This window comes from Bos grunniens, chromosome 14 (assembly GCF_055505025.1).
Source record: "Bos grunniens cultivar Pamir isolate PY7600 chromosome 14, Bosgru_T2T1.0, whole genome shotgun sequence".
NCBI classification, from domain to species: domain Eukaryota; kingdom Metazoa; phylum Chordata; class Mammalia; order Artiodactyla; family Bovidae; genus Bos; species Bos grunniens.
The window spans coordinates 18896418-18968506 of record NC_141178.1 but is presented as its reverse complement, the minus strand read 5'-3'; the positions used below and the strand labels follow the sequence as shown (position 1 = coordinate 18968506).

The 72089-nt window shown below is 40.7% G+C and overlaps 1 protein-coding gene across 8 annotated transcripts; it reads left to right on the top strand.

The window, feature by feature from the left end:
* Window positions 1-26605: 26605 nt before the first annotated feature.
* YWHAZ (tyrosine 3-monooxygenase/tryptophan 5-monooxygenase activation protein zeta) lies at window positions 26606-61493 on the top strand. 8 transcript variants are annotated; one of them, XM_086336180.1, is made up of 7 exons: window positions 28238-28457; window positions 28855-29018; window positions 29693-29997; window positions 53656-53779; window positions 54520-54683; window positions 54765-54860; window positions 59113-61493. In XM_086336180.1, the coding sequence occupies exons 3-7, from the start codon at window positions 29704-29706 to the stop codon at window positions 59170-59172; spliced, it is 738 nt and encodes a 245-aa protein (XP_086192306.1). In that variant the 5' UTR covers window positions 28238-28457; window positions 28855-29018; window positions 29693-29703; the 3' UTR covers window positions 59173-61493. The 8 variants fall into 8 exon arrangements, with proteins under 8 accessions (XP_086192299.1, XP_086192304.1, XP_086192300.1 ...); XM_086336173.1 differs by lacking the exons at window positions 28238-28457; window positions 28855-29018 and adding an exon at window positions 26606-26726; XM_086336178.1 differs by lacking the exons at window positions 28238-28457; window positions 28855-29018 and adding an exon at window positions 26625-26993.
* The last annotated feature ends 10596 nt before the right edge of the window (window positions 61494-72089 follow it).

Sequence of the window (72089 nt, the reverse complement as noted above, 5' to 3'; positions counted from 1 at the left end):
GTGTGCTTGCTGGACAAACCACTATGCTGATCTTAATAATTAAAGCACTTCCTGCCAGGATGCATTTTCAGCTGTAGACTGTAAGTGTTTCAAAAAATATAGATTGATCTGGTCATTACACCTCCCCCACTCCCTGGGTCAGCAATGAAACCAGGAATGTTTTTTATTTGATAGCTTCCCATGTCAGATTTTTTGAGGCTAATGATTAGATGCTCTCTTGCAATGATGCTTTAAAAACAAAGCAGCGGCAGCAGTGGGAGTTCTAGATCAAGTACACATGGAAGAGATAAACCAAAATGTAGGGTATTACTCATTGTAAAGGTCTTTTAATCTCGTTTAAAATGTTTATTTTGTTGAAGATACAGCTGAAAAGCTTTATGAATGTTTCATTTTAAATTTATTTATTATTTTTAAAATATGCCAATACAAAACATTTCCTTTTTTTAATTTGGAGAGGAGGTCTTAAAAAAAAAAAAAAGGAACAAACAATCACAATTGCCTCCCTGTGATGGCCTCACTCTTCACCCTCTCAGTGCTCTGCAGTTGCCCTCCTGTGAACACCACAGAGCAGCCAGGTGTGGTCAGAAGCACACCGACAGAAAGGCAGAGCTAGGTTCACAGTCTGACCCCAGCGTTATTAGCAGTGAGACCCAGAGTAAGCTCCTCGCCACTTCATGCCTCCATTTACTTCTAGAGCTTTTGTGAAAAGGCAAAGGCAGAAAAATCATGGATTTACTGGAAAAAAAATTCGTAGTAGACAGCCCTAATCCCCATCCTCTAAGATGGTGAAGGTTCTGGAAATGTGAGGAGCTTCTTCAAGTGTCTAGGGTTCACATACCATCAAAGGAGAGGACGCAGTACTGCCATGAGGAGGAGCCCTTGACATTTTGCGGTGGGTGACATGGAACCCTTACCAGTGCCCCGACCCTCATTTCAGGTCCCTGGCTGCCAACTGCTTCCTCTGGACCACCTGAGTTCCAGTCACTGGACATCTCTTCTGCCCCTGCCTCTCCCGAGGATAACGAGTCATAAAGACCACGTGTAGTTGGTGTCACCATGTAGAAATAGACAAGAATCCTCAACCCTTTAAGACAGACATGAAATATATTCAAATTATCATGAAATGGTCTTTAAAAGAGACCTCATTCTAGCTTTTGATTATTTTGGAGAGTATTTTTAAGTAGAATGAGCAAAGCTCTCCTTATAGACCTAATAAAACTTCACATTAGTTAACTGCTGGTTTTCTACCCCTAACATGCATGAAACGGGACTTGCTACGATCCACCCAGAACCCCCTCTACAAGCCCATGTTCACCGTGCTTCCTGATTCTTCTGTCACATGAAAGATTTGTCCATGAGCTACTCCTTTTCAAACTTCACCCATCTGATGTTAAGGATGGTGAAGATGAATTAGAATAGTTGTACTACTGGGTGGGGGCTTCCTAGGTGGCTCTGGTGGTAAAGAACCCACCTCCTAATGCAGGAGATGCAAGGGACATGGTTTGATCCCTGAGTCAGGAAGATGCCCCTGGAGGAGGGCATGGCAACCCATTCCAGTATTCGTGCCTGGAGAATCCGATGGACAGAGGAGCCTGATGGGCTACAGTCTATGCGATCACAAAGAGTCAGATACGATTGAAGCGACTTAGCATGCACACATGCAGTAGTGGGTGGAGATATAAGCTCTTACCAGACTTTCAGAAAGAGCTCCAATGGGTCAAGAATAGAAAGACATTGGGATTCTCTGCCTTGCATTTGCTACCAGATGCTTCCCGCCTTTCCCCCACCCCAGGCTCCCTCCTCCTTCCAAATCTCTGGGCCTCATCAGAGTTAACTTGTGGGTTTCTCTTATCATGGCTTTGGATTTTTCTACCAATTTGTTCTCTTTTACCTTTCTCTCTTGCTTCTTCCTTGTTTCTGTTCATTGCTTTTTCTTGTCTCCTTTTCTGGCATTCTGTCTTGCCTTCTAATTTCTTGTTTCTCATCCCTTCCATAAAAGGAATAACCATCAATGCTGACCAAGTCTGTCTATTTTTTGTTCTCTGTGGGCTTATGCTGAAGCTCTGCTCAAAACTGCCAGTGTACACTGGGCCCTGATAAAACCATAGAAAGCGGAGAACCCACCCCAAAAATAAACAGTCACTTCCTTCTTGGAAGGGCCATTCATAGTCCAACCAATACGTCTTGCATCAAAAGCTGTGAGAGGCAAACTGTTTGCGTGCCAAATAAGCCCCATGAAACTAGCCTCTCGTGTTCAACCAACAAGTATATCTTGAGCCTCACAGGGTCAGGGGTTGCAAAAGTTGAGGGCTCAAGACTCCCGAGACTGGCTTGATTTCTGCTTTTGAGAAGACACAGGAGTAAACAAATAACAAAACATCCATCAGTGCCACCCCTTCTCCCATGACCCCTGCCCTCTTCTCTGCATCATTTTTCTCCACCATCTGATGTGCGCTATGCTTTACCATTTTATTATCAGTATCCCTCCAACTAGAATGCAGGCTTTGAGAGGGAGGTATTTGGGGTCGGGATGCGTGGCTGAATCCCCAGTTCTTCAACACTGCCCGTTATGCAGAGGGCTCAAACATATATGCTGAATGAATGAAGCACAACATGATGTTTGCAATATCAGAAAAGAGGACGAAGAGCTACAGAATTCCAGGGATCCCCATGGAACTAAGGGTCAGTGTGTGTGTGTGTGTGCACTTGTGTGCATAAAAATCAGATTCAAAGAGAAATTTGATGCTTTTGGAATGACGCAGGTAAGATATCAATACATTCAGAAGAGGCTTGGTCATCTGGTGCTGGGTTAGAGCGTTACAAAGGAGGAAGAATTGTGACATTTCTCCCCTGCCAATTAAAAAAAAAAAGCTTATTAAAGTGCTTGTTGCTTTATTGAGTTGCATTAGAAATGCTTACATTTCATTTGGAAGGAGGGAATGGGAAGCATTCTCAGTGCTTCCTTAGAAAACAAAAGGAAACCTAGGTCATAGCAGTCAGGCAGGCAGGAGGGGTTTAAGAAATCAGGTGAGGCCAGTTTCTTTCTTGTCTTGGCTGTGTGCCCATGAGCATGTTGCCTGACCTCTCTGAGCTCCACTTCCTCAGAATATATAATAATACCTTATAGAGGTACTCTAATAATACCTTGTAGAGGTATCCTAAGTACTCAATAAGAACATGGATATAGTGTGTTTAACATGTCATTTGCCTGTTAAATTCACAAGAAAAAGTAGTTACATAGCAGGGCTTCCCTGGTGGCTCAGATGGTAAAGAATCTGCCTGCAGTGTGGGAGATCTGGGTTCGATTCCTGGGTTGGGAAGATCCCCCAAAGAAGGAACTGGCAACCCACTCCAGTATTCTTACCTGGAGAATTCCATGGACAGAGGAGCCTGGTGGACCATGGGGTTGCCAAGAACCTGACAGAACTGAGAGACTAGATAATTCTTATAGTAAAGTCACAGAGAAAAAAACATAGCTGCTCCCCTCTTGCATCCATACTGCCAAGGATTGGGGATACTGCATTGCTAAGGGTCTGTATGTAGTTTCAGGTAAGGTCTAAACAATTTTCTCCTGGCTCTTTATTTTTACATGAAGTGGCACTGAATGCAATATAAACTAGATGCCAATGAAAATGAACATCCCCTCCTGTTCACTGCTGCTGCTGCTGCTAAGTCGCTTCAGTCGTGTCCGACTCTGTGCAACCCCATAGATGGCAGCCCACCAGGCTCCCCAGTCCCTGGGATTCTCCAGGCAAGAACACTGGAGTGGGTTGCCATTTCCTTCTCCAATGCGTGAAAGTGAAAAGTGAAAGTGAGGTCGCTCAGTCACGACCCCATGGACTGCAGCCCACCAGGCTCCTCCGTCCATGGGATTTTCCAGGCAAGAGTACTGGAGTGGGTTGCCGTTTCCTTCTCCCCTCCTGTTCACAATCCTTCCCAAACCTAGTAGGAAAGAGAAAGCAACCACGCTCCACTCTTTTCTCTCCTGCCACCGAGGAGCCGTGATGATGTTCTCCTCTCAGACTACGGTTACCTGGGTGACTGAGTCATTATCCTGTTCCTCCCTCCTCTTCACACTCACCCCTTTCTCACCCCCATTATTTCCAATGAAAAAAGCTTTTAGAGGAAAAACTTCATCCACAATTTTATAATAGTCATCAATTTAAAACATTTCATTTCTTTCCTGAATGCAATATATTTTCTAATATTTTTAAGAAAACAACTTATCTCTAAGGCAGAGGAAGGGAATAAAACAGCACATGATAAAAGAGAAAAAAGGCAGGCCTGGGAAACAGGAAGCCCAGCAGGACTCACTGGGCCTGGTTGGACTTCCTGGGGGTGAGTTTCTGAGGGTTTAGTGACTTTGTCTGGGGCTTGAATGACTTTGTCTGTGAGGGGACCGACCTATGGAAAAAAAGGGGATCTGCTTGGCCAAGTTGGGCACTGGATGAAATTTTGGACCCATAAGGTGCACCGTGGAAATCTAGATTCTTTGTGCCTGTTTCATCTGAAACGATGTTATCACATGTAAAACTGAACCTTGTTATTGCTGTTTTTAATAAGAATTACGTGTGTGTCTTATTACTTGGGTTGGGGAATTTTTACACATGGTGGACACACCATAATTCACCCAGATTGAAGTATAGAATATTTTTTCAGTTCTCCAGAAAGCCTCTTCTTGCCCCTCTCAAGTGAAAACACCCCACACCACACCACGAAGCCATTATTCTGATTTCTGTCACCATCAGTTAGTTTTGCCTATTCCTTGAACTTCATATATATGTGTGTGTGTGTGTATGTGTATTATTTTTTAGCCACACTGCACAGCATGTAGAACTTCCCCATCCAGGAATCAAACATGTGCCCGTGCAATGGGAGCATGGAGTCTTAACCACTGAGCCACCAGGAAAGTCCAGAACTTTTAAACCTGTAATCTTATAGGAGGTACTCCTTTCCTCCTATATGTGGAGTGAAAGTGTCTGCTTTCACTCAATGCTATGTTTGTGAGATTCATGCAAGTTGTAATTTGTTCTTTTTCACTTCTGTGTAGGGCTCCAGTTGTGTGACATATCACAACGTATCTATTCTCAGTTGTTGGCATTTGGGTTGTCTCCAGTTTGGGATTACTATGGATAAAGATGCTACATGTGTCCACACGTCTTGGGTGGATTTAAGCACTCATTCCTCTTGGATTCTTGGGTGATAAAGACACACATTCAGCTTTCAGGAAATCCTGCTGAACAAGTTTTCAAAGTGTTTGTCCCATTTTATACTTACATCAGGACTCTATACTACTTCCTGCCTTAACTGAATAAGGGGTAACTGTTAGTTGGGGTTTCCCTGGTGGCTAAGTGGTAAAGAGTCCACCTGCAATGCAGGAGACACAGGTTCAATTCCTGGGAAGATCCTCTGGAGAAAGAAATGGCAACCTACTCCAATATTCTTTCTTGGGAAATCCCATGGATAGTGGAGCCTGGAAGGCTACAGTCCATGGTCACAAAGAGTTGGACTCAAATTAGTGGCTAAACAGCAAGAGCAACTGTTAGTTATGAAACAAAATGTTCCTTTGGTTGCTCTGCATCTCAGCTTCATGTACATATCAAGATTCCACCAGTTACTATTAATAATAGTTTGTACCTGTCATTCTTTCTGCCTGGAACACTCTGCCACATATTCCCTGGCCGGTTCCTCCTCATATTCGGGTTGTAGCCCAAAGGACGCTTGACTTTCGCCTGAAGCCCAAAGGCTTGCCCAGTAAGGCCTTGCCTGACTGCCCCATCCATGTGAGCATCTCTGCCTCCCCAACGGGTCACTCACTATTTCACCCTCTGCTTCATTTCTGGCACTTACCCTGTTTGTTCATCAGTTTAATTATTGTCTATCTCCTCTCACTAGGAATGAAAGCTCTGTGAGGACTAGGTATTGTCTAGTCCTCAGAGTTCACTACAACCAATATAACCTGTGAAAGTGTGAAAGTGAAAAGCATTAGTTGCTCAGCTATGTGCGACTCTTTGTGACCCCATGGACTGTAACCTGCGAGGCTCCTCTGTCCATGGAATTCTCCAGGCAAGAATACTGGAGTGAGTTGCCATGCCCTCCTCCAGGGGATCTTCCCAACCCAGGGATTGAAACCAGGTCTGCTGCATTTCAGGTGGAGTCTTTACCATGTGAGCTACCAGGGAAGCCCAATACAACCTGTACAATCAATAAAATACTGCAGAAGTGACCATGTGTAACAGCCAAGATTAGCCAAACATGTGGCATCTGCCTCGCTCTCTGGGGTCACCAGCTGTGAGGGAAGTCATATTGTGAGGACACTCAAGCAGCCTGGAAAAGCCTTTGTCTCCTGCCAACAGCCTGCATCATGTGAGAGAACTTAGGAGTCAGCATCTCCGGTCCCAGTCAAGCCTTCAGGTGACTACATCTTGGTGGATATCATGAGAGACCTGAATCAGAGACACTCAGATAAACCACTTCCAAATTCCTGACCCACAGAAATTGTGAACATGCTCATACTGTTGTGGCTTTAAAGCTGCTAAGTTTTGAAGTAATTCGTACACGGTAATATTTAACAAATAGCAGCACTCAGCAAGTATTTGTTGAACAAATGAATGAATAACTGAGTGAGTGAATTAGATTAAGAGCCACACATCATTGAGAGGCCACACATCAGTGGCCTCACGCCATCTGTTATTACCTGGTCAGAATGCATGTGTCATGGGCCTCTCCACTCTCAAGTTTGAGTTTAAGCTCATGATCTTAGAGCAAGTTTTCTCAACCTTGGCACTCTTGTTATTTAGAGCCAGAAAAATTTTGTGTGAGGGGCAATCTTGTTCATTGCTGTAAGATTTTTAGCAGAATGAATCTCTAGTCTCCACCCAGTAGAAACTCCTCCCTCCAATGCAAATGTCACAACTAAAAATGTCTCCAGACAATGTCAAATGTGCCCTGGGATGCAAAATCACCCCCATTTAGGAACCATTGCTCTGAAGTAATCATTGAAGGGAGGTTAGAAGTACTCAGAATACTGGTTGGGTTCAGGGCTGTACCAAATTTTACAATATTTTTAAGATATTTGATTGATAAAAATCTAATCAACGCATAAGCTACTTTTTTCCAAAAAATAAATAAGAACTTAGTTAATCAAAGTACATCTATAGATGAAACAATTCTTCCTCATAAGTAAATGGCCCATTAATACATACTGTTGCTAGGTATGAAAAAAAGACAATACCATGACCAAGCCAAGTTCTACCTCTGGCTTTAAATAAAATACTGAGAAGGTGATTTGTGTCATGAATTTCCCTTTGGAAGAGGAATAGAAGTTACTCTTTCTCTCTCTCTCTGTTTTTTGTTTTGGAAGTATAATTGACTTACAATGTTATATTAGTTTCAAGTATACAGCAAAGTGATTCAGATATATATTCAGATGCTTTTCCCTACAGATTATTACAAAATATTGGGTACTGTGTCCAGAAGTTACTCTTAAATAGAGCAGTACAGTACAAGAACCAGTCTTCCTCAGATTCACTTATTTCCTGTTCCCTCTCACCTGGAACCTTTCTCAAGAGACCATGCAGCTTGCCTGCCTACTTCCTCCAGGTATCTGCTTAACTATCTCCTTATCAGAAAGGCCTTCCAAAGACTTCCCTCATGGTCCAGTGGTGAAGACTCTGCACTGCTCAGGGCGTGTGTTCCATCTGGGTGCGGGAAGCTCCACATGCCAAGAAGTGTGTCCAGAAAAAAAAAAGCCCTTCAAGACCAATCTTTTTCAACAACACCTCCCACCCACCAAAATCCCACACTCTTCATCCGTGGCCACCATCAGGCACACTGTAGATTCTGTTTGTCTTTGTCGTCTGCCTCTGCATGGTAAAATGTCAGTTCTCCTGTATCCTTATACCTGCACGCAGTGCCTCACATCAGGTAGGTGCTCAATAAAAATTTGTGGAAGGAACGGATGTGGTGGGTCAAAGGCCAAGAAGGACTCAAAATGTTCCCCTGAGATGGGACTGGGTGAGGAGGAGGGCTGCCCAAATATTTTGTGTTGTACATTTTGCATTTTGAGTCATGTGAAAATAATAACTACTTAAAACAATCAAAAAGTGAAAGAAAAAGGTGGCCAGTTCCCTTCTTTCACCAAGTGGGATAAATCAAGCTTGCGCCAATGTCTCAACATTACTTTACATGACTGTCGTACGCAAAAGGTTTGTTCCCCACATCTCATTCACCCTCAGTGCAAAACTGGCTGTGCTGTCATTGTTTGCACAACAAAGCTTGATGGATTGTTGTGGATTCTCATTCCTTATTTGAGAGCCTCTTGGCTTCTTTCAAGTCATGCTTTGGTGTTTCTTCAGTTCTTTCAAGTATTTTTAGCCATATAAAAGTAAAAATAAAAAGCAACTCTATTACTATGTGTCATCTACAATCTTGAAGAACAATTATTTCGAGCATATTATAGCTACTTAACTTAATAGCTACTTTCTGAGAAAAGAGAAGTAAAAATTCAAATTTCATAAATCAGTGAGTTTAAATGCATCCTGCAGACATTCTAAGATGATCCCATGGTGAATATTATTATTGAAAAACTGAAAAAGAACCTGCAAAAAATAAATACAAGAACAGAAGAAAGAAAAAATTCCAATACTGAACCCAAACCTGGTGATTTGTTCCCATTTTCTTCACTTGATGGTTATTCAAGTGTCAAGCGCATCTTCTGTGTTTTCCTTTACATATCTCCTGGACTTCCCTGGTGGCTTAGATGGTAAAGCGTCTGGCTACAATGCGGGAGACCCGGGTTCAATCCCTGGGTTGGGAAGATCTCCTGCAGAAGGAAATGGCAACCCACTCCAGTATTCTTGCCTGGAAAAACCCATGGATGGAGCAGCCTGATAGGCTACAGTCCATGGGGTCACAAACAGTCAGACATGACTGAGCGACTTCACTTTCTTTCTCTGGATAAAAATTCAACATTACTTTCCACTGTTCCCAGGGTGAAATAGCAGCATCACTGGGGTCGGTGAGGGATCTTGGGAGACTTTTGCGAACTCCATAGCAGGTCTCATGGTGAGATCTACCACACCTCAGGGTTAGGGAAGGGAGACATGGTTGTAGGTTATGTTTTCTGGGAAGCAGATGCTGGGAAAGAATTGGGGGTATAGAAGGTTTATTGGGAGGTAAGATCTACAATCCCTGGGTTGGGAAGATCCCCTGGGGAAGGGACTGGCTACCCATTCCAGTATGAATTTCTTTTGGGGGGGGGGGCAGGGGGCGCTGCCCAAGTGACACTACTGGTAAAGAACCCACCTACCAATGCAGGAGACAGAAGAGAGGCAAGTTCGATCCCTGGGTCAGGAAGATCCCCTGGAAAAGGAAATGGCAACCCACTTCAGTGTTCTTGCTTGGAGAATCTAATGGACAGAGAAGCCTGGCAGGTTACAGTTGGTAGGGCTGCAAAGAGATAGAAACAACTGAAGTGACTTCAGTTTAGTTCAGTCACTCAGTCGTGTCCGACTCTTTGTGATTTCATGGATGGCAGCACGCCAGGCCTCCCTGTCCATCACCAACTCCCAGAGTTTACTCAAACTCATGTCCATTGAATCAGTGATGCCATCCAGCCATCTCACCCTCTGTCATCCCCTTCTCCTCCTGCCTTCAATCTTTCCCAGCATCAGGGTCTTTTCCAATGAATCAGCTCTTCACATCAGGTGGCCAAAGTATTGGAGTTTCAGCTTCAGCATCAGTCCTTCCAATGAACACTCAGGACTGATTTCTTTCAGGATGAACTGGTTGGATCTCCTTGCAATTCAAGGAACTCTCAAGAGTCTCCTCCAACACCATAGTTTACAAGCATCTTCTGCACTCAGCTTTCTTTATAGTCCAACTCTCACATCCATACATGACTATTGGAAAAACCATAGCTTTGACTAGACGGACCTTTGTTGGCAAAGTAATGTTTCTGCTTTTTAATATGCTGTGTAGGTTTGTCATAACTTTTCTTCCAAGGAGCAAGTCTCTTTTAATTTCATGGCTGCAGTCACCATCTGCAGTGATTTTGGAGTCCCAAAAAATAAAGAAGTGACTTAGCAGCAGTCAAAATCTATAAAAGGAAATAGGGAGAAAGCCGAATTGGGCAGGCGGAGCAGTCCAAAGGCCATCAGACTTGACTATATCTGCCAACCCCACGAGGAGCTCAGTCACAGGGACTGCCTGCTAGAGGCTCTCGAGTTGAGGGGACACGGCTAGGCTAGCACTGCCATCTTGCTCAGTCCTTGGCTGAGGATCCCCCTAAGAGGACTGTGACCTTGACTTGAAGCCCTGAGGCAGGTCCTGAAGGAGCTGACAGCTGCAGGCTGTTGGACAATCACCCACCCCATGGCTGGTCAGCGAGTCATTGCTTGAAGAGGGCTCTGAGCAACATATGTCTGTCCACCTCAGGAGGGAAGGGGTGGGAGAATCTGACAGACGTTCTTCAAAAAGTCATGGCAGCTCTTGGTGACTGGTCAGATCTACAGAGAGAGGTTAAAGAGAATCCTAACCCCTAAGAGAGCATGGCCATCAACAGACGTGGATCGGTTGGGATAAAACCTCTTCTCGCCAGACCCACAGCAGTCTTCTACTGAAAGTAGCCCACTTATTTTCTGCCTAAGTTGCCTGTGCCCTCTATACTGAGCGACCAGCCACGCTCCTTAGCGGCAACATGCAGGGTTCACCAGGGGACTGATTCATGGCCCCTGGAGGTTACATGCAGGGCGGGGATGGCTTGATGTGAAACGGTCCCATGTTGAATGGGGACAAACTAACTATAGTTAGTTTTGAAGAGGGGTTGAAGCAGGTGCTCAGGCTTCATCCTGAAGGACACTGAGTGTTTCTTCCTTCTCTCCCGCTGCATGGAGCTGACCAGAGGGCAGCGGACGTCCACCCTGTTGTTGCCTAAAGAGGCACCATGTCCTTGGCTACCCAGTGTCCTGGTGAGAAACTCTGTCATCACAGGCGATCTGGGGATGTCACTTCCTTAAAGAGTCTGTCCTTTGAATTGCAAAATGACAGTGCTGACAGTTATTTCTTCTTTATAAAAGAGTGAGTGAAAAGATGAGATTTGACCCTGAAACTCTAACAACTGTCCCTTAGGTTTGGGTTTGGGCAACTTTCGTAAACCTTGAGCTCATCCAACTTGCTCCTCACCTCCTATGGTGATTTTTCCCACAGCAGGAGCTGTCATGTCTCTAAATTTTGAATGTCAGGCTGATCTGCCCGCTGCTGTGGGTGATACAAACAGCTGACACTAACGGTTCACCATCTAATTAGCAGGACATTATCTCAAGCAGACCTTATTTAAAGTCATTCTGTATACATAAAACTGTTTACAATACTATTTTTAATACCAAGTCTCTGTAACTTCCCTGTATGTAAAGCCTTAAAAGCCTGATTTCAAACTGGAATTGAGCCCCCCACACACACACACACAGGGCATGTGTATGTACAGCTTAGAATCAGGCAGATAGGTTCCGGTTTGATAATTCCTTGCCTCTCCTACAGGTTTGGCCTTCAGTTCATGGAATAAGAATCATCTATTCCCAGGCAGAAGCCAGATTAAAATGGAAAAAGGCAACCATTAAGAGGTTGTGTGGAGGGAATTTTAATTTTTAAAAGAGTAATTGAGATCATACTTTGAAAATTAAAATTTTAAAGAGCTTAAAGATGAAAAAGAAAAGAAGAAATAAGAAGTTACAAGAGTACTACCTAAACTCATTTATTTATTTTCAATATGTTAGTTAAAAATCAGAGTTATACCAACAAATACCAATATTCATTCTCTATACTAGTCCTTGGGAATTTATTTTTAATTGAATGGAATAATGACTTGGAAGAATCAAGCTTGTAGATTTTAGAGCCTGTCAGGGAGAAAACTTAGAAATGCTAAACAGATCACATTTTGTTCAAGTTTATACATGCTACCATTCCAACAACTTAGATGAAAATATTTGCAATCATATCTGCAAACATAGATGAGGGGTTTAAGGCAAGATGAGGTATAAATTATGGAAAGCATAGAATGCAAATAAAAATAATGATGGGATGCAGGGTATTGTAGGAGTTAAAATACCAGTGTCAGAATCTGGCTTTGTGTCAGATTCTGACACAAAGTCAGAATTCAAGCTTTGCCCCTTACTTAATTGAAGGATCTTAATTTAATTGCTATAAAATAAGAATAAGGAGAAGATCCAAGATGTCAGCCTCCAGAACTGCTCATGTGGCTAAATGCTCCCCAATGTGTCTAAAAACAGTGCCTCTATCCCCAGGGTGAGCTGCATCTTTCATATCAGACAACAAGTGGATTACCTACAGCAAGAGGAAAACCAGGTTATTAAAATGTTTCTGGTATAAAAGCATCCTGCTCTGGTCATTTCTTCAGGTCTCCATTTTCTTGTGAAGGCTTCTATACATATGTAAAAATTCAATAAAATTTGTATACTTTTCTCCAGTTTAAAAAAAAAAGAATAAGGAAACCTACCTCACGTTAGTTTTGTGAGAATTCATATATAAAGCACTTGGTGCACAATTTGGTACACAGTAACTATCCAATTAATGAAAACAACATATAATAAAACACAACCTAAAATTAAAGTCTTATTACAATAGTCATTTCTGATTTTTAAGTGGTTAGCTTGTAGACTAGGATCACTGAAAAATGAGAATGAGTTGTTATTTATTGAACCTCTACTATTAGCCCAGGAGAGTGGCAGACATTATTTACATATCACTAATTTTCACATTATATCTGATATTATTATCTCTATTTATAGATGAAGAAACTGAGGATCAGGTCAGAGAGGGTGTAAGTGACCCTATAACCTAATCCCTATTCACTCTGCCATATTGCCTCTGAGTTAGGATGCCACCAAAAAGTGTATAAATAAAGTTCATTTGTTTTTAACAATGTAACCAACTGCTGACTTCCAAGTCATTCTTGTCCCATGTGCTTGGTGGACTCTAGCATCAAATCTACTGCTGGTTTTCAATCCACTGGATTGAAACAAAAAGCAAGACGGAAGATTGCACTACCCTCCATCTGTCTCCGGTGTCTCTACCCCACTGGATCATGGCACTTACTGCCATCCCCAGAAGGGGCATGCCAAGAGGCACATCTTGGCAACGCTGAGAAGCTTTTCAAAGTTAGAAGAAATGATTACCTTTGAAAAGGGTCAGAAAAATTACTAAGAAGAGTTATTTGCTAACACGCAGGCTTGAAGAGTTTAAGTCCTTCACATTCTGTTAGCAACGTGTGCCTCGTCACTCAGTTGTGTCCAACTTTTTGCAACTTCGTGGACTGTAGCCCACCAGGCTCCTCTGTCCATGGGATTCCCGAGAACACTAGAGTCGATTGCCATTTTCTTCTCCAGGGTATCTTCCCAACACAGGGACTGAACCCAAGTTTCCTGCATCTCCTGCATTGCAGGCGGATTCTTTACTGATGAATCAGCAGGGAAGCCCCTTCTGTTAGCAATATGATCACCAAAATGTCATTTTCACTTTAATTCAACAAAGGATGAACAGTAAGCACCATATATTTTTAAATTATTCTGCTGCATGTGCTTACGCCGTGTGTGTGCACAGTCACTTCAGTTGTGTCCAACTCTGTGCAACACTATGGACGGTAGCCCGCCAGGCTCTTCTGTCCGTGTGATTCTCCAGGCAAGAATACTGGAGTGGGTTGCCATGCCCTCCTCCAGGGTACCTCCCCAAGCCAAGAATCAAACCTGTGTCTCTTGCATCTCCTGCATTGGCAGCAGGTCCTTTACCACTAGCATCACCTGGGAAGCCCATTCTATTGTATATCCTTCTTTAAATAACTTACTATTATATACAAGAATCCAAATATATACACCAAATAAATTAGGAAAGTAGTTCCCTCTTTAAAAAAAAAAATGAGGAACAAATTTTGTTTTCTTAAAGACCTAATACACTTTGAAGCTGGGAAGGACCACTTCAGCATTCCTTTAAAGGTAATCTCCCTCAAAATACTTATTTGAGTTTTTTAATTATGTACTTAATAAGACAAAAAAACATTAACATGTAGAAAAGATTATATACAAATGGCAAGTAAGAACATGAAAATATACCCAGCCTCATTAGTCATTAGGGAAATGCATTTTAAAACTATGAGATAGCACTACACACCCACTAGAGTCGCTGTAATCAAAGAGACTGACAATACTGTTTGCAAGGATGCAGAACAACTGGGATTTTCATACACTGCTTGTGTATGAAAACAGTTTGGCAGCTTCTTATAAAATTAAACATATACCTACCATAAGAGCCCTCTGTCCCACTCCTAGATATTAGCCCCAAAGAAATGAAAGCAGATAGATGTCCACACAAAAACTGTCAGCGTTCACAGCAGCTTTCTTCATAGGAGCCAAAAGCAAAAAACAACCAGATGTCGAACAATGGGTGAATGGATAAAGAGCCTGTGGACTATCCATACAATGGAATAGTATTCAGTAATAACAAGGAATGAACTAAACTGTGTGTGTGTTAGTAGCTCAGTTCTGTCCGACTCTTTGCAACCCCATGGACTGTAGCTTGTCAGGCTCCTGTCTGTGGATTCTCCAGGCCAGTATGCTGAAGTGGGTCGCCATTCCCTTCTCCAGAGGATCTTCTCAACTCAGGGATCAAACCCCCGATTGGAGGCCCACACAAATGTGCCCAGATGGTTTTTTGACAAAGGTGCACAAGCAATTCAACGGAGGAAGGATACCTTTCCAAAAAAGAAAAAAATGATGCTAGAGCAACTGGACATCCAATGTTGTTGCTGCTCAGTCACTAAGTTGTATCTGGCTTTGCAACCTCATGGACTGCAGCATGCCAAGCTTCCCTGTCCTTCACTATCTCCCAGAGTTTGCTCAAACTCATGTCCACTGAGTTGGTGATGCCATCCAATCATCTCATCCTCTGTCACCCTCTTCTCCTCCTGCCCTCAATCTTTCCCAGCATCAGGGTCTTTTACAATGAATCAGCTCTTTGCATCAGGTGGCCAAAGAATTGGAGCTTCTGCTTCAGCATCAGTCCTTCCAATGAGTATTCAGGACTGATTTCCCTCAGGATGGACTGGTTTGATCTCCTCGCTGTCCAAGGGAATCTCAAGAGTCTTCTCCAACACCACAATTCAAAAGCATCAATTCTTTGGCGCTCAGCCTTCTTTATGATCTGTACACGACTACTGGAAAAACCGTAGCTAGGCAAAAAAGAGAAATGAATCTCAAACTAGTGTCACAGAATCCATGACAAGCATACAAAATAGGTAACAATTTTAGAACTATTTATGCCACTACTAGAGGGGAAGGAAATGGCAACCCACTCCAGTATTCTTGCCTGGAGAGTCCCATGGACAGAGGAGCCTAGTGGGCTGCTGTCCATGGGGTCGCACAGAGTTGGACACGACTGAAGTGACTTAGCAGCAGCAGCAGCATACCACTACTGGCTAGGATTACATTTGACTGCATATGACAGACATACTTAATCTTATTAACAAAAACAACAGAAATGCAGGTTAGGACTAGTACAGCAGTTCCAGGAAGCTGTGAGAACCCCAGGCCCCTTCTGCTTGGTTGCTCCACTCTCCTTCATATTCCACTTTGGTCCAGGCTGTCCCAGCCCTCACTGTGTCCACATTCTGGCAGTGAGCATCCTTTCCCTTTCTGGACACTTTCCAGAAGTCTCACATCAAACATCCCTTATATCTCTCAGGTGTCACTTATTTCCAAGGCCCACTTAACTGGGTGGGCAGTAAGAAATGTGGTCTTTTACTGCAGGGGGCATTGTGCCCAGTTGACTATCAGAAAATCTTTTCATGTTTCTAGAAGAAAGGAAGAAGGTGTATAGGAGCAAACTTGCAAACTCTTCCACAGACCACATTTAAATTTATTTCTTCTATGGTTCTCAAGCTTTTATATTCTTAAAATGTCTGAACAAAAAATATGATGATTTTTCTATGAAAATACAAAACACCCAGTACTCACTAACTGATTCATCAGTCATTTAATAAACATAACTACTTTCTCAAGAAACTCAAGGGGAAAAACATCCCTAATTATTAGTTCAGTTCAGTTCAGTCGCTCAGTCGTGTCTGACTCTTTGTGACCCCATGAATCTCAGCATGCCAGGCCTCCCTGTCCATCACCAACTCCCGGAGTTCACTCAGACTCACGTCCATCGAGTCAGTGATGCCATCCAGCCATCTCATCCTGTCATCCCCTTCTCCTCCTGCCCCCAATCCCTCCCAGCATCAGAGTCTTTTCCAATGAGTCAACTTTTCGCATGAGGTGGCCAAAGTATTGGACTTTCAGCTTTAGCATCATTCCTTCCAAAGAAATCCCAGGGCTGATCTCCTTCAGAATGGACTGGTTGGATCTCCTTGCAGTCCAAGGGACTCTCAAGAGTCTTCTCCAACACCACGGTTCAAAAGCATCAATTCTTTGGTGCTCAGCCTTCTTCACAGTCCAACTTTCACATCCATACATGACCACAAGAAAAACCATAGCCTTGATTAGACGGACCTTTGTTGGCAAAGTAATGTCTCTGCTTTTGAATACGCTATCTAGGTTGGTCAGAACTTTCCTTCCAAGGAGTAAGCGTCTTTTAATTTCATGGCTGCAGTCACCATCTGCAGTGATTTTGGAGCCCAGAAAAACAAAGTCTGACACTGTTTCCACTGTTTCCCCATCTATTTCCCATGCAGTGATGGGACCAGATGCCATGATCTTCGTTTTCTGAATGTTGAGCTTTAAGCCAACTTTTTCACTCTCCACTTTCACTTTCATCAAGAGGCTTTTGAGTTCCTCTTCACTTTCTGCCATAAGGGTGGTGTCATCTGCATATCTGAGGTTATTGATATTTCTCCCGGCAATCTTCATTCCAGCTTGTGCTTCTTCCAGTCTAGCATTTCTCATGATGTACTCTGCATATAAGTTAAATAAGTAGGGTGACAATATACAGCCTTGACATACTCCTTTTCCTATTTGGAACCAGTCTGTTGTTCATGTCCAGTTCTAACTGTTGCTTCCTGACTTGCATATAGGTTTCTCAAGAAACCTATATGGTTGGTGGTCTAACCATATAGGTCAGGTGGTCTGGTGGTCTGGTATTCCCATCTCTTTCAGAATTTCCCACAGTTTATTGTGATCCCTGTAGAAAAAAAAATTCTTACTTTGCCGACAAAGGTGCATATATTCAAAGCTATGGTTTTTCCAGTAGTCGTGTGTGAATGTGAGAGTTGGACCATAAAGAAGGCTGAGCACCAAAGAATTGATGCTTTCGAATTATGGTACTAGAGAAGACTCTTGAGAGTCCCTTGGACTGCAAGTAGATCCAACCAGTTCGTCCTAAAGGAAATCAGTCCTGAATACTCGTTGGAAGGACTGATGCTGAAACTGAAGCTCCAGTACTTTGACCACCTGATGTGAACAGCCAACTCTTTGGAAAAGACCCTGATGCTGAGAAAGATTGACGGCAAAAGGAGAAGAAGGAGTCAGAGGATGAGATGGTTGGATGGCATCACTGACTCAGTGGACATGAGTTTGAGCAAACTCCAGGAGACAGTGAAGGACAGGGAAGCCTGGCATGCTGCAGGTGATATTTTAATTCTAATAGCCTCTTTTAAGCTTGTGTCTTGGGTCTGAATAAAGTAAATATTTCAAAAATGACAATGTCCATTTTATTTTCAATATTTATACATAACTGGATTATCCAGTTCTTGTTTCTCTTCTCCTTTGACTCTCCTATCTCACTTCGTCACCAACCAAATCTCTCTTGGGGTCCTTTACAGAGAAATGAACATAAAGAAAACTTACTCAGTTTTTCTTAAAAAATAAATACTTCCTACTATTTCTAGGTTTAAATAAAGAGAATTTGTTTATCAGTGAATTTCATTTATTCAGGTGATTATTCATACATAGCAATATTACTAATCTCCAACATGCTATTCTCTTTAAAAAATCCATTTATTTATTTAGTTATTATTCCCCCATTCAACCAGTCTTTACCAATTACCTACAAAGAGTGGCTAATATATTTGTCTTTCCCACCAAAATGTGACTCTACTGTGGTCCAGCAGTGTCTTTTTTGTTTCCATCTTCCCATTCTCAGCACCTGTTATATCTGGTATTTATTAAGTAGCTACTCAACAAACATCTGTTCAAGAATGAAAGAAACAATAAACATGGTCTTTCCAGAACCCAGATCCATTGATGGGGTTCTGTTTTCCTAAAGACAATGAAGACCATCCATGATGATGTTGAGTGTTTCACTGATATTCCAGAATCCCCTGGTCCTGATAATATTAATTTGCCCTTCCAGAAAGGCCCTGAGATGTTTCAGCAAAAAACAGTAGGGTACCATACAAAATCCTGTCTTAGAACTCACTCTCCATTCTCTGACTCTCTGCAATAGACGTCGGGGCTTTTCCTGCATCTGTAGTCCCCTCAATTCTCAGTCAAGACCAACACCCACTTCTCCCTGACCTCTGACACTCAACTTACCCTAATAAAATAATCAAGTCTTTGTCGGCAGCTCAGGGTTAATTGTTCTTTCTAAAGCTTGACCTTCGTACTGTTTCTAATCCCTACTCTCTCATATCTACAGCCCTGCCTAGCAGAATATTTTGACTTATTTATGCTGCTTGCATGCATAAGCTATTGCTAGCTGCACTGCTATGATAGGAAAGTCACAAAAGGAAGGTGACCTCATCTTATACATTGCTTAGCTACATCTTTTGGCCAATGGTGATTTAGAGAAACAGTTCAACACATGTGTCCTTTCCTTTTACTGGTCACTTACCAATTTAAATGTTCTTATAGTTGTTGCTTATTCATTTTTTAGTTGACCGAGTCTGAAGTCTTCTGACTATATTAGCCTTTTTAAAAAATCAATGTTTAACAAATAAGTGAGGTATTAACTGTACAGAAGTTAGTCATGTTAAAAACATACATCTGACTGACCCAAACAACCATCTCCTGTCCCATAGAGTGGGTTTGGTTTAAATTTCCTGTCAAATTGCTGAAATATTAAAATGTTTCAGGGAGTCTTTAGGATTTCATGGTTAAGAAAGTGTGTCAACTACTCCTAAAAATAATTTCAAGTTGAGAGAGATTGCCCCAGTCCAAGAAAACTACAATACAGAAATTCTGCTCTTAGGTCCTGAAAAACTTTATATCAGGTCCTGGGAAAACTGCCAGAAATTCACATTGCCTTTGATTCCTTTTCCAGATGCCTAAAGGTTCAGGGGCAGGCAGGGGGAGAGGGGGAGGGAGAGGATTTTTAAGTCTTCTAATATATATGCATTATTCTATTTTCAACCCGTAATGAATCCCAAATGTTCCTTTCACTTATTCTTGGGTCCTCAGGGCTGAAATACAGTCCAGAAAGGGACAGATTCTTCTTCTAACCTCTTCACTTTATGATTACTTTTGAATTGTAAATCATGCACTTTGGAAACTGTGAATTCCCAGCTGCTTTCACCTGCCTCAAACGATTGCCAAATGATGGAAAGCTCCAAGGGATAATCAGACATGGCAGTACTTGTACCATTTTTCATTTTGCTTTGTATGTATGAGGATCTCTCATACAAAATGATTTTTGAATTCAGAAAATATTTCTGGTAAGCATCATAAACCCGTACCTTCATTTCTGCACTACTAATCTCGATGGTACCTTCCAAAATTATTTTAATGCTTAACACCAAATTAAAGTTTTTACCTTTGCTTACAAAATATAAAAATATATTAAAAATATAATTAATCAAGAGGATGGGAAGACAAGCCACAGACTGGGAGAAAATAGTTGCAACAGACTAACAGAAGACTGCTTTCTAAATTACACAAAGAACTCTTAAAACTCAACAATGAGAAGACAACTGGATTAAAAGTTGGTCAAAGACCTCAACAGTCACCTCATCAAAGAAGCTATACAGATGGCAAATAAGCATATGGAAAATGCTCCACATCATTTGTCAGTGGTGAAATGCAAGTTCAAACAACAATGAGATAACACTACTCACCTATTAAAATGGCCAAAATCCAGAACATTGACAACATCAAATGCTGACAAGGATGTAGAGCAATAGGAACTATCATTCACTGCTGGTGAGAATGCAAAATGATACAGTCACTGTGAAAGACAGTTTTGTGGTTTCCCACCAGGACTTCCCTGGTGGCTCAGACAGTAAAGTATCTGCCTATAGGGCGGGAGACCCGGGTTCAATCCCTGGGTCGGGAAGAGCTCCTGGAGAAGGAAATGGCAACCCACTCCAGTATTCTTGCCTGGAAAATCCCATGGATGGAGGAGCCTGGTAGGCTACAGTCCATGGGGTCGAAAAGAGTCGGACACGACTGAGGGACTTCACTTCACTTTCATAACACTAAACATACTCTGACCATATGATCCAGCAGTGGCACTCCTTGGTGTTTGCTCAAAGGAGTTGAAAACTAGCGTGCACACAAAAACCTGCATGTGGATGTTTATAGCGGCATTGCTCATAATTGCCCAAACTTGGATCCAGCCAAGATGTCCTATGGTAGGTGAATGGGTGTATCACAGTTTTGTGGTACAGCCAGACAATGGCATATTACTTAATCCTTTAAAAAAAGACCACAAAACAACAAATCATGGAGGAATCTTAAATGCAAATTATTAAGTGAAACAAGCCAATGTGAACAGCTGCTATTTTATGATTCCAACTATATGGCATTCTGGAAAAGAGAAAATTATGGAGTCAGTAAAATGATCAGTGGTTACCAAGGGTTAGGGGGAGAGATGAATAGGTGGACAAGAGAATTTTTAGGACAGTGAAATTACCTTGTATGACACTATAATGATGGATATATGTTATAATTTGCTTTTGTTGTTCAGTTACTAAGTCATGTCTGACTCTTTTGTGACCCATGAATTGTAGCCTGCCAGTCTCTTCTGTCCTTGGGATTTCCCAGGTGAGAAGACTGGAGTGGGTTGCTATTTTCTTCTCCAGGGGATATTCCCAACCCAGGGATCGCACCCAGGTCTCTTGCATTGGCAAGCAGATTCTTTACTGTTGAGCCAGTGGAGAAGCCCATATGTCATCACACATTTGTTCAAACCTGTAGAATGTACAATACTCAGAGTGAACCTAAAGGTAAATGTTGAATTTTGGGTGATAATGACTATAAATGTATTTTAAGAAAATACCACTCAATTTTATTAATTTTAACAAATATCCCACTCTGTGGGAGATGTCAAAAATAGGGGAAGCTATGCATAAGTGGGTGCTAGAACTATATGAAGCTCTGTACCTTCCTCTCAATTTTGTTATGAATCTAAAATAAATCCTATAATACTGGAGACTGCAATAGAGACTTAAAGGTTAAGATAGTAAAATAGTGCCAAATTACCATCTTTGCTATAATCTTTCCCATTTTCCCATTAAAGTTTCATGAAAAAGTTTTTGAAAGTTAAGAATCAATCATTTGCAAGAGGTATTTCCACTAACTACAGTACAGAGGGAACTAAATCAAGAAACTTTATCATGAATACTTTATCCTCAAGAAAGAAGAGCAAAATTGGTAGGAAGAAGTTAAGCCTTCACATTGTTATTCAATCAGAATCTCCAGATCCCAGGAGAAGGCACAGGAGAATTGCAGAGAACCGGCGAGGCAGGGGTGGCTGGCTACAGAATGTGATGGATAGACCCCTGGCATAAGGAGCTGCAGATAAAGCATTGTGGGGAAGCACTCTGACAGCCCACAGTATTCAAGACTGCAGTTTTTCCATTTATCACAGCTGATTAAAGACGAACCCCAGATAGCCCCTGATTCTTGACAACATAAATTCCCCTCCTTGCAGACAACTGGACAATGGGTCAGGGGAAGATCCTGTCATGGCGGCTGCTCCACAAATGATGAATGTAAATGTCTGCTGGATTCCAGCATTTGGGTAGGTAAGTGTGTTCCTGCACTCTCCTACAACTTTAGATCTATCTATCTTTTCAAGAGGATGGCAAAGAGAAGCAGAGGAAATTTCACCAGCCAACTCTAAGACTGGAAGGAATTTCTCTTGTTGATATGTAATAGGAAAACAATCACCACCTCAACACAAGATTGAAAAAAAAAACTCTATAGTGCAAGGAAATAGAGAGCTATCTGAAGACAGCATACAACTGAAGATGGGAAAAGAAGACTTTACTATGGGAAAAGAAGACTTTAGAAAATGTCTCTCTGTACTTAATGGAAGGCGGGGGAGATAGTGTCTTTATTGATCATCAGTAAATTAAAAATATAAGGCAACTAAAATTTCACTGTGGAATTAAAAATGCCGTTTGAGGTAGAAAAGCAAAACTGACTCTGCTGATGGTCAAATAAGTAATTTGTAGGATGAATATGAGGTTTTGTTTTTCAGGGAACCTTTCTCACTTCTCCATGGACAGTGTTCACAGCTCAGATTTCTCAAAACACTCATGAGCCCTTACTTCGCTGTGCTTCTCTGTAATTGCATTTGGTGTATGGGTCTGTCCCTTGACCATGTGTTGCTTCAAGGAGGGAGTGTGACTCATGCGTTTCTATCCCTCCAAAGCAGCATAATCTCTGACCAGTGGGCTCTAGTTAAGGGCCTGGTGAAGGTATGAAATGAGAGCTCACAGTTGACTTGGGGTTCTTATTGGTTTACATTTTAATTTTTTTAATCAGCATGCAAAAAATCCAGTCTGCGACCAAAGTATCACAGAACACCGTTTAGAGACTGGGATGTCAGGATAGAGTTAAAAGGTATGGACTGAAAAACAAGTTTTATGTGTTTTTTTTTTTTTTTTTAAGAAAAACAAGGTTAAAACAGTATACAAAAGAATAAGGATGGCATCAAGTGAATAGTAAATTAAAAAGTAGTGAGACTATTAGAGTGACTAAGAATTGAGAAAATATAACTTTCCTAAAGTCATTCTAGGAGTCAATAGATTAGTTGAGAATACATAAAATATCATAAGAGCAGAGGCCCTTACTCTCACTTGTTTTCCCTCCCTGTGCCTTTTTTCTTTCACATTTCCTCTTAAAAAAAAAAAAAAAAAAACCCTTACCATGCTTTGGATTTGCCAATGATATCTACAGACATTACAACGCGAGCTGTTATAACAGATAAAACCTAAATTTCACTGGCTTAAAAAAGAAAAGGTATCCTTCGATAAAGTCCTATAGGATCAAGGCTGACTTTTAAAGGCCTTCAGGGACTCAGACTGCTTTTATCTATGGTCCCCCTCCTCTAAAGCCTTGGAATCCTATTTCAACTGGCAAATAGATGTCCATGAACAGATCGAACAGAGGTTAAAACAAGGAGGTTTTTGCAGACCAAAGCCACAAGTGGAGAACATGGCTTTGGATATGTCCTATTAGTGCTCAGTCACATGCATGTGTGCTAAGTCACCTCAGTCGTGTCCAACTCTTTGTGACCCTATAGACTGTAGCCCGCCAGGCTCCTCTGTCCAAGGGATTCTCCAGGCAAGAATACTGGAGTGGGTTACCATGCCCTCCTTCAGGGGATCTTCCCAACCCAGGGATTGAACCTGCACTGGCAGGTCTTCTGCACTGGCAGGCGGGTTCTTTACCACTTGTGCCACCTGAGAAGCCCTATATATATATATATATATATATATCTTCATTTAATCTTCAATATCATTTAATGAGTTGTGTTTTTATCACCAGTACTTTATTGACAGTAATATCAAGACACAGAAGGTTAAGTAACTTGACTGAGACAACAGGGTTGAGCAGTGAAGAAAATAAAACAAGTCAGACTACTAGTGAAAGTTTCTAGTGAACGTCCTAGAGTTCAAGTTCATAGGTTCTATTTCTTTGTTTTCAATTATCCTTGGCATATGTTATTCCTATTCCTCAAAGTATTTGTCACTTGGGGCTTCCATGACATTCCCTATTCTTGCTTCCCTGCAAACTCATTACACTTTATTCCATGAACACGTTGATCTGAGTTTGTAAAACCTAATAGTTCCTGTCCTTTCACCAAAAAAGCCTTGCTATTTAAAGCAGGAGGCAAAAATCTAATTTAGCTGTTTCCTAAGGTAAATCCACAACTTATTTAATGCAGCAAAATCCCTAAACTTCCTCTAAAACAAAGGGCATATATTCTATCTGTATATATACTTGAGATATTAAACAACCTCACGTTTTTGATGGGGTGCGGTTTATGAGAAATCTATTTCATCCCACGGATAGAACCCAGGTCATGGCAGTGAAAGCCTGGAATCCTAGCCATTAGGCCACCAGGGAACTCCCATCAACTTCCCTTTAGGAAAGATTTTTCAAACTTAGTATCTTCTTTCTGGTGCTGAAATCTGGTATAAAACTAGAGGCAAGAATTTCTTTTAAAGAAAGCTTTTGAAATATTAGTCATTTTAAGTGAGTCACTCTCTAAAAGAATTTGCTTGGGAGTCAAAGAAAGGAGACTTTAATATCCCAGAAACAAAACTCTGATCAATTTGTTCATTCATTCTACTATTAATCTGTTCCGACGGGAAAATTAAAACCACTGAAATTGAACTGATCAGTGGAAAACCCTCTTTCTCGTTTATATTTTACTATCTAACCGCCAGTTGGAACTTCAGGCCAAATGTCATTTGTAGAACAGTCTTGTGGCGCACTGTACCCATCAGACAGAACAGACAAGGCGCTCGGAAGCACCAGGCGCTGAAAGAGTGAGCAAACATTTTATGTGACGGTTACTGATAAATTCAATTCTCTGGGGAACTTGAGGCTGAACTCCTGGAAGGCTCTTTTGTCAGCTGTGCCTAAAGCAGGGTCCTAGTATGTGCTCAGGGGCTTCCCTTGTAGGTCAGTTGGTAAAGAATCTGCCTACAATGCAGGAGACCCGGTTCGATTCCCGGGTCGGGAAGATCCCCTGGAGAAGGAAATGGCAACCCACTCCAGTATTCTTGCCTGGAGAATCCCCTCGACAGAGGAGCCTAGCAGGCTACATTCATGGGTCACAAGAGTCGGACACGACTCAGCGACCAAACCACCACAGTAGGTGCTCAATAAAGTGATGTTGGAAAAGTCAACGAGGCCAAGATGGAGCTCACACATGGGTAGCAGGAAGAGTTCTGAGTTCTAGAAACTCTCAATGACTTTTGCAGTTGGTTTGGTAGGTCATCCAGGCACTAATCTTTTCTAACACTTACCTAAAGGAAGACGGATCAAAGACATTTCACACAGTGAATGCATGTCTTTGAACTTCCTGAAGTTGACTGGGTGGAGGCCCTACCGTTTTAGGTTGGCACGTTAACGCGGCACCTGCAATTTCCGCCCTTCTCTTTCCTCTCTTCCTGGCTCCCGGTCCCTGTTCTTCGCCCCGCCCGCGGCCCACCGCCCGCTGGGTCAACCCAGGCCCTGGGAACAGCACGTTCCCCTCTCAGGAGAAAACAGGTAATCACGTTTTAAACCACGGAAGCATGAGGTCTCTAAGTGAAAGCTTTATTTTGGACAGGAAAAATTCAACCTACAAAAAACGAGGAAATACACTCAAACCTCTTTGCCTCCTGTCATGTTATGGCCTCCAGGGGCCCCTCAAAGCCTCCACCTAAGGACGCCGTCTTTCCCTCTCAGAGGCTGAAGGCCTCTTCCCAGGCCTCACCTCCCGCCAGCTCCGCCCGCCACACCTCACTCCCACTTGGTGCCCACCCATTGTCCCCTCGCAGCTGTCACTGCGCACTGATGCCCCAGCCCCGATTGGCAAAACCAACTGGTGGCTCAGCCCACGTACTGGGACCGGACGCCTCCCTCTATCCCGAGCCTTAAAAGGCCTCCAGGCGCAGTCCCTGAGGCTGCAGGTAAAGGGGCGGCAGCGGAAAGGAGATAGGGAGGGGCCGCGCGCCCCGATCGCCCCGCCCGGCGTGTGTGTTGGGGGAAGCTGGGGGGCTAGCGCGCCACATCGCCCCTCCCCGACCCTTTGACCGTGCCCCCCACCCCCAACTCCAGATCATAATGCCAGCGCTGAGGAGCCGCTCTCGTAATCTAGCCCTCCGGATGGCCCCGGGGGGCAGTTGCCGCCGCAAAGCACGGAGGGCGGGGCGGGCCAGGCGGATGGGAGGGGGTGGGGGGAGTGTGAAAGGTCCCGGATGTTGCCGAACGGGCGCCCCTTCTTGAGGGAGTAACTGGCGCAGGCGCAGAAGGGTCGTACGAACCCTAAGTGGGGGTGGGGGAAAATTGCCTCCCGGCTGGTTTTGGGGGAGCGAGCCGGAGAAGGGTTGCGGGGGATCCGTGGGGAAGGCGAGGGAAACGGTGGGGATACTGGTGACCAGAAGAAGAAAAAAAGAGCTTTCTGTTCGGGCACCCTCAGGACAGGAGTATAGACGTTGGAAGCCGAGAGGGCTGGGGAGGAGAGTTGGGAGCGGAGGGGACGCGCGCGCTCCTCCGCTCGCCCTCTAGCGCGGGCGGGCAGGACGGCCGCGCGCTGGGGAGCGGCGGTTGCTCTGGGCCCCCAGAGCTGTGGGCACCAATCAACGGTTGCCATAGCAGCGTTTGACGTCATCGTGCGTGTGGTGCCCCTGCTGCCGGGGCTGGTGATTGGAGGAAACCCCGTGTCTGCGGAGCGGCTGTAGCCTGTGAGCAGCGAGATCCAGGGACAGAGTCTCAGCCTCGCCGCTGCCGCCCAGAGACTGCTGAGCCCCGTCCGTCCGCCGCCACCTACTCCGGACACAGGTAAGGGACTCGGCCGCCACCGCCGCCGCCACCTCGCGCCGCTTCTTCCTGTCCTAGGCCAAGCATCCGAAAGCGCGGGAGCAGTCCCTGCTCCGCATCCCCTCAAGTCCCGCTCGCGCCGCGGTTGGGAGCGGCGCTGGGCTGAGGCGGAGTCTCCTCAGGCGGAGACGGGCGGCGGCTTCTCTTCCGCTGGGTTCTGGCGGGCGGCTCGCGGCCGCCTCCGGCTACTTGCTTCCGGATCGACGCCTCGGCCCGGAGGGGCGCCCGGTCTGATCCGGTCCCCGGGGGTTGGGGGGTGGGGGTGGGAAGAGCGCCCGCACGCCAGGTTTCCCCCAGGGACCCGCCCGGTCGCCGGCCTCCCGAGGGTGACCGAGGCAGCGCCGGCCGCGATCCGTTCTTTTTCGCGCCCGCCCCACCCCCCCGCAGCCCCCTCCTCCGCGCCGCCCCGCTGCCCGCTTCCGTCCGAGAGAGAATGACTCGGCGGCCGCGGGCATTGCAGTGGCGCAGGTGAGCCGCCCCCTCCCCGCCGCCCCCCGTCCCCTCCCCCCGCCTCTCCCGCCCTCTCGGCGGCGCAGCCTCCGCGCCCCGCGCTGCGGCGGCACCCACCCCTCCTCCCGCACCCGGGCGGCGGCGGCGCGGCGGCGGGAGGGTCGGACCTGGCCACGGGGCTGCGAGCCAAGGCGGCCCGGAAGCGCCCGCCAGGTAGAGCGGGGCGAGGCCGTGCTTCGGTCGAGCCGGCCCCGGGGTGGGGCCCGCCCGAGACCTCGAGACGAATTTCCCGGGTTCCGCGGGGGTGAGGAGGGGGGGAATGAGAACTTGAATATTCCCGGCGGGCTGGGGGGGATGGGGCTGGCTTTCTTTCTCCGCGTGGAGGAGGTGGGGGGAGGGTGTTCGGAGCCCAGGTAGGGGATAACGATGAGGGTGGGGAAGACGGGGGACCACGGGGCTCGCTCGTCCTCCCGGGGGTGGGGGGGCCTGGTAGACCTGAGGGTTCCTGCGCGCGTGTCGACCGGGACCCCGCTCGGCGGGGCGGGTGAACCCGCGCGTAACAGCCGGCGGCGGCCGGGCTCGCCTGGGTGTGGCTCGCCCCCTCCCCCACCGGCTGCAGCTGTCGGGCCCCCGGAGGCTAAAGGAGCACCCGCGGCGGCCGGTGGCGGACGGACGCCGACGGGACAGTGGGGTGTGTCCGCGGCCGGCCGCTCGTGGTTCCGCTTCTGCGGGCGGGCGGCCCCGGCGTCCGTGCCCCCGAGGCGGGCGGGCGGGCGGCTCCCCATTCCCAGCGCAGGCGGGAGCGCGCGTCTCCTCCTCGCATACCCCCAGCCCGGGCCCCGGTGGGGGAATTAACACTAGGCAGTAGGCTGGGCTCCTTGACACAGATCCGCCATGACAAAGAGGGAGACGCGGGGACTCGCGCGGAGGCACCAGCCTGGGCGGAGCCAAGGAGGGGGGTTGCGGCTGGCGCCGACGGTAGGGTTTGCCCTTTAAAGTCACAGACGGCCCGTTGTCGTTTCACCCACCTCGAAGTCTTCCGCCGGTGAAGGGTTAAATGGGTGCGGCGAGTCCTGGGAGCACTGCTTATTCTTTGAGAAAACTAGTCCACTTCCCCTCGTTACCGAGGGGTTTGGGAGAGGAACCTTTGTACTGGTTGTAGATAATTTTCTTTAGAAGTAGCATTAGCCTGAGAGCATTTTTTAATTTTTAGGGGGGAGAATTGGTAATTGCAAGAAAGGGGTAGGTTATGCGATAATAGATTTGGGGTTTGACATTGAAAACAGTATACTTCCTATTCAGGCTAGCTAGTTACTTGTTTAAATACAAAGGATTAGTTCCGATTTGGTTTTTTACAAAGAAATGTTTTGTGGGATTTCCCTGGGAAGGTAAAGAAAGGGAGTCAGTTCCCATAGTGAGTGACAGTGACTCCTCTGTTCATCGTAAGTCATGTACCCTTTGGGACCACTGTAGGGGGTAGTATCTTTATGTGCTGCTTTAGGATCTTTCAAAAGGATGTCTTAAGGAACAGCATAAGGGGAAGATTGAAAAGCCCAGAGCTTTAAAATGAGAAAGAATTAGGAAGTCTTGATAAGGGCAGCTTGAGTGATAATGTATGTAATTAATTTTTGACTACTAGAAACAAGGCGCATTAAGTCTGCATTTAAACTGAACAATGACATCAGAAACACTGATCATACTGGGAAGCATTTACTATCTACATTTTAGTGCTTACATATAGTAAGAATCGAAGTTCCGGGACTCACGGATTTTTTTTTTTTAAGCCCATGTGCATATAACAAGGTACAGATGAATGAAGCCTTAGGGTTAGTTATTGATCCTTGGTGGTGGTTTTACAGTCACAGTATTAAAATAAGCAATACGGTCATTTCTCCCAGGAAATTGGCATGGTGATCAGCTGTTGCAAAGATCCGTGGACTTGGGGTGGGAGTGTTATCAGCTAAAATTTAAACACTTGACAAGAGCAGATACTAACAGTAATAGGACATGAATTACATTAAACTGACAGGAATCGTGATTCTGAAAGTATGGTAGTAGTATTCATAGGTGGTGTTTTCACTAAAAAAAAGCTGCTTAATTTTTGATTACCCAGTGATATTTGAAACTAGAGTTGAGATTTTGACCAAGTAACGTAAGGATTGGTTTTTAAGGCAGCCTTTTTAGTCAAGTGTGCTTCAACTTTATGTGAAATTAAGGATCGTGTGGACAAAGATGAGATAATGTAATTTTAGTTTTGCTAAACCGATTTTAATGGCTTTAAATGTACACTATGCACGCTGAGTATGCCACGTTTTTCCCCCCCCTGAGCATCCTTTTGTGAAGTTCCATTGAATTCCACATGTAGAGAATCTTCCATCGGTAATTAAGTTTGAAGTGTTAACATGTTTACAAAGGCTGTGATTTTTAGTCTGTTTTACTGGAAAAAATATCTAAATGCTACTTTTTTTCCCCTGCAGAACATCCAGTCATGGATAAAAACGAGCTGGTACAGAAGGCCAAACTGGCCGAGCAGGCTGAGCGATATGATGACATGGCAGCCTGCATGAAGTCTGTAACTGAGCAAGGAGCTGAATTATCCAATGAGGAGAGGAATCTTCTCTCAGTTGCTTATAAAAATGTTGTAGGAGCCCGTAGGTCATCTTGGAGGGTCGTCTCCAGTATTGAGCAAAAGACGGAAGGTGCTGAGAAAAAACAGCAGATGGCTCGAGAATACAGAGAGAAAATAGAGACCGAGCTAAGAGATATCTGCAATGATGTACTGGTGAGAAACCATTCAGTCTAGTATCATTGTAATACAGGGTTTCTGTAATGATTATCAGTTCCATTACTCTCAACTTTTTCTTTCTTTGGTTTCTCTTTTCCTTTTAAAAGTGGGGTATTGTAGATTTCCAAGTCTTTCAGAGTGTCATTACTAAAATGTTAGAACAATTGTGGTTAGATTTGTATTAAATGAATTCTGTGGTGATTATCAGTCAGCTCAGAGAGATTGGTAGTATATTTTGTTCTAATTGAAAAGGTAAAGTAATCGAATTATCATTTCAGTTGTGGTTAGAATATTTGTAGTAGTTCTAGAACTGATTTTCTTAAAAGTATATAGATGCAGAAATTGGTTACCTATCTTGCTTTATGTAAGATGTAGTAGACATTGTAGACCTAGTAGCCTTCCCTGGTTAGCCACTGAAATGTTAATATAATGTCAGCCATGCAGAAAACTGGCTTAACAGTTGTTTTTGCCTTTCTGCATTTAAGTGTTGGAAGTCAACTTTGAATGATGACAACCACATTAAAAGATTATGAAAAACTCAAAGCTTGATTTTCCAGGTTCAGTCAAGAAGCATTTTAAGAATTCAGTGTCTACTCCATTGAAGCACTGCTTCTCTAAATAGCTTAAAAGACTTGAACATTACATTTTGGTTAATTTTAAAGTTTTCTTACAAATGGCGACTTTCTGTGCCAGAAAAGTTGAAATATAAGAATAAGTTGGTGGATAGTGCAACCGTTTAGCATATAACAACCTGTGTACACTAACACTTTGATTTTTTAATGAACTGGGAGTTAATATTTAAAATGGGTTTAACTAAATGATTACTCTTACATTGCAGATGGGTACTCTTAGATACACATGGGTCTCTGTTTGACAGGGCTCTGGTATACAGAGGCTGAATCCCATTTCCTCTGAAAATGCAGCTGTACTTCTTACTATTTGAATCTTGTTCATGGAAGAAGTACTATAACAAGCAATATAGAATTATTTCTGATGGGGGTTTGGAGTTTTTGTTAAAATTGTAATGGTATTATGATTCCTTTACAGTAGTCTAACGCTGATGGAATAGCTTCAGTTCCTAAATTAAGAGTGTTTTTCTCAAATGATAGTTTACTTTAAACTGTCTTTTTAAAGAAGAATAACGTTTTCTATCTTTATGTGGGCTACAGTCTTCTCGTGTGGTATCTATTTTGTGGGTAGTTTTTGATTGCTTACTTGAAATCTTTACATTGATAGCTATCATTCATTTCTAAAATGAGAAGGGAGTTCTATGCTTTTATCGAGACTCAATGACAAATGCTTATCTTATGCTTTGCTAATGTAATAAGAATATTTAAAATTTGAAAATACCATGTTTCCCTATAATAAAAAAAATACTATTGGACTTTTCCCCACCTTCCTTGCTCTGTTTACTGGTAAGAACCTGAGTGTGTTATTAAATTTTGTTCACTCTAATGTTTTTCCCCCAGTTATTATACCTGATAGATTAAATAATTAAGAGTTTTATTATTTCCCTTAAGACAAAAGTCAGTTTTAGGAATAAAAGGGGATGTGGTAACATTCATCCTATACTAACAGCTTATTTGCAATTCCAGGTAGGTATTTGCATGTTTTCCACACAAAAAGTATAAAAGCTCCCGTCATTGTGAGACTTTTCCTAGGAAAAGACTGTAGCAGTTTTAGCATTAGTTTCCTTATCAAGGAAAAAAAATACTGCATTGGATCAGTGGGTGAGAATATCTGGATTAATCTCTGAATAGCTTTTCCTGCTGAAATGATTATTAAGGGAGTTTGATACTGGTTGCTGATCACTATGTTGTTCTCCTGCAGAATAGCACACTGGCTTCGCATCAAGTCTAAATGAAATTTCCAGTTCGAAAGTATAAATGAAATTTCCACTTTGAAAGTATAGATAAATGAAAGTTTAATTGTTTTACTATATAAAAGGCTCAGAGAATTCTAAAGCTTTTCTTCCAGCCTTAGTCTTTTCAGAAGTGAAGCTCCATTAGTGATCTTTGCATGGCTCATCCCTCCTAATATATAGTAGATACTCAAATTATTTGTTAAGTAAATGAGCTTTTGGGTTCTTTTGAAAAAGAGGTGGAACTAGGTCAGCAGTACGACTAATTTTCCAAGGCCTTTTCTGTTTCAACTTGGGGAAACTTGGATATTTACAGATACTGTGATTCTTTACAGGCAGGCTTCTTTTCCCGATCATCTTTCTTCAAACAGGTCCTGTTGACTCGGGAAACATCTTGCATAAAATTCCTTTTCTCCTTTTAAGTAAAATGGAAGAATAAAGTCTAGCAGAACTGTTACTTCTCCTAGAGAAAAAAAGGATTTGACCTGATTTGCTTGATAATTAGTGAACGTGTGCCCAATTATATCTCAATATCTTATATAATAAAAACGTAACCAGTTGTAATTTTTATTGCTCTAGTTTTTTCTTTGACTTTTAATTTGAGAAAAATAAGCAGATAATTGCTTTTCAGAATTGATATTATTGGCTGATAGCATCATTGATGAACCAGACTTCATTGTTCTATACTGCCTAAAAAAATATTCTTTGTCTTCCTATTAGTAGGAACTAACCTCCATGGTTCAAAGTTTCTCTGAAGAGCTCTTTACTCTTATTAGGTTATTGCCATTCTAGTTACATGTACTTATCAAGTGTTTGTTTAATTTATACTATTTACTAAGCAGTGAAAGAGCAGGGACTGTGTTACTTTGTACAGAAGTTTTAGAGCATTACTGAAGAACATGGTCACCGGCCTTATTCTTCACAACATGAACTTCTCTTTATGCGAAATTATGGTTCTCTTCTTTGTGTTGTTAAATTTGAAATTACAGTATGTGAACTAATGCAGTCAGCCTTTTCTAGCAGATCTTAGACCAAATGTTCTTGTGTCAGTGGGGGAAGGGGTTGATACCTCTTCTGCCTAAAGTCACAAGAAGCCAAAAATTAGGTAGTTTTATTTTGAAGATGATGAAATGTAAAATGAAATAAGCATATGCATACTAGGTTGTACCTAATTCAAACTCAATAATATAACGGCCTAAAAAGAGCAAGTTTTGAGTCGTAACTAGTGTTACCTTTAAATGGCTGGGTGACCTGAAGATATTAGTCATCAGAGAAAACTGAGCTCAGTTAAATGGGAATAATACCTACCCCATAGGACTGCTGTGGAGAAAATCAGATAGAGCTCTTAGTGCCCCATTTATCTCAGTTTGGGGCTTCTCTTTAAAGCAGTGAAAGTGAAGTCGCTCAGTCGTGTCTGACTCTTTGTGACCCCATGGACTGTAGCCTACCAGGCTCCTCCCTCCATAGGATTCTCCAGGCAAGAGTACTGGAGTGGGTTGCCATTTACTTCTCCAGGGGATCTTCCGGACCCAGGGATTGAACCCGGGTCTCCTGCATTAAAGCAGTGAGAGTAGTACAAACCTGCCTATAAGTTAATAGAGGTCTCTTTAACTTGGGAATCTAAGAATGAAGTTTAAAAGATCCAAGAAACCTTAAAAATTCTTTGTCTTTCAAGGACAGAGGCCCATACTGGCCAGCAAGTTTTCAAAGGTTTCATTTTAAGAATTGAAAGCCACTGGAATAAGTTAAAGAATGGCTTCCTTATTAGGACATGAATTAGTAAAATCGTGAGTCTGTCATTTATAACAGTTGGCAACAATATTTGTTGTGTGATTCAGTTAACTTGTCTGAGTTCCATTTTATTATGCTTCTCTACATTTTTAAGGTGTTGTTGCTGGGCACTGGTTTTTATCTCCATAGAACTGCCATTAAGCAGGAGCAAGCTGGGAAGTGCCTTGGGCTTTAAAAACTGCTATATAAGTGTTTTAAGTTGAAAATCACTAGACAATTCATTTACTGGAATAAGGGCTTCTCAAAAGAATTGTGCAGTGTTATATTCATTTTCTTGACTGTATATTTACATGTTTTTGTCAAATAACTGTTTTTGGTATGTTTCAAAGTACACAGACCTTACATGACATAGGAGATAGCAGCAATCCCTTCCAGGAAGAAGGACATTGGACAGTCTTTTGGTAATAAAATTCAGCAGTCTTTTTAAGAGTTTTCTTGGTAACAGTTAACTGTTGTACCTGGTGAGGTAGTTTGTATATTTGGAAAGTCTGAGGTGTATGAAATGTAAAGGAAAGAAACATTGGAAAGACAGGTGTTTACTATTTGGTGGGAAGGGGAAGAATAACAGCTTGGTCAAGAGCAACAGGTTACCTATCCTTTTTCAGCCTAGCAATACTTAATATAATAATGAAGTCTTTCCTGCCTGTTCTAGAAAGAGATACAGATGACTTGGAGAAGTTTAGTGATTAGATGAGCTGTGAAGATAGTTAAAAGTGAACTAAGGAATAGATTACAGAATTGAAAATTGAAATTCAAAAAGAAAATTAAGAAAAATCTTAAAAGTAGAGGAGAACATGTACACTTAAGAACTCTTTGACTCTTCTGATATTGCCCAAGAAAGAGGAAGAAATGGTATTCGGCCCCAGCAGAGGCGTTTGAATTAGAGAGGTCGGGAAATAAGATACCTAGAGTGTCTTTATAGTTTACCAAGAGTAATTTTGCTTTTCAGTTTTTCTTCTAAAAACACCCGATTTGGGGACTTCTCTGGTGGTCCAATGGTTAAGACTCCGCACTTCAAATGCAGGGGGTGAAGGTTCACATCCTTGTTGGGGAACTAAGATCCCACATGTTTTGCAGGGTGTGGCCAAAAATTAAATGCCCAGCTTTATGAGTAAAAAAATCTTACGATAACATCTGTCAGTAGTGGTACAGTAGAAGATCCTAGTTAGTTGGTTAATTGAAAAGTAGTTCAAATGTGTTCCTACTTGTTCTAAACATTTTCAGTTAAAACAAATGTGTGTGTTCATTTGCGCATTTCTAGTGCGGAGCTAAGACCTTTTCTTTGAATGTGCATAGACCTACGGTTTGAAAATAACTTACTAGCCACCCCTAAAAGAAACGCAACCTTTATAAAATGTAATTTGAGTTTACATAGTAGAGTAAGAACTTAAAAGCTAAAAGAAAATAATCAGAATTTTTCTAATCTTTCAATTGTTTGGATAACCCAAGTGATACATGTGTGTGTCTCCTTTAAAAATAGTCATTTCAAAACATTCATTGTAATTGCATTAGAAATGCTTCTTTTCATACTTAAATTTGATAACAAAAATAGCATAGCATTTTAAGTAATTATATCCAAGTATAATGGCGTAGCTTGGGGAACAAATACAGGGCTCAGTAATGGTATAAATGCTGTTAGAAACTAAAGGGGGTTTCAGAGAGTAGCTGAAAAATGTATGTGAATATTTAGCCCAAAGATAAAACGACATGGGCATTATTGGTGTTTGCCTAGGAATGAAAAAGGCCTGGCATAAAGCCAGTCTGTTAAGTGAGGTTTGGTTAATCCAGCAAATTAAGTGATGGTTCATTCTGTCAGTGCATTAGGTGGAAACAGTTGCTTTATTCAAAAGCCTTTGCAGTGATTTTGCAAGAGATGAGATTAGGAAGAGAGAGAGGGTGCTGGTTAAAGCATGAAGGGGTCAATTATGTTATAAATCAATGAATGTGGGACTTAATGACCTTGCAAAAACTTTACCCAAAGGAAGTGATGCCAGATTTTACCTCTTCCAAGACACGCAAAAATAGTTGTGCTTTTATAAAGAAAATCAGAGCTAAGTTTCCCCTACTAACATCAGAAGCAGATTTTCAGTGCCCTCCATCATAGCTATAATCATTTAAGTATTAACTTTGGGTTTTTTGGAAGTGGGGCTTTAACTTTGGAAAGACATAGGGTTCCCCCCACCCCCCCCATAAATACAATTTGCTGTTGACTAGTCTCTCAGTTGTGTCCGACTGTTTTGCGACCCATGGACTGTACAGCCCGCCAGGCTCCTTTGTCTGTTGGATTTCTCAGGCAAGAATACTGGAGTGGTTTGCCATTTCCTCCTCAAGTGGATCTTCCCAACCCAAGGATTGAACCGGTATCTTCTGCATTGCAAGAGGAAGTCAAAATTACGGGTGTTCTGATGTCAGTTAAGCTCAGAAAAACTTAATGTAGTCCACTGAAATGCTAATAGGCCTTAGAATTTTAATTCCTGAGATAATCCCTATTGTGATTTCATCCTGATTTCCATCTCTCTTTATTGCGGTTTTGCATTGAGTATAAACACTGCTCTTCAGGGAGGTCTTTTTTCCTTCTCTTTTTTGGTGTGTATTTACTGGGTTGCCTCAGGTCTTAGTTGTGTCATGTAGGATCTTTGTTGCAGTGTGCAGGATATGTCGTTGGGGCACATGGGCTCCTTTCCAGCAGTGGTATGTGGGCTTTAGAGTGTGGAGCTTAGTTGTCTGTTGACACGTGGGCATTTAGTTCCCTGACCAGGTATCAAACCAACTTGCCCTGCATTGGAAGATAGATTCTTGAGCACTGAACCTCTGCTGTCAATGTCAGTGTGCTGCAGTCAGGAGCTCCTCTTCCTTTTGAAACTACCTATTCTTTCTAACCTCTTAATTTTTAGCACATTTTCTAGACTTTTAACAATGACATCTTGGACTCACCTTTGAGTTCTTTTTCTAATTGCAAGTTAATTGCTGTGCTGGCTGCATCATTGTAAAGAGTTGGTTCTCAACTCTTTACATTCATGTTGATACTCATTTGTATGATACATTTCCTGTGGGTAGTACCCAGGATTATTTGCCACTCCCATTTTACTAGTAATTCTATCCTTTACTCTCCCACTCATATGCATATTGGCAAGAAAGTGATGTTGTAAGAATAAACTTGACCTAATTTTAATGGACAGAAGCTAAGTTATAAACTTTATATTGCTAGTGGTGGTCATTCACTTGAACTTACCTTTACTGTTCTTTTCCCAGTTCTGTGCTGCATACAGATAGCTCTTTCTCTTATCTTTTTATAAAACAAAAAGAATTCCTTCTGTGCCTTTGGCTCTTGTTTGGTCTTCTTGTCCCTGATACAAGCCATTGCCAATTTCCATCTTTGTGGCCTGATAACTATAACTAGGTTCAAACACATCTTTATTAATCAAAATAGGAACCATTACAACCAACACATTTCTGCCAACAGAGGAAAGTTTTTGTTTATTCCTATAGCTTAAAAATCTGCTTCATTATTCGATGAACTCTTGGAAAGCTTTTTCTGCCTCCTGCTGGTTGTGGAAATGTTTCTCCTGCAAAAAGTTGTCAAGATGCTTTGAAGAAATGATAGTTGGTGAGAGTTCAGGTGAATATGGTGGACGAGGCAAAACGTAGTAGTCATAGCCCAATTTATTCAACCTTTAAAGTGTTGGTTGTGCGACATTGGGTCGGTCGGGTGTTACTGTGGAGAAGAATTGGGCCCATTCTATTGATCAGTGCTGGCTGCAGGCGTGGCAGTTTTTGATGCATCTCATTGATTCCTGAGCAGACTTCTCAGATATGATGGTCTTGCTGGGATTCAGAGAGCTGTAGTGTATCACACCAGCAGCAGACCACCAAACAATGACCATAACCTTTTTTGGTGCAAATTTGTCTTTGGGAGGTGCTTTGGAGCTTTTTCTCAGTCTAGCCACTGATCTAGTTGTCATTGGTTGTCATAAAATCTACTTTTTGTTGCACGTCACTATCAGATGAAAAAATGATTCATTTAGAATAAGAGAAGACAACACTTCAAAACGACAACTTTTTGATTTTCGGTCAGCTCATGAGGCACCCACTTACTGAGCTTTTTCACCTTTCCAGTTTGCTTCAAATCTCGAACGACTGTAGGATGGTGGATGTTGAGTTCTTGAGCAACTTCCTATGCAGTTGTAAGGGGATCAGCTTCAATGACTGGCCATTACCCTCCTCATCTTCACGGCTCTCACCTCCTGTGTAAAATTGCTTGACCCGCCGGTGCACTGTACCTTTGTTAGCAGTTTCTGGGCCAAATGCATTGTTGTCAGTTGTCTCTGCTCCTTTACCACCCATTTTGAACTTGAATTTAAAAATCGCTGTAATTTGCTTTTTGTCTAACATTTCTGTAGTCTAAAATAGAAAGTAATGTCATTAGCAAAAAAAAAAAACATAAAGCAAGAAATGCACATGAATATAATGTATAAAATAACCACATTTACTTTAAGAATGTATTCAGTACCAAAGTTCCAACAATGCAAAGCTGCAACTACTTTTGCACCAAATAACTCTTTAATCTTGATGTCTAAGTTGTTTTTGAGTTTAGGATTGGCTCTATTCCTTTATTCCCCTTAAAAGCAGGACCATTGACATTTGTATTTAATTTGTAAAACACACTGCAGGAATATGATATGCTTAATATTTAGATGGCACAAGTTTGAATTTGGCTTGGGAAAAATGGCATGCTTAGCCACCACATTCTTATCAGTTACCATTGTACTAAGTACGTTCCTTTGCAACAGGTCGTTCTCCATTTTATTCTCTAGTGAGCATTTCCCTGTAATAACGAAAAACTTGTATCTGTAAAAATTGCTATACAATTGCAGTTTGTCATTGATGACAGTTTTGCATTTTCTGTTAACATATCACATAAGTAGTAGTGTGCTATAAAATAGTTTTATATCTTGGCAGATTTCACTAATTTTATTCTGTTGACATTCGTTTGCTATAGTATGGGTCTTGGGGACAGCAGAGCATGGATGAATATAGTTGACATGTTAGCAGTGTGGTTCTGTTGATGACACGTTCACGTTTGTTTTTATTGGAATAGATTAGTAAAAGAGTTTACCATATAATCTTTTTCTTAGTTTCTTGCAACAGAATTTGTGAGCTTTCTTCTGTTCTCCTCCAAATAAAAATATGGTTATAACAGATGACAAAGAAAGAACATAAAGATAGTCCAAATGTCAATTTATAGAGTTAAATAAGTCAAGCTAAGACTTTGTCTGAATGGTTGACTTATATGCATGTTCATTCTTTTAAAACCAGGAGCCCCAGGAATGCCCAATTTTTGTAGTATAGGGATTTGACTGACTTGAATTGGCTTAACGAGTTGGACAACATTAGAGAAGTTAGAAATGTTTTAGTGGAAGTTAACTTCTGTCTTGCAAACAAGTTGGGGGATCTAGGAGTTCTTTCAAATTAACAGTATTACCAAGGAACCCAGTGGTGAGTTGAATGTTTCTCATCCAGGTGATTAAATATAAGTGTGTTTCTGAGATAGACCTGCTTCTCTTGTTGATTCAAGACTTGTGAATTGTCAGATCATAATTATTTTTGCTTCTTAAAACACACATTAAAAATCGTTGCCCAGAATTTCAAAGGAATACTTGAACTACATTGAACCCGGGGGCACTTGGTAAATATCCTACTCAAAACACATTACCTTCAAAATGTTATTCTGGGAAATGGACAGTTGAGGACATTGATTTATGTAGGTAAGTTGTAGTTTACTTAGAACAGGGAAGTTCTCAAGTCAATAATTTGATGAGTATTTTTCTGTTGTGTTTAGAATAGATGTTTATGACATCAGAAGAATCATGCTCTTGTAATGACCTTTCCTTTCAGTTTCCTCTTTGATAGTTTCCACCTGATGAGACAGCATTATCATCAAACTTAATTGGATCATAAGGATAAGACTTGAAGAATAATCTTGTGTAGCATTTCTAAAAATGTAAACTGCTGCTTCACTTTAAAAGGGTGACATAGTCTAGCACAGTCTACATAGACCTTGGTGGTTTGAATTTTCTTTAATTCATTTTTTATGACTTTGGGCAAGTGTTTCATATCTGTGACTCTTGTTTCCACATATTCAAAATGGAAATGATAATAGCATCTACCTGTAGGGTATTTTATGTAGAGTTAATACATCTCTGTGTTGATATTAAATAGCAAATAATACTGCTTACCTTCTCTGATAGCACTTTTGTGCTTCTTTGTTATCACTGCATTGAGGCTTTGTTTATTGGATATTAAATTTAAGAGAAAGTTAATAAGTTTAATATTTATTGATTACCTGCTATTTTATAAGCTGTTGCTATAAAGAAAAACATAAATATAAAAAGTCTCTACTCAACACTATCCGATAGTGGGATGTTGCTGTATTAACACGGGGAGCCCAGCCTGCACTCTGATGACCTAGGGGGTGGGATGGGGGAGGGGAGGGAGGCCCACCAGGGAGGGGATATATGTATGGTTATGGCTGATTGACGTTGCCCTACGGCAGAAACCAACAAACGTTAAAAAGTAAAATTAAAAAATAATACTAACCGGGAAAAAAGCCTCTGTTCATAAAAAATCTCAGCAACCCAGAGGGGAAAGTGCTGTGTTGGTCAAATTCAGAAGAACTGGTCTTCAGCCTTCTATTTTAAAAGTGGCTGATAAAATCTGGTCCCACTAGGGAGCTGTACATAATATACAGCATGCATGTGCAAGTTTTAAAAACACTATAAAAAATGAGTTTTTTTTTTTTAAATAAAACATCCTTTGTGATGGAAATACTGGGAAATGGAGCTTTGACTGGTGAGAAACTTCAGCCCACGTCAACATTAATGCCAGCTCTGAAAAGGGCTCTGGGGAAGGGGAGAAGGAAAACCCCCTAGTGTCCGTTTTAGCAGTTACCAATCAATACTCAGTAAGTTCTTTTTGGTATGTTTTACCATCTTAATTTTTAGGAGGTACATTTTGAATCTGGCATTATCAAATTTCTTGTTGATATGCTAAAACTTATCTGGTGCAGATTTACCGGTTCTTACTAATGGAAAATGCATTCAGTTAAGTGACTGGTCAGAGTCCTGTATAATTTATCCTTGAAGTTAAGCAACTCTGCCCATTAATAGCAGTGTGACCTTATCATTCATAGAACACCTAAAATCTTACTTTGTGCCAACATTGCACAGAAAGTCAAAAAGTGTACAGATACCAGCGTAATCAGTTCATGTGTGCGTGCGTGTGTGTGTGTGTGTGTGTCTGTCTGTGTTAGTTGCTTCAACATATCTGACTCTTTGCAACTGCATGGTCTATCCATGGAATTCTCCAGGCAAGATTACTGGAGTGGGTAGCCATTCCCTTCTTCAGGGGAATCTTCCTGACCCAGAGATCAAACCTCGGTATTCTGCATTGCAGGCCCATTCTTTACCAGCTAAACTACCAGGGGAGCCCCAAATCAGTTCTTGACACCACCTAATTCTCTAGCAGTTTTGGTGGAGCACTTTTGGAAGCAACTGATGAAGTTGTAATTGAAAAGAAAGCAATCCAGCCACAAGAGGGAGTAAGAGAATAATTTCCAAATTGATGGGCCTTTTATCTCAACGAAAATAGCCGCTTTCTTTTCACTCTCTTTCCCCAAAGTGAAAAGTTTGGGGAAATTCTCTGTGCACAAGGGAATTGTGCAATACCAGAATTTTGACCTTCTACATTGTGCTGTTGAAATAAATTTCATATTGAGGATATTTAAAATGACATTTGTGGGGCTTCTGAGTTTTTAAATTGAATAATAAATTGGGAGGTGAATTTTATTGAATCAGTGGATTTTAGGCTTAAAGGAGCATCTGCCCTACCTGTTTTTTTCATTTTCATAGATCAAGATGCTGAAGCACAACAAGATGTCTAGTTGCTTGACTTGAATGTGTGTTTGTTAATCTAGGAGAGATCCAGTTGCATTTAATTTGCAGAGAGTGACCACTTTTTGTTTCATTGGAATTTCATGTATTTGAATTGTTTGATGAGTTGGATAATTAGAGAAGTTAGAAGTGTGTTTTTAGTGAAGGTTTAATCCCATCTTGCAAACTGGGAAGAATAACATTTTCATTAAATGTGATGGCTTTAGTTTTAGACTGCATTTTTAGAGTTTTATACTTGAAAATAACAGGAATCACACTTGAACGCCTTGTGCTTCAAGTTCTTGGCACCTTTTAACCATCGACATTTTTTATGCTTGATTGGTATAAATGTGTAATATCTATATCCTGATCTCTTTTTCTTTGTTGTGTTCATGGAAGAGGGCTGTGATAGTACAATCTAAAAGAGAGGAATGGGTTGTGGAGGCTTGGTCTTTTCAGTGTACACATAGGTAGTGAGGTCAAGTCAAAGGAGATGCTTCCCCAGCTGTTTTCAAATTGTGGTTCATAAATGTCTCTTAGAAGTTGATTATTTTGCTTTGAAATTCTGGGACTATTTACTATTTGCTTGGTGATTTTTTTTTTTTTTTAATGTATATTTACATTAATGGAAATTAAAGTGTGACCAATTAGGTGGAATATAGTCTGAAACGAAATGGGAACCTCGTCTCCACCCCTCATATTTTTATTTACAAATACATCACTAGTTTTCGTATTATCTCCTAAACACAAGTTTTACAGCCCAATAAGGAAATTTGAAAAACCCAGATGAGCATGAAAACGGTATAAGGTTGGAGAGCAGAACTCAATGATAATCTTCCAGAAAAAGAATCCTAGTAGGAAGATTTCCTCTTTAAAACTTGTGTATAATAATTGTAATATTAAATAACCAAAAGGGAAAGTATCCTCTTCTCCCATACGGTAATTAAACGGTCTCTTCTAGCTTGTTATAATTTTGACTTTTTATTTTGAAATAATTTCAAATGTTCCCATATATCCTTTACCTGGTTCTCTTAATGATCAAAATCAATAAATTAATAAAATAATGGATAAAATAAATTTATGTAACCCATAGCACTTACAGAGTGTACCACCGTAATTGCCTAATTCTGGTCTGGAATTCAGTCCAGAATCACAGTTTGTCTTGTCTCCTTACTCTTCTTTAATCTGGATCAGTTTTCCAGTCTTTGCCTTTTTATGTATTTGCCACTTTTTTCAAGAGTTCTGGCCGGTTTCTTTTTTTGGTAAACTAATCCTCGGCTTGGATTCATCTGGTGATTTTCTCATGAGTAAATTCAGATTGTGCATTTTGGGGAAAAATTCCTGGGAATGACACTATGCCTTCCTTGGTGTGTCATATTAGGATACATGTGCTGTTCTTGTTACCAAACCATTATTTTTAGGACATTATATTTTCAAATTTAAACAGCAGTGAGACTTCTGAAAATATCCTATAGTATAAAAGTACCAATTAAAAATTTTTTAAGATAGATGGGCCCCATAAATATGATTTTTTTAATCAATGAAAAGTGAAAGTGAAGTTGCTCAGTTGTGTCCGACTCTGGGATCCCATGGACTATATAGCCTGCCAGGCTCCCCTGTCTGTGGGATTCTCCAGGCAAGAATACTGGAGTGGGTTACCATTTCCTTCTCCAGGAGATCTTCCCAACCCAGGGATTGAACGGGGTCTCCCGAATTGTAGGCAGATGCTTTTGATAGTCCCTCAATCATGTCGAATTCTTTGTGACCCCATGGACTGTGGCCCGCCAGGCTCCTCTGTCCATGGAATTCTCCAGGCAAGAATACTGGAGTGGGTTACCATTCCCTTCTCCAGGGGATTTTCCTGACCCAGGGATTGAACCTGGGTCTCCCGCATTGCAGGCAGATTCTTTACCATCTGAGCCACATAGAACTAAATATAGTTTGCCAAAGTGCTAATGTCATTTTATAATAATTGGATTACTTTTTTGAAAGGGGAAGATATCCCAGCTCTATAACTTGTACTTTCAAAATTTATTTTCAGTAATTGGCTTCATGTATTCTAATTTACAGGCTTCCCTTGTGGCTCAGCTGGTAAGTCCTGCAATGCAGGAGACCTGGGTTCAATCCCTGGGTTGGGAAGCTCCCCTGGAGAAGGGAAAGACTACCCACTCCAGTATTCTGACCTGGAGAATTCCATGGACTGTATAGTCCATGGGGTCACAAAGAGTCAGACATGACTGAGCAACTTTCGCTTCACTTCACTTCATTCTAATTGATAAGCCAGATCATAGCCTATAGCCCAGTGATATGAGTGCTTCATGGCAGATGGTCATTCTTCAGAGCTGTAGTAAACACTTAAAAAAATTAGTGAATACCCATTATAGTCAATATAATGTCTGATTCTCATTTAATAAAGAAAGGAAGAATGTTGGGTTGGAAAGTGTTCAGTGCATTAGAGAAACTTTCCTGGGATGAAATTTGGAAAGAAGGTTTTGAAAAGAATGCTGTTAATAAAATACAGTAGATTGAATGAGGGGGTGTATCATGGTTTTCTATCTGAAACTCCTATTTGCTCTTGGTGGCAGAGTTTTACTACCAAAATCTAGGTGTTCTGACTTCCAAACAGATTTACTTCACCTTACTGCCTCAGACTATTCTCCCACCCTGTCTCTGGTGAATTTTTGTTGTTTTGTCTTCCTTAGTTGCCCGCTCTAGAGTCATTACATAGAACCTAGAGCTTATCCAAGGGTCCTGAAAGCATATAGGATGTGCCTAGCTTGCCCTTTGGCTGCTATTTCTGAATATATGTGCTTAGAACAGCAACCAGACACCTGTCATTTTTGAACAATTCTAGGTCTTTAATGGAAAAGGAAATGGCAGCCCACTCCAGTACTCTTGCCTGGAAAATGCCATGGACTGAGGAGACTGATAGGCTACAGTCCGTGGGGTTGTAAAGAGTCCAACATGACTGAGTGACTTGACTTTATTGACTTTAGGTCTTTAAAGAAACAGAACGTTTTTCTTCTTGGAGCAAAATATTAATTATCTAACCTTCAATATCATCTTCAGTAATTTCCATCACATTTTACCTAAACTATTTAGAAGTTTGGGAAGATGATGAGCTTTTGATAGTCAAGATTGTTCTAAGTTTCCTCTGTTATATTTAAATGAGGCTGTTAAAATAGCATGTTAATTTGGCCTTGGGATTTGATGTTTGAGTGCCTAATATGTGCAAAACGTGTGTCTTTAAGGAGCCTGTAAGCAGGTTGAGAATAGATATATGAAAAGTTGAAGGTGCAAAATCATAATTAAAATTTACTTTATATTGTTCTGAATAACGGATGTTGTAGAGCATAGGATATAAAGTTAAAAAATTAAACTCTCCCTACATCATCCCAGTTCCTCAGAGGTAATCTCTAACAGTCTCTCTCTCTCTTTTTTTTTTATCCTGGGAACTTAACAGTGCCTGTGCAAACAGTTCTGTCCTTGAAGAATATATACAAGTAGGATCATATAGAAACTGTTCTGTAAGTTGTATCCACACACACAACACTTTGATTATGTTTTATGCTTCATTCCAATTGGCACACAACTTCTTTTTAATGTCAGTGTAGTGTTTTATGAGTGTAACATTATGTAGTTAGTCCATTGTTGATATTGGCAGAAATTAGTGTATTGCTGAGAATTAGCTTGAGGGAGAACATACCTTTCAGTTCAGTTCAGTCGCTCAGAGCGTGGTATATTGAAAGGTGGATGGTTCAGATTGCTTTAAGTCAGTCAGCAGTTCTTAAAAGTGATCTGTGGACCCTGGGAGTCCTGTTAGGGGAGATTCATGAAGTCGCACCTATTTTCCAGTATCTCTTACAGATGAGAAACCTGAGGCCCAGAGAAATTCCAGAACTTTGTCAAGCTGACATAGCTAGTAAGCAGTGTTTCCATAGCTCGTGCCCTTTACATGTTTGCTGTAAAAAGAATAAGTACTAATGGAAAATGTTTGCTTTATCTTTTGTACATTGATATAATTTAATCCTGTGTTTTAAATGAAAGGGTTTTTTGTGCATTATTTCACCACTCTTACTAGATAAACAAATTTTTGATGACTGAACCCAAAGTAGAGTACTAAAATTGAGAGTGAAGTTGCTCAGTCGTGTCCGACTCTTTGCGACCCCATGGATTGTAGCCTACCAGGTTCCACCATCCATGGGAACCCATCCAAGAATACTGGAGTGGGTTGCCATTTCCTTCTCCAGGAGATCTTCCCTCCCCAGGGATTGAACCCGGGTCTCCTGTGTTGTAAGCAGACGCTTTACCGTCTGAGTCACCAGGGAGCACACTAAAGCAGATTTTTGAATGTCAAGATCCTCAGGCCTTAAATTTACATCTGAGTAGAGTATGCCTACTCTTGTCAGGAGCTGTGACGGGTGCTTTCCTGTTTATATTAATACTCATTTAGAGAAATGGCAACCCACTCCAGTGTTCTTGACTGGAGAATCCCAGGGACGGCAGAGCCTGGTGGGCTGCCGCCTATGGGGTTGTACAGAGTCGGACATGACTGAAGTGACTTAGCAGCAGCAGCAGCAGCTGCCCTTTGAAGTAGATTTTCATTGTAATCAATTTGTATGTTTTTTATTAAAAGATAAATCATTGTATAAAATTGAATTTCGTTTAATTCTTTTATAGATGAGAAAATTAAGGCTCTGAGAGATTAACTTGCCTGAGATCTCAAAATTAATGATGAGACAGGGATGTAAGTTTGCCTGATTTTAGTTTATATTGTTTCTATTACCCCAAACTGTTGCTCCAAGAAATGCTTGGATGCCCAGAAATTAGGGCCTTGCCACCACCAGGTCAGCTGCAGTTTTGGTGTTTTAGGGTATTCTCTAGTCTTGATTGTTCCTAAAGAGTTGATGTTTTACTCTTAATTTCAGTCTGTAGTCAGATTGAAGGACAGTGAGAGAGAGAGGTATATCATTAGAATAGAGGTGGATTTTTACTTCACAAACCTTTTATTAGAAATACTTGACCATAGTTAGGATTAAATGTTTATTGTAGTGGTGGCAGGTTGAACCTTAAGAAGGGCAGTCAGAACTAGATAACCTGTCAGTTTATGAGGTTCCTTAGTATTAATACACTCCCAAAGTCAAAGCATTGACCTTCTTTGGATCAATACATGTATTAGAAACTATTGTTTATATATTCTGCCTTGGGTAGTTTAACTTGGAGGCAGAAATCGTTACTTTACCCCATATATCTTGTGTTTTTACAACCTAAGAAGTTAATTGTACTTGATGCTGTAAAGAAGAAAAATCTTTTAACTCTAAAATCTCAAACCCTACATAATTTGTCTGTTGATGAGATTAAGGTTCAGCAACCTCTCCAGAATTACATCATGTATTTAGCTTGGATTATGAACCATTTACAGAGACATTTCAGGTGTGGGTTTTATTCTTCCAATCCCGTTATTGAGATGACTACTGCATAAAGTCAGAACATGCATTAACTCTAATTTAGCGAATTGATTTTAGGTATTTTTTAAATGACCATGATTATCTTTAAAAGGCAGTAGCTATCATCAAAAACAGATTTTTTTTAAGTGCTTGAGGAACTACTGTGAATCTGAATCAGATTCTGTTTCAGCGAGGTCTCTTGTGTGTTCACATGGTACCCTGTCCAGTGTGTGAGTGCAGGATGTGAAAGTTTGTGTTTGACATGAAACTCCTTTCCTGTTGTAAATTACATTTAGATTAGAAGGTCAATGTACTGTGTTACATGGAGAATTTTACAAGTGAAAGGTACATTAGTAGTCAGCCTGACCTTCGTTTTATAAGTAGAAACTGTGGCACCTTGTTTGCGTCTTTCCTTGTATAATGCTGTGTCTCCTTTTAAATTCAGATTGTCACAGTGTCCCAGGTGTCATCACCTTCATTGTACTACTACCCGTGAATGAAACATAGGAGGTTGTATTGTATACCTAGTGCAGGGTATTCTGGTTTATGTATGTTTTGAAAATAGCTATTAGTTCTTTCCTCTTTGTTTTCTGTTCTCCAATTTTTGTCACTGCTGCTTTCTAAGAAGTGCAACTTCCTTTTTTTCCTTTTGTTTTTATTCCCATCATGGTCTTGTCCCTTCCATCATGCTTTTTTCCTCTGGCTTTTAAATCTGGAAAATTGAACATTGATTTCTCTTTGTTCAGTCTGATAAATTAACATACTTAAATCACCTCTAGTTAACTTAAAAGGCAATGGCACCCCACTCCAGTACTCTTGCTTGGAAAATCCCATGGATGGAGGAGTCTGGAAGGCTAAGGGTCAGACACGACTGAGCGACTTCACTTTCACTTTTCACTTTCATGCATCGAAGAAGGAAATGGCAGCCCACCCCAGTGTTCTTGCCTGGAGAATCCCAGGGACGGGGGAGCCTGGTGGGCTGCTGTCTGTGGGGTCGCACAGAGTTGGACACGACTGAAGTGACTTAGCAGCAGCAGCAGCAGTGAATTCTATATCTTCCATATCTCAGAGTTGAATGAAACCACATCTGATTGATGAATCTCTGAAAAATAGTCATTTGCTCCTTTAAAGTTTCTGTAAGAAGAGTAGAACTTGCTGTCTAGTGAGATGACCTATTCCAAATTTGTTTCATAAGTTTTCTCATACTGAGCAGAAATCTGTCTCTGCCTAAATTTAGTTTTGTCTTCTGGAGCCATTCATGTCATACTTTTTTCAGTTTTCGTGACTGTTTCTAGTTTCATCAACATTCTTGCTTGCTTTCCTGAATACCCTCCAGTTTGTCAAAGCCTGTCTAGATATTTTGGGGTGGGGCGTTTGACATCTTAGTTCCCCCACCAAGGATCAAATCCTTGTCCCCTGCAGTGGAAGAGTGGAGTCTTAACCACTGGACTGGCAGTGAAGTCTCTGTTTTTAAAGGAACAATATACTTTTAAGATTTGGTCTCATCAACACGGTGTAGAGCTAAAACATCATCCTTAACTTTGATTTCTAATTACTATCTCTGAATCATGTTCTGCTTCTTAGTAGGCAGAGAAAATGCAGAATAATGTAGAACAGGTCATATTGCCTCGTTGGAGTTGTACCTTTACAACTTAGTTGTAGTTTTGAGCACGTACGCTGCTGGGCCCTGTTAGTTGTCTTCTATGAGATGGGGCTAATTGTAGTTTGTGCCTCAGAGGTAAGGTTATAGAAGGATCAATTAATCCATATAAAGTGCTTAATTTAAGTGTTAAAATGCCATTTATTACTGAAGTGATGTTTTTATTTTCTCAATTGTCTATTGCTGCATAACAAACCGATAAAAACTGAAACAGTGGTTTTAGTTCTTTTTCATGACTCTGGCTTGTCCGGATTCTCTTGGACAGTTTTTCACATGGTGTTGGCTGTAGTCGTTCATTGCTGTCTTGAGCTGGGTCTGAAGTACCCGTGTGGCTTCACTAAACATGTCTCATGACTGGAGCTAACTTGACCTTGCTCTCTAGCAGGATAGTTTGTTGTTTTTTTTTTAACACTAGCTTAGGGCTCAGAGAGAGAAATAGGGGAAGCTGCTAGTCCTCATATGGGTTAGGTCTGGAACTGGAATAGGAGTCATCTTTATCACTGTTTGGTTAAAGTTAATCAACAAAGTTAACCCTGACTCAGGAGCATGGTGGAGGCCATCTCTGGAGTCAGTCTACCACCGTTCTGTTCTTTCACAGTTAGCCTTTTTAACCAAATTTAATCTTTAATCCAGTGTTTCTTGCTTTTTTTGTTTAAATCCTAATGGTTTTTACCTTTATGTCATCAAAAGATTTTAAGTTTGTCATGCATCCCTGTCTCAGCTTTTATTTTTAACAGCTTTACTGAGGTATAAGTGACACAAAAACTCTGTTTATTTAATGGATACAGAGTGATGAGTTTGCTTTTTCAGCTTTTTGTAGTCAGCATTTTATCAGAAACATTCACCACTGTGTTGACACTTGGTCCTTTTGGTCTATCATTAGGCCAGTAAGCAGCCTGACTTTTGCCTTTTGTTACTTGTAGGTTCCAGTTCCGTTCAGTTCAGTCGCTCAGTCAAGTCCGACTCTTTGTGACCCCATGGACTGCAGCAGGCCAGGCCTCCCTGTCCATCACCAAATCCCGGAGTTTACCCAAACTCGTGTCCATGGAGTTGGTGATGCCATCCAACTATCTCATCCTCTGTCATCCCCTTCTCCTCCTGCCCCCAATCCCTCCCAGCATCAGGGTCTTTTCAAATGAGTCAGTTCTTTGCATGAGGTGGCCAAAGTATTGGAGTTTCAGCTTCAACATCAGTCCTTCCAATAAATACTCAGGACTGATCTCCTTTAGGATGTCCTGGTTGGATCTCCTTGCAGTCCAAGGGACTCTCAAGAGTCTTCTCCAACACCACAGTTCAAAAGCATCAATTCTTCAGCGCTCAGCCTTCTTCACAGTCCAACTCTCACATCCATACATGACCACTGGAAAAACCATAGCCTTGACTAGACGAACATTTGTTGGCAAAGTAATGTCTCTGCTTTTGAATATGCTATCTAGGTTGGTCATAACTTTCCTTCCAAGGAGTAAGCGTCTTTTAATTTCATGGCTGCAGTCACCATCTGCAGTGATTTTGGAGCTCCCCAAAATAGTCTGACACTGTTTCCACTGTTTCCTCATCTATTTCCCATGAAGTGAGGGGACCGGATGCCATGATCTTCGTTTTCTGTATGTTGAGCTTTAAGCCAACTTTTTCACTCTCTACTTTCACTTGCATCAAGAGGCTCTTTAGTTCTTCTTTGCTTTCTGCCATAAGGGTGGTGTCATCTGCATATCTGAGGTTATTGATATTTGTCCCAGCAATCTTGATTCCGGCTTGTGCTTCATCCAGCCCAGCGTTTCTCATGATGTACTCTGCATGTAAGTTAAATAAGCAGGGTGACAATATACAGCCTTGACGTCTTCTTTTCCTATTTGGAACCAGTCTGTTGTTCCATGTCCAGTTCTAACTGTTGCTTCCTGACCTGCATAAAGATTTCTCAAGAGGCAGGTCAGATGGTCTGGTATTCCCATCTCTTTCAGAATTTTCCACAGTTTATTATGATCCACACAGTCAAAGGCTTTGGCATAGTCAGTAAAGCAGAAATAGATGTTTTTCTGGAACTCTTGCTTTTTCGATGATCCAGCAGATGTTGGCAATTTGATCTCTGGTTCCTCTGGCTTGGAGAATTTTGAGCATTACTTTATTAGCGTGTGAGATGAGTGCATCCGGTTAATAGCTTTAAAAAGTAGTTTTTGTTGTGATTGTTTTAATCAGATGTTATGGATAAATTCAGTGTTCACCTTGGAGAAAGAGGTACTTAATTGCTAATTGAAAAATTCTCAGTGTGAGTTACCCTAATGTAAAACAGTAGTTTTTAGAGAGAGAGAAGCTACCACCCATAAAAGATGGGTTACAAATTCTTAGGACATTTATTGACACCTTGCCTAAGTAACTTCTCTAAGTTTGTATACTTATTTTAAATGATTTACCCTTAACTAACTGCACATGTTTGTGTCCTTCATCTTTACAGATACACAGTGGGTTAGATAAAAGTCACTGAAAAGTAGGACACGTCCAGGCTGTGTTAATCCTTAGTTTCTATAGTGCCTTCCCTGCTTGACATTTTATCCTTGTTCTGTCTTGCTCACTGTTTTCAGTGCCTCACACAGTGATATTTAAGTTTTGGAGAATAAGTAATGTTTAAAAAATTTTTTTTGAAGCAGTAAAATGTGAATTAGAAATACCTAGATAGAGAACGGATTTCATGGTTAGGCCTTTACTTGTCACTTCTTTAATTTGGAGATATTCTTTGTATAATCTTAAATTTACATAAATGAGCTAAAGAGCAGTTCACAATTGAATAATATACAGAGCCTTCTTTAAATTTATATGTGTGTATATATATGTGTGTGTTTTTTTTCTGCTGTTTAATTTAAAGTTATTTGTGAATTCTGGTTAATCGCAATACATGTTTTCTTTAGTTAGACTTCATAGCATAACCTTTAGCTTAGCCAGTCAGAAGTGGAATTGATCCTTCCAGCTGTGGAGTGCCATGGTCTAAACCTAGACTGACTCCAAAGCCATTATGCTATATGGTCTCCCATAGTTGAATGAATGCATTTTGTATTAAGATATAAAACTTGAAAAGGCCTGGGCATTTAATTTTAAAACCACTATATTAAATGGAATGTTCTTATGCTGTTGAGGCAGATCCTCAAAGACCAGCCCTAATGTTCACAGTGTTCATGCCTCAAAAGAGAATGATGGTGTCTAAGAGACAAAACGGCAGAAGTTTGAATTCTGCTGAGTCTTCGTAGGCATTCCTCCTTCAGAGAAGGCAGTGGTGCTCCAAACCCAGAGGGTTCCTTTATTTCTAGTCTGGTTGAGGTTTCACACTGTGTGTGTACCCTCAGTTGTGTCGAACTCTTTGTGGCTTCATGGACTGTAGTCCGCCAGGCTTCTCTGTCCTTGAGAGTTTCCAGGGAAGAATACTGGAGTGGGTTGCTGTTTCCTTACTCCAGGGGATCTTCTCCACCCGAGGATCAAACCCACGTCTCCTGCATTTATCGGCAGGTGCATTCTTTACCGTTAGCACCACCTAGGAAGCCTTAAGACTTAACTGAATGAAGGAATGAATGACAGAACACTTCTGCAGCTGAGGGATGACAGCTTGGGTGTCCTGTAGTAAGAATTGTGTTACCTAACCAAAGTGCTCTTCTGATTTCAGGCTAACTAATAATCACAGGAAACATTGTTTCAGGTTGAATTCTGTCACCTCCAACCTTTTCCTGTAATGCATTGCAACCTGGTCCTACTGCCAACTTGAAACCTACCCAATTCATTTGAGTATATGTAGTTTTAAGTTGTAGGAAGGGGAGAGAAGCTAGATTAAAGCTTACTCACCCACTCACCGTTTGGAACATGATAATGGGATAAACATAAAAAGTTAGAGTTACTGTTTTAAAGCATTTTTCAAACTGTTTGGCATATAAGGAAGTGCTGTATAGACTAAACCACTGGGCAACTATAATAATAGAAACCAAGAATTAAATACCCTTATTCCTTGTAAAGATTGAGACTTGTTTGGGGCTAAGCCCAGTTGAAAATTGATTTGTAGAGTATATTTAATAGGAAGTGGAGAATTTTTAAAAATAGTAAACATTTTGCCTAATTCTACTACTGGAATATTATCTTTCTCCTCCTTAAAAAAAAAATCACTAGTTTATTGTGCCTTAATCCCCCTAATACAGTGAAGTCATGTTTTTCTGAAATCATTTGTAGAATGTAATTATTAGCATGTTTGGATTTAATTAGATTGTTATAGTTTTGAACAGAATTATGTAGGGTGAAGTTTTACTTGTTTGAGGTGATTGGTAAATGTATTTCTTATTAGCTGAGAATCACTTTAATGAACTAAAGGTTTACTCTTCAGATCTTAAATTCTCATACTCCTACCAGTTTCTTAATTTAGATAGGAAAAATAGAACTTTTACTTCGAACAGCTTTTTACCTTAGAAGGTATTACTTTAATTGTAATCTTATAAATGAAGTTCTGTTCTGCTTCCTCTGTCATGGAGTCTGGTAGTGTCTATTATATTAACAGTTTCTGCTTAAGTCATATAGCTTCATAGTCTCAAAAGGTTAATTTCTGTCTTCTTTCCATTTTAGTGTCATGACTACCTTGAAACCGAAAAGTTTGCCAGTTTGTTAAATATGTATTAATAAAACATAATAACATAATAATAAAGTCTTACCAACTTTCATGCTTTCACATTCACTGAAACATTCAGTCTTTATCAGCATGTAAAGTAATAAGCACTATGAGGGAAAGGCCAGTATTCAAATTAGCCTTAAATAGTAAGCTGAACACTAATTTCAAATTTTAAGTATTGCTGTCACAAATTTATGACCCTTCTACTTTAAAAGTAGTATTATTGGCAATGACTGGGTATTAAAATTTTATCACTTAAGTTGTGGTGTGTGTTTTGGAAATGCATATTCTTTCAATTTTATTTTAGTCTTATTATGACTGTTTCTTTTCTCCCCAAGTCTCTTTTGGAAAAGTTCTTGATCCCCAACGCTTCACAAGCAGAGAGCAAAGTCTTCTATTTGAAAATGAAAGGAGACTACTACCGCTACTTGGCTGAGGTTGCAGCTGGTGATGACAAGAAAGGTACGCTGCCTCAGCCTGTCTGCTGGATGTTACAAAGTAACAGAGGCCAGAGGTGGTCTCTTCTGTTGTTTGAAGAGCAGCAAATGGACTCTGCTCACTCTTCCTTGCTCTTTCTCCCCTTTCCTCTCTGTTTCTCTCTCTTCCCCCAGTCCCTGTCCCTTCCCTTCTTTTTTTCCTTTTTCCTGAGACTGTACAGTTGACTCTTGAAGAACACAGATTGAGCTGCACAGATCCATTTACACAGGGATTTTTTTTCTGTAAATATTATAGTACTACATTGTACAAGGTTGGACGTGATGGGCCAGCTATAAAATTATACTCAGATTTTCAGCTGCGTGAACAGTTGGTATCCATCCCTGAGCCCCGTGTTGTTCAAGGGTCAGCTGTATACCTACTGCCTAGTAATTGCTTTCGTAAAATGTATGATTGCTCACAAGTCAATTTTATGTATAGGAATGTTTCCTCACAATTTTAAGACATAGTAATTACAGCATAACTGTAGAGCAGTACAGACTAATTAAAAATTATACTGAGATGGTTACAGAGTTATTTTGTCTTGACGTTGATCAGTGACTAGAGTAGGTTTCTAGGAGAAGCTTATTTTTTAAAATTTAGGAGCCAGTTTTAAGTTGCAGCAGCTTAGTATTTCAGAATTTATTACTGGATGAGTAAAGATTTGGTTTGAGGGATGAAAACAAAGTACTTTTCATTGATACATTTTGGTGCCTTTTATTATCCAGGGATTGTGGATCAGTCACAGCAAGCATACCAAGAAGCTTTTGAAATCAGCAAAAAGGAAATGCAACCAACACATCCTATCAGACTGGGTCTGGCCCTTAACTTCTCTGTGTTCTATTATGAGATTCTGAACTCCCCTGAGAAAGCCTGCTCTCTTGCAAAGACAGTATGTATTTTTTACCTGTTATGTGGAAATTCAGTAGTTGTCATTATTTGAGCACTGAAATGTGTTTTTTTTTGGTCACAGGCATTTGATGAAGCCATTGCTGAACTTGATACATTAAGTGAAGAGTCATACAAAGACAGCACGCTAATAATGCAGTTACTGAGAGATAACTTGACAGTAAGTACCTAACAGCACTGTGAATGGTTAATTAATAATGAAGAGATTATAGGTGCATTTCTGTTTTATTGTACTTCCAGATATTGTGGTTTTTACAAATTGAAGGCTTGTTGAAACTCTGTTGAGCAGGGTTCTCTGCTCATCTCATGTCTCTGGGTCACATTTTGGTAATTTTCAGTGATTCAGACCTTCCAAAAAGATTTCAGTGGCTAAAGGCTCAATTGATGATGAACTTTTTTTTAGCAATAAAGTATTTTTTAAGAAGGTATGTACATTGGATTTTTTAAACACATAATACATGCTTAATAGACTGTAGTATGGTGTCAATATAACTTTTATATGTACTGGAAACAAATTTATGTGACTCATTTTGATTTCTGCTTTACTGTGGTGATATAAAATTGAACTCTTAATATCTCTGAAGTGTGCTTATATATGTTTTATAGACTACGACAGGAATATTTCTAGTCCTTTTTTTTTTGTTGTTTTTAATGTAAGATCCTATCTGCTTTAAAAACTGAAGAAAACCATCTAACAGAAGCTGAAATATTAGACCAAGGACTAAAAATGTGCCCTTTACTAGTTACATATTTATTAAAATTCAGGTTTTTAAAATAATTTTGTAATTCATGGTTTTGGACTTTCAGCTATAAGGCCATTTTATTTTTCATTTCAATGCAAATAATTCTGTTCCTTCCATTTTTAGTCACAGGAGAATTTTGCTTTTAGTTTCAAAAGTGTGCTTAAGTTATCTTTGAAATCCATTAAAAATGATGACCCTAAAGTTGCCTCTGTATTCATGTAGGGCTTCTCTGGTGTGGATCAGAGGTAAAGAATCCACCTGCCAGTGCAGGAGACATACAGGTTCGATTCCTGGAGAAGGAAATAGCAACCCACTCCATTATTCTTGCATGGGAAATAACATGGACAGAGGAGCCTGGCGGGCTGCAGTCAATGGGAGTATAAAAGAGTTGGACATGACTTAGCAACTAAACAGCAACAGTATTTATGTAGCTAGGGGTAGGGCATTAATAACTTTAGTTATAAAATTTCAGATACAATTTCAGATACTCTGCATAGACTGACATCTGTTTTGTCTAGTCTCTTAGGGAAAAAAAAATGACTTACTGTGGCAGGTCATGATAACCCTTTTTGGTATACTGTAGACCAAGGTCCCCAACCCCTGGTCCATAGACTGGTACTGGTCCGTGGCCTGTTAAGAACTGGGCTGCACAGCAGGAGGTGAGTGGTGTGGGCAAGTGAGTGAAGCTTCATCTGTTTCTACAGCCTGAGCTCCACTTACTGTCAGATCAGCAGTGACTTAGATTCTCATTCAGTTCAGTTCAGTCACTCAGTCATGTCCGACTCTTTGCCACCCCATGAACCGCAGCACGCCAGGCCTACCTGTCCGTCACCAACTCCTGGAGTTTACCCAAACCCATGTCCATGAGGTTGGTGATGCCATCCAACCATCTTATCCTCTGTCGTCCCCTTCTCCCACCTTCAATCTTTCCCAGCATTAGGGTCTTTTCAAATGAGTCAGTTCTTTGCATCATGTGACCAAAGTATTGGATCTTCAGCTTCAACATCAGTCCTTCCAATGAACACCCAGGACTGACTTCCTTTAGGATGGCCTGGTTGGATCTCTTGCAGTCCAAGGGACTCTCAAGAGTCTTCTCCAACACCACAGTTCAAAAGCATCATTCTTCTGCACTCAGCTTTCTTTATAGTCCAACTCTCACATCCATACATGACTACTGGATAAACCATAGCCTTGACTAGACGAACCTTTGTTGACAAAGTAATGTCTCTGGTTTTTAATATGCTGTCTAGATTCTCATAGGAGCACAATAAATGTAATACATTTAAATCTTCCCCAAAACATCTCTTGCCCTTGGTCCATGGAAAAATTGTCTTCTACTAAATTGATCCTTGGTGCCAAAGGTTGAGGCCTGCTGCTCTAGACTGAAAAACATTAAAACCACAATGCCAATATCACACTGAGAAAGTACACAGTTAATTCCTTAATAGTAAATTTCTTGCATTCAGTTATCACTTGTTTTTTTTGTATTGTCTTTGTTGTATATTGTCTCCTCCCCCCCAATAGTTTTTTTTACTTGCATTGAGATCCAAATAGTCTACATATTGCAGTTAGTTGATGTGTCTCTTTGGGCCCATGGGTTTTCATGTTTCTTCACATAGATACTAAATTTGAAGTTACGAGGCTTGAGTGAAAAGTGTTAAGGATCTGTCATGTGCCAGATAAAGAGCTAGGAGTGAAGATTATAGTTTAGTGCTACTGGTTTTTTATTAGCTTTAGGTCCTTTTCTTTTGGGGACTGTACATCATTATATACATCATCAGCTTTATTTTATCTAGTCCATTGCGAATTTTCTGAACCAATTTATATATTCTAGTGTTGAATGTTCTCAGCAGTTTTTTGAACAATATTGTATAGTTGTTATTAAACACTGAAAGTTATTTTAGAAAGTGTACTTTAGGGCTTCCTATACACTTGGAAGGTTATTTTCAAGAGGGTATGCTATAGTCCATTTTAAAGAGCGAATAATTTTATGTACATTAAATGAAAGAAGTACTGCAGTTTGTTAGCTAATTTTTCATATTTTTCTGGTTTGAAATGATGAGGTACTTCTAAAAGGTAGAATTTGGTAGAATTTGAGACCCAATCACTAGTGAATTGTATTGTCAGCACTTTTTGAGAAGGCCTGATCTGAAATATATACTTGCAGCTGAATTTTGATATTGGTATAGCTTGAAGAGCATACAACAGTTGAGTAAGAAGAAAACCCAAGGTTCAGATTCTGACTTAGTCACTATTATGTGCCTTCTCTGAGCCCTGGTCGTATCACCTGTTACCATTATAGGGTTGATTGTCCACTCACTCACATGTCAAGCAAAGACATATTTGTTGAAACTAGTATTTGAGTCTGAATCCAGTTGACAAATACTGTCAACACATAACCCTGGGAAGAGAAACACCTTTTATCTAATTTTTCATGTTTCTGTGAAAAATACAAGGATCCTTGAAAGTTAGAAGTGGAAAGATAATGTTGAAGGATAATTTTGTCTTACAAGACTCCCAGTTTAATAAAAGCAGTACAGACTTCTAGAGATCATTCAGCTAACTGTATGATTGTTCAAAGAGTCTCCTTTCCAGGCCAGAAATATATTTGATTAATAAAACTAATGGGTAATTTGGGGGACAGAAAAACATTAAGGTTCCCCTTGCTTTGTTTTCCAGTATGAAGCAGTATAGAATTTCAAGGTCATCTTGAAGTAGTCGTTCTATAATTACCTCTAAAAATCATTGTAGGGTGGTAAGACTTAGAAAAACTGTTGATATTTGAAGCAGCTGAGATAATTTTAAAAATCATCTTTTTAACCTGATGAAAAGCTGTAATAATCTAAAAATCAATAGGCTTCATAGTCCTACCAGTTTGAGACAGTTCAGTTTTTACCTCTTGTAAGATTTGGTTCTGACCATACTGTTTTGTGTTTAACTATATATTTTGAATCAGACAGATTCACAAAAGGTATGTTTTCCTAAACAAAATGTTAGTAAAGTTAAATTGTATTTTAGTCCAGACTTGCTCCTGACTCTTGAATGTGATAGAGTGTGGGACTCTCTTTAGAGTGGAAGTCTAAAGCTACGAGGGGGACGTAGTCAAGTCAGCCTGAGCTCCTTGAGCATGGGCCGAGTTGAGGGTTATGGTTTAGTTGCACTGAACTTACACACTGCAGCCTTTGAAGACAGTCTATAATCTGATAGCTATTGATGTTTAGAATTGGCATTTCTATGATTTCATCTACTTTTTCTTTACCTTCTATGAATAGCCAAGCATTTCCTTAATCTGATTTTGTTATTTAAAGACAACTCTGGTATGTATTTACTGTGCTGGAAGAATGATTAGGTAGGAAATAAATGTGTTATATTCAGGTGTTTTTTAAAATTTATTAAAGTATAGTTCATTTACAATGTATTAATTTCTACTGTATAGCAAAGTGATTCAATTACACATATACACATTTTTTTCTTATTACTTTCTATTATGGTTTAATCACAGGGTATTGGATAGTTTCCTGGAGGTGTTTTATATCTTAAGGCTATTTTCAGTGCTGCTATTTTTTAAGCCTTCCAATAATTGTGCTTACATTCTGGTACCTTGGAGTATATGATAAAAAATTTTCAAGCTGAAATATACTAAAAATTCTTTCTTTCTTTTTTAACTAGTTGTGGACATCGGATACCCAAGGAGACGAAGCTGAAGCAGGAGAAGGAGGGGAAAATTAACCTGCCTTCCAACTTTTGTCTGCCTCATTCTAAAATTTACACAGTAGACCATTTGTCATCCATGCTGTCCCACAAATAGTTTTTTGTTTACGATTTATGACAGGTTTATGTTACTTCTATTTGAATTTCTATATTTCCCATGTGGTTTTTATGTTTAATATTAGGGGAGTAGAGCCAGTTAACATTTAGGGAGTTATCTGTTTTCATCTTGAGGTGGCCAATATGGGGATGTGGAATTTTTATACAAGTTATAAATGTTTGGCATAGTACTTTTGGTACATTGTGGCTTCACAAGGGCCAGTGTTAAAACTGCTTCCATGTCTAAGCAAAGAAAACTGCCTGCATATTGGTATGTCCTGGTGGGGAATAAAAGGGATAATTGGTTCCAATCACAGGTGTAGTTGTGGGTACTTTTTAGGTTTGGAGCATTTACAAAGCTGTAGTAGAAATGGATATCCCATGGATATTGCATGTTAAACCATGTGTTATCTGTGGAATACTCAGACTCAGTGTGCACACTGTTGACTGCAGCTATAGAAGTGTTCCTTTAGTTGTGACCCAATTTACTCTGGATAAGGGCAGAAACGGTTCACATTCCATTATTTGTAAAGTTACCTGCTGTTTGCTTTCATTATTTTTGCTACACTCATTTTATTTGTATTTAAATGTTTTAGGCAACCTAAGAACAAATGTACAAGTAAAGATGCAGTAAAAATGAATTGCTTGATATTCATTACTTCATGTATATCAAGCACAGCAGTAAAACAAAAACCCATGTATTTAACTTTTTTTAGTTTTTTTTTTTTTTTGCTTTTGTGATTTTTTTTTTTTTTTTGATACTTGCCTAACATGCATGTGCTGTAAAAAATAGTTAACAGGGAAATAACTTGAGATGATGGCTAGCTTTGTTTAATGTCTTATGAGATTTTCATGAACAATCCAAGCATAATTGTTAAGAACACGTGTATTAAGTTCATGTAAGTGGAATAAAAGTTTTATGAATGGACTTTTCAACTACTTTCTCTACAGCTTTTCATGTAAATTAGTCTTTTGGTTCTGAAACTTCTCTAAAGAAAATTGTACATTTTTGGAAATTTATTCCTTATTCCCTCTTGGCAGCTAATGGGCTTTTACCAAGTTTGAATACAAAGTTTATCATAACGGTAAAATACTACTAAGATAACTACTACTGTTCCCAACCATGTCCTATACTCCCTCCTCCCCCTGAAAATTTTTTTCAGAGACGGGGAGTTGATTGAAAAAAGTAATGTTATTCCATTTAAAATTTTGGTATATGGCATTTTCTAACTTAGGAAGCCACAGTGTTCTTGGCCCATCATGACATTGGGTAGCATTAACTGTAAGTTTTGTGCTTCCAAATCACTTTTGTTTTTAAGAATTTCTTGGTATTCTTTAGCCTGTCTTCAATTTTGATCCTTTCTTCTTTCTATTTGTCAGGTGCACAGGATTACCTTTTTTAGCCTCTGTCTTGTCACCAACCATTCCTACTTGGTGGCCATGTACTTGGGGAAAAGGCCGCATGATCTTTCTGGCTCCACTCAATGTCTAAGGACACCCTGCTTCCTTTGCTTGCATCCCACAGACTATTTCCCTCTTCCTATTCACTGCAGCTAATCTCTCCTGAGTTGATGAGATTGTGTTATCTCCCTATACACCCTACCCTATCCTGAATGGTCTGTCATTGTCTTTGCCTTTAAATTCCTTCCCCTTCCTCTCTTTAAATAATGATGGGGCTAAGTAATACCCAAAGCTCACCCTACCAACTATTTCCTCAGTACCTTGCAGAAAACACCAAACAAAAATAACCATTTTAAAAGAGGTGTATTTTTTTTTTTTTCTTCTAGAATGTAAGCTCCTCAAGAGCAGGGACAATGTTTTCTGTATGTTCTATTGTGCCTAGTACACTGTAAATGCTCAATAAATACTGATGATGGGAGGCAGTGAGTCTTGATGATAAGGGTGAGAAACTGAAATCCCAAATACTGTTTTGTTGTTTGTTTTATTATGACCTCAGATTAAATTGGGAATTAGCCCTCTGGGACAACTATCCCAAATCTTACATTCAAATAAAAGTGCAATGGAGGCCTTGGGGTCTTTCTTTCAAGGAGTAAGAGATCTCTTATGCATTTGGGACAACTCAATAATGCATCTTCACTCACAGCTCTTTTCTTTTTCTGTTAATTTCTGCTGACCGCCAGGCCAAGGACATGAAATCTTTTTATAGCTACAGGGAATGAAGCTAGACTGAGGAGATGGATCTTATTCACGTAAATTATAAATAAAATCTAAAGCTTGTCTCATTTGCCTACTTATGTGCCTCAGTCATCTGCTAAGCTAGTTTGATTCTGAAATTGTGATAAAATGTCATTAATATTAGCTGTTAATGTTTTTGCATAGTAGTGCCCAGTAGATGAAGATTTCAACCTGAGATTTTTTTTTTTTGCCTTGAGATCCGAATAATAAATTTTTATAACATTTCTTAAATTGCCCCCAATTCAGGCTTCATGTCTGTTTCTGTCAACATTCCCAGGAATTTGGAGACCTCAACGTTTTATGTATTTGGTGTATGTGTAGTATTGGAGTTGTTAAATGTATATATCCACTTGAGAGCTGTGCCTCGTGAGTGGGTAGCAGTGTGATCAGTTGAAGTCTGAATTTTGCTGCCACTTTGGCCTGTGGTCCTAGCTTTTCCAGTTGGGGTGGGGGTCAAAGAGGATTAAAAGGTAATGTCAAGGGACTTAGTAACTATAGGAGTTTTCTTGTCTTCTCTAAAAATAGTCAACAATCTTGCCATGGCCCAGAGCATATTTTTAAAACTAGTTAAAGCCAGTTTGTAATCTGCAGCCAAAGATTTATTTGTGTCAGGTCTTAACTTTATTGGGCTTCCCTGGTGGCTCAGATGGTAAAGCGTCTGCCTGCAATGTGGGAGACCCGGGTTCCGTCCCTGGGTTGGGAAGATCCTCTGGAGAATGGCAGCCTGCTCCAGTACTGTTCCTGGAGAATTGCATGGACTGAGAAGACTGGTAGGCTACAGTCCATGGGGTCACAAAGAGTTGGACACGACTGAGTGACTTGACTTTATTGATTGATGGTGAGATGTTTGAAAGTCTTGAGTTGACTGAGTGCAGGTCTAAGAATTTGAGACTTCCTGTGGTGGTGGTGGTGGTCTAAGTGGTTTATACTGCCAGTAGGGGAGGGTGGCATTTTATTTGGATGCAGGAACATTGTAGTCTGTTCCCTAAGAGGAGAGCCTGAAGTGTGCGAGAACTTTAAATGGCCCTATGTGCTCAGAGAGATACACATTCCTGTAGAAAAAAGGTCAAGAAGTAAGAAAGCCACTTTATTTTGTCACATACCATATAGGAAATTATAGTGGTGGAATCAAAATATCTGCAGTCTTAAAATGGTGGCTTAGACTAGGCATCTGGGAAATGGCTGGACTTGGATCCTTTGCTGAATGTGAAATTGCATCTATAAAGTACTTTCCTGTTACCTTGATGTGACTGACCAATCACAATCTTGATTAATTTTAGCTCCTTTAAAAATACAAGAGACCTAAAGGTAAGATCTGCTCACTGGGTCTTCATAGGTCTTCTGTTTTTTTTGTTTTGTTTTGTTTTGGAAACTACAACATGTCTCTAAGGAAACTGATACTTTTGGTATCAAGAAATGGTATTTAAGAACCCATCACAGTGGTAGGTCTACTTTAAAAGTCTGAAAACTAAAAATGTTGCTTGTGTACATCCAAGTCTGGTTATACTACTCACCTGGTCCTTTGAAGTCTGTGTTTGACTGTCAGCCCCCAAGTATATCAAGGACATCTGCTTCTGACCTGTGTACCCGTAGTATATAAGAATGCAGAAACCAAGATATATTGAATGGATATACTTAGGCACAGCTATTATCAATCCTAGGTGATGCCAGGGATTCAGTTGAGTATTTCATGTAAATACTCATAAGTAAATAAATTTCTGAAAACCCAGACTTACTAAAAATTAAGTCATTAGTAAAATTATTTCTAATTCAAGAACTTTAAAACCCTATCAATATTTCAGTAGATACTTACATTTTTTAATATTAGAGATTGGTTAGGGCCAGCCACTGTTCTGAGTGTTTAAGGTGGACTTTAGAGATTTTATGTCAGAGTCAGACTTGGAAAATGGATGGGACCTGATGGAGGTTATAGTCTGCACAAAGGCATCAAGATAGAACTTTCGACTTCCCTGCACTCAGGTGAGGAGCCCTGTGAGAGTGTAGGAAGAAACGGGCTCTGCTTTCTTAACACCTGTGGTCTTCACTTGTAATGCTTTTGATCACATTAGGGGAGCTTGTCTAAAATGCTTACTACCAGCACCCAGTCTCAGGGATTCTAATTTAAGTTAAAGCCCAGGGATATGTGTTTACTTCATGAGCTATAACTTAGTGTCCACTTTGCTGAAGTCTAGGTGGAGAGGGAATATGTAATGTTTGGGTATTTGAGAAAACAAGGGTGTGTAAAACATCTCAACAACTGCCGGCCCCCCCAAAAAAAGCTTTCAGTCTGCGAAACAAAAGTCTGGATCTGCTTAGCAGATCATGTTTCCTAAGCAGAGATTAATGTTTTACCTGTCACAACAGGTTTTTCACCTTACTGATTCTGAATTAGTTTGGAGCAGGTAGGTTAAAACTGTCAAGAGGAGAGAGGTAACACATAATTTTATGTTTTGTTTTAATGAACGCAAGTTCTACTGGTTTTCTTAACTCCTGTCATGCACAAAAATCAAATCAGGGAGTACCCTGGTGGTCCAGTGCTCAGGACTTCACATTTTGACTGCAGAGGTTGCAGGTTCCACTGCTCGTTGGTTAAGGTCGCGCGAGCCAGGAAACAAAAATCAAACCAGAAGAATGAAAGATTTAAAAGCAAACTTTGGAATGGTCGTAAGATGTTTGAGTAACTTGCTGACCTTGAAGTCTGTAAGGAAAAGTCTAGTAAAGGTGGACTCAGAAAACTAGAAACATTAAAGCAGTCAATATATGAACCTTAATATAAATTCAACTGTATAGGAATTTTTTTATACCTGGAAGTGGAAGGAAACAACTGAGGAAAGACATTGGACAAAAAGCGAGTATAAATATGTAAAGAATTATAATAAAAATAGGAAAATGGACAAAGATTCAGAACAGGCATTTTTATAGAAGAAAATATCTGATCATTAAATACATGAAAAGAGGCTTAACAGAGAAATGGCAAACCAAGACCACAACTTAAATTAACTATCGTTTTACTCCATTTGATACAGTTTGAAAGTCTGGCCGTACCAGACATTGGAGATCATGTGGATGGAAATGTCACATACGGTGTTGATTGGAGTTTAAATTACATCCCTTTGGACAATTTGGCATTATCTTGTAAAGTAGCCAAGCAATTCTCTTGAACACATCTCTTAAAAATACTTGCATGTGTCCCCCAAGAAACTGAAATAGAGTTTTCAGAGCTAAACTATTGGGAAAAAAACCTAGAGACGATCCAAACGTTCATTGAAAGGAAATGGATAAATATTTTTCCCATGAGATAGTCCTCATTCATGAAAGTAAGTCAACTATGGTCCTGTCAATAACATGGTTGAATTTTAATAACATTGAGTAAGAAAACAGCCTCAGTAAACTACATAATACAGTACAATATAAAGTTCAAAAATGAGCAGATCTTTTGCTTAGGCAAACAATGTGATAAAACTTTCTGTACCGAGGACTCGTATGACAAGTACAAAATGTAGAACAGAGGTGAACTATGGAGAGGGATAGGCTAGGATGGGAAGACAAGGTAAATACGTTACTGGTTATCTGCTTGGGAGCAGGGCAGTGGGTTCACAAATACTCAGAGATCCATTCAAGAAGAGGGGTGAAACAAGGATTCTGATAAACCCAGTTCTGGGTATTGAAAGTCAAAGAAAGGAAAGGAACTAAATGGAAACAAAGTACAGAGGGCCAATCAGTCAAAAGCTTGCTTGAATGGTAAAACGATTGGCAGTTTTAAAAATAACGGAAAATAGCAAGATTCGTGAAGCCGTCAATACTTAAAAATCGCCACCCCATGCATTACACCCTAAAACTCCTACCATCCTTTGCATTTAATTGTGCAGGAGTAGGAAGCAAGAACCAGAGCTTTGGCCGGAAGAATGACTGAGCCAGTAAGGTGTGTTAGGAAACACTGAAACAAGTGAGGATGAAGGGTCTCAACATGAAAGAGGAAAGTCTTTAGGAACTTTTGACAGCACATTCTGGGTCTATCCTGAAGAATTTTGGGGTCTGAAGAATTGTCATACCAGCCAAACCACTTCAGCGAATTCACCCTAAGTTCCTCACTCCTTAACATTTAGAGGAAACATGTTGCACTCAGTCCTAAATCACTGAGGCATTTCCTTTTGCACCTTCAGATCAGATCAGATCAGTCGCTCAGTCAAGTCCGACTCTTTGCGACCCCATGAATCGCAGCACGCCAGGCTTCCCTGTCCATCACCAACCGATTCTTAAATTTTTCAATATTTTTTCATCTCTTGGATTCTTCAGGAGTTCTTAATTGGTTTCTGTAGGGAAAGTCTATTGACTTGAGTTAAAAGTACAAAATCTACTTTTTTTATGATCCGTACACAGAAGTACTTAGGTCAAATAGAAATACAGCTGTTGGTCCTTTGTTTTCTTTCCCAAGGTTTGCAAGATAGATATCCAGATAATCATTTTTGGAGACTTTAGTCCACACTTGGTCTTAAGGATAAAAGTTGAAGAGCCAGAAAAATTGAAAATGAGACAGTTTGGAGAAAGCTTTAAAGTGCTGGGCATGTCCCTCCACCACCACCTGCCTGCTCGGGAAGAAAGGAGAGGGCATTTCATAAACTTGTGAAATCTACTGTGTGATGCTCTGTGAAGCCAGGTTCACTGGGAATTCTCGAGTCGAGACAGTGTCTAGCTGGTGATACTGATAGCAGATGGGGAAAAGTGATGGCATTCGAAATGGTCTGCTCTCAGGATTTCTGAAGACAAAAGAATGTGGACATGCTTCCAGGAGGCCAGGATCAAGACCAGGAACTTGGTCTAAAAGGGTTGCCTGGCTGGGATCCCCTGAAGGGCAGAGCAGCAGCAGCTGATGGTGAGAGAGCTCAAGATTTAATCTGTGACTGATCTCCAAAGAATCAACAGATGGCTAGGAAAGTTGGCTTAAAACATCTGTCATGGTCAGAGGAGAGCAATGCTCATTTTCTTTGGTTCTCGTCCTGTGAGAGCTGCCCCCACCTAATGCAACCCCGCTGGAGCCAGTGCAGCTGGCCGCCGAAGGCGGAGTGGGCCAGGTGAGGACATGGAGAACGAAGCTGCCCACCCATCCCTCCATCAGCGCACCGCAAACGAAGGAAATTAACAGGCTGTGCAATTAGGTCTTCATCTCCACTTTTAAAACAATCTCAGCTCAGTGAAAAATGACAAGGGTGAGACTGCAAAAGAACGGAAGGATTCACACTCTAAGAGCTTGAGTGAAAGAGCCATCTGAAAGAAACAGGAAAAAACGGTTTTTGATACGACTAAGAAGGTGAAAGAATAGAAACCAAAATGAAAAAGAAGACACTGAAAAAACTGAACAGGTGATTGAATAATAATTGAATAATCTGGCAGGTAATCTAAAAAAACTCAGCTCAGTAAACTGAGAAAACGTGTTCTTACTTGATTAATTTTTCTTTCAAGGAACAAGCAAAAACACCAGTGAGGAATTTTACTTTTTCCAGAAAATCTGTCTTATGACACAAAACAGCAACCACTTTTTCCTGGGAAGAAAGCCTTATAATCAGTCTTTTATTAAGAAAAAACTGTTATATATTAATATAGTCCGTGTATCTTAAAACATTTAGCAAAATTTGAGAGTGTCCTCTCATCAAAGAAATAGGATCAATGTTGTGGAACTTCAGGTGATTTAGAGTTAAAAACCTTTTTTGATTGCATATTCTTAACAAGAGTAGCAAACATGAAACGGTCTTTTGTAAAATTTTAGACTTAGAGAAAAGTTGTAAAAATAATATGAAGAATTTTTATGTACCTTTCATCCAAGCTTTCCAAATGTCAATATATTGCCATATTTTTCTCCCTGAGTAATTTTTCTGAATCATGTGAGAGTAAATTTGAGAGGTGATGCCTCTTTACCAGTGTATGCTGGAGTGTTTATTTATTTGAAAAGAGAAAAGACAGTCACAGGAATTCCCTGGCAGTCCAATGGTTAGGACTCAACACTTTCACTGCAGGGGGCGCCTGGATTCAATCCCTGGTCAGGAGTCTCAAGATCCTGAAAGCCACCACACAGCCAAAACAAAAGAAAATAAGATAATCTTATATAAAACTATATAATGATCAAACCCAGAAAATTTACACCTGCGATTCTATAGTCTACAGACCTTATTCAAATCTGCCTGTTCTGCTAATGACCTTTGTGGCAGAAGAAAGGAACTTCTTTTCTGGGTCTAAGATCCAACCCAGGATCTTAGTTATGTCTCTGTAGTTTCCTTTAACCTGACACAGTTTCTTGGTTCTCGTCTTCATGGCATGTTTTCAGAGTACAGGCCAATGATCTGTGTTTCTGTTCTTGATTGTGGGCTTTGTTTTCCCTGATGTTTTCCCGTTAGTTTCAGGTTGTGCTCTTTTTTCAAAGAGTTGCCCTGAAATGAGCTGGGGTCCTCAGGGTATCGTGACAGGAGGCATGTGATAGCCCCACCCCATTGCTGATGCTGTGAAAGAAAAAAAATCTCTCTTAAGAAAGTAGAGGGCACATCATTTATTCAACATTCTCATTGTTTTAAAATTATATAAATAAATTGCCCAAATACCACACTCTCCTTGTTGACGGGAGACCCCAAAATTATCCTGACCTCTAGCAGGAATTCAACAATGAATAAAACCATCCCCAGCTAGAATCTGCACATACAAGAGGACACCAGGAAAAGTGTACCCTCCCTACTCAGGGCAAGCATTCTGGAGACACCCCAGCCAAGTTACACCCAACAGGGACAGTGAATTAAGCTGCTAGAGGGCAAAAACGATGTTCTATTGATCATTCTGTTCTTCACTCAGCATAGAACGTGGCGCAGAATAGATCCTTAGCAAACGATTGTAAGTAAGCCGCAAACCTCTTTCTGGCATCTGTACTAACAAACAAAAAGATTTTTCCCTTTTTGACTTTGCAAACACCTACCTGACTTCCCAGTTGGTGCCAGTGGTAAAGAACTCACCTGCCAGTGAAGGAGATGTGGGTTCAGTTCCTGGTCTGGAAGATTTCCTGGAGCAGGGTATGGCAACCCAAGCCAGTATTCTTGCTGGAGAATCCCATGGACAGAAGCCTGGTGGTCTATGGTCCATGGGGTCGCAGAAAAGTCGGACCCTACTGAAGCAATTTTGTACGCATACATAGCACGCAACAATGACTTACTAGAAATAGGCGTTCAAAAAATATTGTGTTAGAAGAAGGAATCTCACTTGTAATTTGCTCCCAAGACCGTATTTCCAGAATAAAGTCTGTTTTATATTTAACAGCTATTTTTTAATATAAAAAAATAGCCTCAAGGGACCATGATAATAGCAGTATCACTTTGAGTTATTGGCAAATTTGGAAAGCTTAGGGTGTATTTTAAAGATATACCTGGCTCCTAGGGTTCTAGTCCAAGGTAGGCTTTATTCTAGATGTCTGTCCTATGCCCTGTGGATTGGTGGGGTCCACTCTTGTTCACACAAGGACCTCCACAAGGATCTGTTTGGCTCTTAATAGCCTGCAGTTAGAGTGTTATATCTGCCTTCCCTCACCAGAAATTGGCCCGATGTTAAACCCTTAAGCTCCAGGGAGGAAAAGGCCCAGTGTTCTGCAGCATTAAGGAACAAAGACAGCAGAGTTTATTTCAGGCATCTTGTGCTGACTTTTTTTCCTACAGGACCCTAAGACATGAGCTGATGAGCACTAAGGGTGTCTGTTCACCCAGGTTTTTATGCAGTGTAGTAGAGAACTCCTAAAATCAGAATTATTCTTTAAGACATAAAGAAATAATTAGTGCATCCCTCGTGGTAGGATTTCAGGCAACAGGGGAGGAGCTATTTTTGTGCCCTCTCTAGCATCTCATGAATCATAATGCTGCCCTTGTATGTAAGGCGCCTACCCTGCTGTGACTTGATGGGACACATGTAACTGGCCTGAATGGATAAGTCCAAATGTGACAGAAAATATCTCTGCCCCTGCTTCTCCCTCCCCGCCTCCTCTTTCTGTCCGGAGATGGCTTCAGTAAGTCATGGGCCAGGAGGAAAGGGAGCCTTTGCTTCAAAAGCTCCTGGCCATTCCGCTCTGTGGAAATGTCAGAAGAAAGGGCTGTCCAGCGCCAGAGAAAGGGGTGGTTCTCCTATCTCTCCTAGCTCATTAAACTCTCCATTCTCAAGCCTGGAAAAAACACCTAGTCCAACAACCATCTGATGAAAGAATCAGGTATTTATTTATTCATTGCTTTATCCACTGGTGAACTGTTTGATATATTCATGCATGAATTCAGCATCTAGTGAGTAGCTGCTGTGGACCAGATAATGTGCCGGTCACTGGAGAAGCTGAAATAAAAGGCGTAATTCAAGCACAACTGTTATTAATATAAGGTGATTTAAACAGGGGAGCACTTGGACAGGTCCTAAGCCTCCACGTGGAATATTTCTCCTGGTAGACTTTGCCTGGAACCTCAAAGGCCTGTATCTCCCAGCCTTTGGATGCTGTCCATTGATTCACAGGAAGTTCCCATCTTCAGACAGTCCCTATACCTACAGACAGAAACTGACCTCCCTGAGCCTCTGTCCCATAGGCCCTCTCTCTGGGCACCAGCAGGTGAGGCATCTCCCTGTTATTTAGTTGTTGGATCCTCACAGGATATGCATCTTGTTGGACTGGAGGAAGGCTATCCGTTTGGCCTCCCCTCATTGATTTATGCAAAAACATCTACAGACTTAAGAGCTACAGACTTAAGACTTGGTCTTAAGGCTCCAGAGAATTTCACCTACAGACATCGACACTTAGTTAACAGCTCCTGAAGTGAGCCATCAACCTGGAGTTTCTCTTTCTTCTTTGTTACATCCTGGCTCCTAATTTCCTTCACAGTCTCTTGGAATCCTCAGAAGGGAATTAACTTCCTTCATCTTCTGTTGCATAAGATTGACTATAGAACTTCATGAAGCAAGAGATCCTACCCACTGGCCTAAAGGGAGCAGCCTCTTCTGGGTTGAGTGGGCAGCTCCATATCCATTTCCCAGCCTCCCAGCCTCTTGTCAAGAGATGACAAGAACAAGAGGAAGACTCAGAAGTACCCAGATGCTTCCAAGAGTGAGTGGCTGACTTCCCCAGAGGGTGCTCCCAAAGAGGAGTTCAGAGAATGATGGCACATCAGTGACGAAAGGGACTTCAGAGAACTTCAACCCCTCCATGTTACAAACGAGGAAACAGAAACCCAGGTGGCACCAGTGGCAAAGAACCCACCTGCCAGTGCAGGAGACACAGGAGACATAGGTTCGATCCCAGGGTCAGAAAGATCCCCTGGAGGAGGAAATGGCAACCCACTCCACTATTCTTGCCTGGAGAATCCCATGGACAGAGGAGCCTGGCGGGCTACAGTCCATAGGGTTGCAAAGAGTCGGACACGACTAAGGCAACTTAGCACGCATGCATGAGAGAAACCCAAAAGACAGGTGATTTTCTTCAGGTGGACCCAGCTGGTGGGTGGACAGGATGCTCATCCCAAAGGTGGGATGAGCATTTCCTGAGCACTGGGGCAGACTCTCATCAGGTACAGCTCTACTCTGCCCTGGGGCCGCTGGTTGCCTTAGTAGAGACAACCGCCTTCCAGCTCACATGTGGACCCTGGATGTCTTGAGCTGATTTATTTGTTGGTCATATTCCTTTACTTCTACATTTAGAGTCAAAACCTGCACTGTCCAATGCGAGATCCACGTCCACGCGTGACTCTTAGGAACTTGAAAGTGTCTGGTCCAGGCTGAGACGGGCCAGATTTCTGAGGGTGAGTATGAAAAAAGAATGTAAAATAAACTTGATAATGTTTTTATGTTGATTATAGAAATGATAATATTTGGCACATACAAAATTAAAAGGCATATATTTTTTAAATTAATTTTTACTTTTTTAATGTGACTACAAGAAAATTTTAAATGACATATGTGGCTTGCATGCTATTAATGATGGCCTAAAAAGCAAAAATCACTTATTTTTTTTTAAAAAACTTTTCAAAAAGTTAAGAAAAAACTCTTAAATGTAAAATGAACATGTGTCAAGGATTTTTAAAAACTCATTAATTAGGGAACCAATAAGATGTTATGACCAGTACAAAGAACACATAAAAAGCCAAGATGTTAGGAATTAACAATGATTGAATAATGAAATGTTAGGACACAATTGCTGGGTTAGATATAAAACCAGTGAAATCTTAAGGGTTATTTGTTCCACTCAACAGAAATTATCTGCATCTCTACTGGAAAAAAGTTTATAAACTAACAAGTAACTTCATTACATCTAGAACTTTTAATCAATAGGAAACAATGAGATGTTCTAAGTACATTCCACTAGAGCAGTCCTCCCAATAGAAATAAAATTCAAACCACAGACATAATTTAAAACTTTTGATTAGCCATATTTAAAAAGGAGCTGAAGTTAACTTTTTTTTTTTATTTTTTTTTGAAGTTAACTTTAGTAATAAATTTTATTTAACCCAATATATCTGAAATATTATCACTTCAACATGGAATCAACAGGAAACATTTTAATAAGCTATGTTGCAATTTTTTTCCATGCTGAGTCTATGAAGTCCAGTGTAGAGTTTCCACTTAACAGCACATCTCAATCCAGAGGCCAC

Bases quoted from the DNA above. Each gene is read 5' to 3' on its own strand.
- YWHAZ (XM_086336173.1), top strand. From the start codon at position 29,704: ATGGATAAAAACGAGCTGGTACAGAAGGCCAAACTGGCCGAGCAGGCT. The intron at 29,998-53,655 runs GTGAGAAACCAT...TTTCTCCCCAAG, and splicing joins ATATCTGCAATGATGTACTG to TCTCTTTTGGAAAAGTTCTT. The intron at 54,684-54,764 runs GTATGTATTTTT...TTTTGGTCACAG, and splicing joins CCTGCTCTCTTGCAAAGACA to GCATTTGATGAAGCCATTGC.